This window comes from Hemitrygon akajei, unplaced genomic scaffold (genome assembly GCF_048418815.1).
Source record: "Hemitrygon akajei unplaced genomic scaffold, sHemAka1.3 Scf000060, whole genome shotgun sequence".
Taxonomy (NCBI): Eukaryota; Metazoa; Chordata; class Chondrichthyes; order Myliobatiformes; family Dasyatidae; genus Hemitrygon; species Hemitrygon akajei.
In genome coordinates this window covers 1739873-1811961 of record NW_027331946.1, presented here as the reverse complement: position 1 = coordinate 1811961, position 72089 = coordinate 1739873, and the positions used below count along the sequence as shown (strand labels likewise).

Genomic DNA, 72089 nt, shown 5'->3' with positions numbered 1-72089 from the left:
AACAAACAAAAGAAAATAATGAACGAATGTTCCCCTTTAATAAAGAAGTGTTCTCCATTCCCCCTGCCAGAACAAACTCTTTCCCTCAATTTCAGAAGCGAATGTGCACGGTCAAATATTACAAAATAAATCGACTTCAATATGAATGCCTGTTTTAAAGCAACAATAATATAAAAATAGGCTATTTATATGCTGAAGCCAGGTATCATGGAAAATAACATGGAAGAAGGCACATCATATTTTCTTTTAAAGTAAATCGATTGCAAAATCCCTTGATGAGTCAAATTCACGACACGGGGACAGAGTGAGTAAAAATAGTTTAACGTAAGTGTTTGTGCAGTTTGTTGTCACTGACGTGATCGCCACGCTAATTGCCTCAGTGGAATTGCTCTCTCCTCAATAAAAGTCTGCTAAACCGATCACCAGTCCATCTGAGCAGCTGAAACGTTCCGTACAACTGAACGCTGCTTCTGACGGAACATGGGATATGCGGCGATTTACTACATCGCGGGCATTTTCTATCCCACACTTGTAGCGGTTGGTGTCCCCGGTAAGATGCCGGAGCTGGTCACTTTATGTATGGTGCCGTCGTTACTCTGCTGCGGTATCCGCACTGTTACTGAGCACAGATGTTACCGTCGGCTGTTTCCGGAATGGAGGATTCAGGCATCTAATGGTTTTATTTCCATTTTCCATATCTCGATCGCAGCGTTTTCTTCTTTTGTCAATTAAGTTGGTGCCAATATCGTCACTGTTTCATAATTTCACCTCGCTCGGCTTTCTGAAGTCATGCTGGTCTCCGCTTTTCTAGGTCCGAGTCTCTATCAGTGCAGACACTTCGAACTTCTAACAACGTGGCAGCTTATTTAAATGACGGTCCGGTCTATTTCCGACACGCAGGTCCGTTCATCTTCAAGTCAGTAAATGAGATCTCGTGCTTTATATCTCCTTGACTCCACTTTCTCGCCGCTACAAACAATCCCGTCAGCTATTTCACCACTAATAATGGAAATGGTGTTGTTAACAGGGGCGATCGGGTGCCCACTGGTCCGTGAGTCGTGGAACTCGGATGCCTCGCTCTAAACTGTGGGAAGGTCGCCAATTCACCGACACTCACATCCGTCATTGTCCTCCAGCCGGAGTGCAGCGACCGAGACCGCACACACTGGATTCCCGCTTTCCACTTCCAAACAGACCATACCTGGGGGCATTCAGAGAGTTGCTGCTGACCATATTTTGTTTTCACATTTTTGTAGTTACCTGTTTGGAATGGAAACAAGGGATCAGATGGTGGTTATCGTTGTTGATTTATGGAACAGACCAACAATATCTTAATTTACTCTGATTATATTTCTTTTTTTTCCCAATTTGTTGCAGTTAATTTAACGGCGATTGTGATATTATCTCGGGGAAAAGGCGGACTCTCCAAATGCATCACCCGTTACCTGGTTGGAATGGCAACAGCGGATCTGATGGTGGTTATCGTATTCGCTTTAGTGGACCAGACCAACAATATCTACATTTATTCCAGATCCCTGCTCATCACTCCAGTATGCGCTCTAACAGTTGTGTTTCGGGTCGTAACGACGGACTGTTCTGTTTGGTTCACTGTCATCTTTACCTTCGATCGTTTCATCGCAATATGTTGTCGAAAGCTGCGGGAGCGATACTGCACCGAGAGAACAGCAACGGTGGTTATCGTGACCGTGGTTATAGTGAGCTGCGGGAGATGTGTCCCGATTTACTTTGCCATTGAACCTTACGTCATCATTGACAACACGCCGTGGCGGTGCATCGGCACATATGAATACGCTACTTCACCCGAGTGGAGAGGATACGCATTACTGCAGAGCATTTTAACACCATTGCTACCAATCGGCTTAATCCTGGTGTTTAACGGGTTAACCGTAAGACATATCGTTCTGGCAAGTAGAGTCCGCAGAAGGCTTCGGCACAGCAGCGACAATCAGAAAGATGCCGAGGTGGAAAAACGCAGAAAATCGATGATTTTGTTGTTTTCTATATCAGCTAATTTCATATTATTTTGGATGCCCTCTGTAGCCCATTCCCTGAATTGGCAAGTGCAAAACTATTTTTACGAGGACAGATATTTGAGTTCCCCGGAATACATCCTACAGCAATTTGGGTTCATGTTGCAAACACTCAGCATGTGCACCAATACTTGTATCTATACACTGACACAGAGGAAATTCAGAGAGGAGCTGAGGAATGGAATGAAGTATGTGTTTACATTAAATGGCCATCTGTGTAGATAACACCCGTCTCTAATGACAATACCGCGGTGTTTTCAAATAAAGCCGTTTTACAATGAACAGGTTTGGCAAATATGTAATTAATTCAAACAATCATATGCCTGGTCATCCGGAAATTGAGGAACCGATCGGGAAACGGATCTTTGACATGCGCCAGGTTATTGACACGGGCAGCTGAGACTTACACAATATTACGTATGTATTATATATTACACAACATATGACCAGGCATTTGGCATAAATCCTCAGTTGTGTCCAGGAAGGATTCATGTCACTATAAGAAGAAACGCGGACTAGCGAACAGTCCATACGGTATCTAATATTAGAAAAGGAAACGGATCAGGTGACAGATCTCTCCGCGGGTCAGCATTTCAGAACGATAGTGCAGAACTCCCCTCCATTTACCTTGCCCAGGGGTAGGATGAGAGAGTATGGAATTTGGGGTCTGCAATGTATGGTGCTATCTTGCAGGAACTTGGAAACGGACATTGGGAAATGATGCACTCAGAGAAATACACAACAGATATATGGGGATTGCTCAGGGAGCCCTGACATTCGGTACAGTAAGAGTCTGTCTCATTGATGCAGGGAAAGGATGATAGCATAAAGTAACCCTGGCTGACAAGTAAGTTGGAACAGCTCGCAAGTAGGAAGAAAGAAAGATACTTAAGTTTTAGGAAGAAAAGATCGGGTAGGGTTGTGACGAGTCACAATTGAGAGAAGAAATAATTTAACAATGGACTTAGAAGAGGTAGTAAGGAACTTGAGAGCCCTTGGCGAGTTGCACTGTGAAGAACAGGAGGAGACTGGAGAGAGTGTGGGCAGATCAGAGGAAAACTTGTGTCTGGGGTCAAGGAGGCGGTGACGCTCCTCACCGAATACATTCATGAATGTGAACACAGCGTAAAAAGGCAGATATGGTTGAACATGCCGAGGCTCAGAAAAAAGATGCGCTGGAAGTTTGGAAAACATGATGATAGATGATTCCCCGATACCGGAAGGAATATAGTCCAGATAATTTTGGAAGGCGAGCGAGATATTGGTGCACTTTTTGACAAGATATTTGTGTCTTCGCTGGCCCTGGAAGTAGACTTTGAAGATTTGGGGACGACAAATGTAATCCCTCTGTTGACGAAAGATAATAGGTACACTCTTTCGAATTAGAGACCACTGAATATTATGTCAGTAGTGGGTAAACTGTTGGAGAAAGGCTATTGTGCAGGGAATTTATGGGTATTTGGAGAAACGTAGTTCAGCTGCGGAGAGTCAACATGGCTTTTTGAGGGACATATTGCCCTTTATGAACCAGATTGAATTACTTGTAACAGTGAAAAACAAACAGATGGATCAGAGCAGTCGATGTGGATGTGTTAATTTTGATAAGCTTTCGATCCGTTCCCAATAGTAGAATCATTCAGGAAGTCAGGAAGCATGGGATCCAGAGAAACCTGGCTGCTTTGATTCCGAATTGGATGATGTAGTAGATAGAGTGAATTCTGGCTGGAAGACAGCGGGCACCCGTGTTCCGTAAGGAGGGCTGAAATTTCGGTACAATTTATAACTATATATATGTAGTTATAGAGGGAAATAATCGATTTAAACTGACCAGCCAGCGGCAGCTGGATAATTTATGGAATTAGGGCTGACGACGTAAGCAAATCACTAAAGTATTGACTGCACCGCCACGTTGTCTAAACTGACCTGTCAATTACATATTACAGGGCAAGTGCGACAATGACTTCAACACGTTTTCCAATGGAACCCTACAACTTAAAAATGCCAATTCCAAATTCCTAATTCAAGTACACACCATTTTATCCTAATACCAATTTACCTCTGAATCGTGGTTTTATCGTATAACCATATAAATATATAACAATTACAGCACGGAAACAGGTCATCTCTGTCCGTCTGGTGCATATATGTCAAACTCAAGGCCCGCGGGCCAAATGCGGCCCGCGGTGGAATTATCTTTGGTCCGCGAGATAATATCTAATTACTATTAAAGCTGGCCCCAGTAATCGAAGCGCCTATGGCGTATGATATGGCTAATGCTGAGTTTATTCAGGTACCAGGTTTTCAGGGTTTTTAGTGCTTATTCGGCAGTCTTGCTCGGCAGTCTTCTTCATAAGAAACTGAATTTGTAAAGTGAAACACTTTGTAGTTATGGCAGAGACTGAGACACATGAGAGCAGGCTGAAAAAAACGGAGGCAACGAAAGCTGCGTTCGCACGCGTCCGACTGATCCGGCCCGCATGAAGCTGCATTTTGCTCAATCCGGCCCGTGACCTAAAATGAGGTTGACACCACTGGTCTAGTCCATGCCGAAGGCTTACTCTCTCCTAATCCCACCGACCTGCACTCAGTCCATAACTCGGCATTCCTTTCCTGTCTATATAACTATCCAATTTTACTTTAAATGGCAATATCGAACCTGCCTCTACCACTTCTACTGGAAGCTCGTTCCATACAGCAGCCACTCTCTCAGTAAAAAAGTTCCTCCTCGTGTCACCCTTAAACTTTTGTCCCTTAACTCTCAACTCATGTCCTCTTGTTTGATTCTTCCCTGCTCTCAATGGAAAAAAAAAACTATCCACGTCAACTCTATCTGTCCCCCTTATAATTTTAAATACCTCTATCAAGTTCCCACTCAATCTTCTACGCTCCAAAGAAAAAAAGACCTAAGTTGTTCAACCTTTCTCTATAACTTAAGAGCTGAAACTAAGGTAACATTATAGTAAATCTCCTCAGTACTCTCTCTATTTTGTTGACATCTTTCCTATAATTCGGTGATCAGAACTGTACACAATACTTCAAATGTGGCCTTACCAATGCCTTGTCCAATTTTAACATTACATTCCAACTCCTATACTCAATGCTCTGATTTATAAAGACAAGCATACCAAATGCTTTCCACCCTATCCACTAGAGATTCCACCTTCAGGGAAATATGCACCATTTTCCCTAGATCACACTGTTCTACTGCATTCCTCAATGCCCTACCATTTACCATGTATGTCCTATTTGGATTATTCCTACCAAAATGTAGCGTCTCAAACTTATCAGCATTAAACTCCATCTAACATCTTTCAGCCCACTGTTCAAAGTGGCCTAAATCTCTCTGCAAGCTTTGAAAACCTAGTTCATTATCGACAACGCCACCTATCTTAGTATCATTTGCATACTTACTAATCCAATTTACCACCCCATCATCCAGATCATTAATGTATATGACAAACAACATTGGACCCAGTACAGATCCCTGAGGCACACCGCTAGTCACCGGCCTCCAACCTGACAAACAGTTATCCACCACTACTCTCTGGCATCTCTCATCCACCCACTGGTGAATCCATTTTACTACTCCAATATTAATACCTAACGATTGAACCTTCCTAACTAACTTCCGTGTGGAACCCTGTCAAATGCTTTGTGATTAACCTGTCTTGATGCACAGACGTATCAGTTCTGTGTCTTTCCTGTCCACTTGAACAGAACACCTATCAGTCAAATGCAATCCATTTTATCAGCTGAGGAAGTTTTTTTCTAGTAGTGTTGTACATTTGAACTCAAGCGAACATTAACCAGGCACTGAAGGAGCTAAGCTCTGTTATCCGCAGGTTCGAAACTGCACAACCTAATGTTTTACCTCTCAATGTGTGCGTGTGTGTGCGTGTGTGTGTGTGTGTGTGTGTGTGGGTGGGGGGGGGGGTGGGAGTGGTTGGGGTGGGAGGTTGGTGTGTGCAGCCAGGCCAGCTTGATGAAGTCTCTGAACAGTTACGAACAAAGTATCGCTCGTGAACCCAGAGGAGGCAACGCACGTGACCATTGTTGTCCCATATTCAAGAACGCTTGCAGTACCATCTAGACCCACACTTTTGAAAGTCTGCTCACTTGGCTGGACTTCTATTCCCGGCATATGGGCAGAGACTAAAGACCACAGCACCAGTGGTGAGGACCAAGAAGGCCACAATTGTTACCGACTACACGAATACCTGTGTAGATTAGTGTCTGCCTTGGAGAACTTGCCGGACACTGACCAAATCAAATGCCGTGGATGAACCAGGACATCGGCCGTCTGCTGAGGGCTAGACCTGTGGCCTTCAAGACCAGTAATCAGGAGCTTTCCAATAAATCCAGGTATGGCCCCTGGAAAACAATTTTAAGTGTGTGTAAACAATTCCGATTAAAGTTAGAGGCCGAATCGGATAAACAGAATCAGATTCCCCCTCTGGGGAAGTTGGGGGCATTTGAGAATGGGGTTCCCCACTGACCGTTCATCAGCTTAATTCGGTTGCAGCAGATAAGCTGACAGAATTAATGGTGAGAAGCTGAAGGAGGCAACTTGTCCCATGAACTTCCTGACATCTCAGTGTACGGATCCCAGTTGCCCAGTCCCCCTCCTCATCTCTCTTGGCCCCGCCACTGCTTCTCGCCAAATGTTTCCCTACTCTTCGGAAGCATCTCCCACCGTCCTGCCACTCCCCCACTTAGCCCCGTATAAAGCACCCAGGTCAACCCCACCGCCCGTCCTTGGATGAATGGGAGGCACCGGAGTCACTTACGGTCTCTATCTGAGGGTCACAAGTTCCCGTCAGTGTCTGCCTGTCTGTCATTCTCCTACTATCCCTTTCTATTTGTATATTTCCCCCTCTCCGTCAGTCTCTCTGTCTGTTTCTGTGCCTGTGTGCGTGCGTGCGTGCGTGCGTGTGTGTGTGTGTGTGCGTGTGTGTGTGTGTGTGTGTGTGTGTGTGTGTGTGTGTGTGTGTGTGTGTGTGTGTGTGTGTGTGTGTGTATTTCTGCCTGGTTGTTTCTCTCTGTCGCTCTCTGTCTCTGTCTCTCTTTTCCTTTCTCTTTGTGCCTTTCACTGTCTTTTCCAGAAGCGAATGAAATCTATCCCTTAGAATTCCCCCCCCTCCACAATTTAAATGCCATGGTGGAAAGTGCATTGTAATCCTGACTTGCCTGAACTTCCTTCCGAAACATGAGACAGACATTGTCTATTCTGACATGCATAATGCCACATGCAACTGAACCTGCGACCTGATAACTCACTGAGCTGCAGGTCACGGCGTTTGTTCTGTTGCGCTGATGGGAGGGTTAATGGCGGCAGTCTCGTTTATTACTGGCAGCAACGTAACATCGGTAAATTGTCCGAGCTGTCCTGTTTGTAAAACAAAAAGGGCGTGTGATTCAGAACAAGCCCTGTACCAAGGAACAGGTCACGGAGCGATCCATTGATAACATCGCGGGTCTACTTAATGATTTTCACTAGGAGCAGATTAATCTATAACCGGGGTGTGTTCATTTACCTGCAGAGCCATTAGCTCAGTCTCGCATTGGTCAGTGTGAGAAGAGGATCTGGGGCCGCTCTGAAAGGTAGGAACCAGGATGTACTGATCAAAAATCACCAAAAAGGCATGATCGGCACGAGCTGTTTGAATTAGTATTTCTGTGGTTCAATACAAGCGCTGGGGAGTAGGGTGTGGAGATACGCGCCTTTATTTCTGCTGTCTTTGTTCAATATAACCACAGCCAACTTTGTTCTGAGTTGTCGCTGGAGTTTATAATCCAACAATGAACCGGTCGCAAGGTTAATAACAAATCAAAGCGACAACACCAACCGGTCGAACCAGGTTGTGAGTTGTGATTCCTCTCTGGAGCAGATTAAACATTTGGAGAGAAATGTTATCATCGGCCCCGGGCACTGAAGCGGTAAATCTGGCTCAAACATTTGGAAATTCTGGAAATAGTTGCTTCAATGTGCTTTGTGTTGGACAATAGAAGCGCTGTGAGAACAGGGCGTGGCGTGACTTGCTGATTAATGTGAAGCCCAGGTTTATCGGTGCATTATCAGGTGAACATTGTGTTCACTTACTGTTTGGAACCATAAACCTCAGGTGTTCGGACTCGCTGGAAACGGAATCAAGCTCAGCACAAGGTAAGGACAGAGACTGTGCTGAATGGGCAATGCGATGGTGTTTTAATACGCACACTTCTACCAGTTCATTACCGGCTTTTGAAATTGCGCTGTGTTACGGGTGTGTGTGTGTGTGTGTGTGTGTGTGTGTGTGTGTGTGTGTGTGTGTGTGTGTGTGTGTGTGTGTGTGTGTGTGTGTGTGTGTGTGTGTGTGTGTGTGTGTGTGTGTGTGTGTGTGTGTGTGTGTGTGTGTGTGTGTGTGTTTATGTGTTTTGTTTTTCTGTATGTTTTTTTTAATCAAAGACTGGGTACAGCTGGCAGGGATATTTAAAATAACACTTCCTGAATCTCACTGGCTGTTTAAATGACCGAAGTCGACACAGTGGGCACTTTACTGTGTACCTCCTGTACCGACTAACGTGGCCACAGACTTTATGTTCTGCTGTTGTATCCCATCGACGTCAATAGTCAATGTTCGACAGGTTACCCGTTCAGTCGTGCTCTTCTGCACATTACTGTTGTATCCTGTGGTTATTTGAGTTACTGTCGCCTTCTTTTCAGATTGAATCAGTCTGCCCATCCTCCTCTGGTCTCTCTCATTATCGAGGCATTGTCTCCTACAGAACTGCCATCGCTGGATGTTTCATTTTTTCGCTCCATTCTCTTTAAACTGAGACTGTTGTGTGTGAAAATCTCTGGAGTTCAGCAGTTTCAGACTACACTATCTGACACCAGCAATCATTCCATGCTTAATGCCACTGAGTTCAAATTTCTTCCCAGTTCTGCGTCTGATCTCAAAAATATCTGAACCTCTTGACCATGTCTTCATTCCCTTATTAAACTAACAGAGCTGTTGCCACACGATTGGCCGATTTGCATTTACCTGGTGTACAATCACCACACAAATTAAGTTTTACTATTGCTTTGGAGAAGAAAGATTCTGGACTTGGCCGAGGAGTAATGAGTTGGAGCTGGGCAAATTACGAAATTATTAGACAGGGATTAGGGAAAGTTAATGGGAAATGGCTGTTTTGAATGTTGGCAAGTGCAAATGTGGAGGGTATTTAAGGACAAACTGCACGGAATACTGGGCAGGTACTTTCCAGGAAGAAGAAAGGACAAGGATGGCAAGGTCAGGGAACCTTGGATGTCGAAAGAGGTGACAAATTTAGCCAAGAGGTAAATGCAAAGCATAGGAAGTTCGAATGAAACTTTGCCCTTGATAATTATAAAGGTCTGAAGGGGGATTTCAGAAATCCTTGAAAATACCTCGGAAAATAGAATTACAGCGAATCTCAGGGCATTCTATCTACACATCTGCAATGAGGAGATTTCAAGCCTTTATCTACGCTAGGATGTTCTGACACTGTAGAGGATTCAGAGTAAGTTCACAACAATGATTACAGGATTGAACGACTTGTTTAATGGGTCTGGGCCTGAACTCACTGTCATTCAGAAGATTGGTCTTGACAGATTAGACGTGTGTGGTGAGTTTCCTTTGATGGGTCTGGGCCTGCACTCACTGTAATTCAGAATATTGCTCTTGACAGATTAGGTGAGTGTGGTGAGATTCCTTTGGTGGGTCTGAGCCTGCACTCACTGTAATTCAGAAGATTGGTCTTGACAGATTAGACGTGTGTGGTGAGATTCCTTTGGTGGGTCTGGACCTGCACTCACTGTAATTCAGAAGATTGGTCCTGACAGATTACACGTGTGTGGTGAGTTTCCTTTGATGGGTCTGGGCCTGCACTCACTGTAATTCAGAAGATTGGTCTTGACAGATTAGACGTATGTGGTGAGATTCCTTTGGTGGGTCTGGGCCTGCACTCACTGTAATTCAGAAGATTGGTCTTGACAGATTACACGTGTGTGGTGAGTTTCCTTTGATGGGTCTGAGCCTGCACTCACTGTAATTCAGAAGATTGGTCTTGACAGATTACACTTGTGTGGTGAGTTTCCTTTGATGGGTCTGGGCCTGCACTCACTGTAATTCAGAAGATTGGTCTTGACAGATTACACGTGTGTGGTGAGTTTCCTTTGATGTGTCTGGGCCTGCACTCACTGTAATTCAGAAGATTGGTCTTGACAGATTACACGTGTGTGGTGAGTTTCCTTTGATGTGTCTGGGCCTGCACTCACTGTCATTCAGAAGACTGGTCTTGACAGATTACACTTGTGTGGTGAGTTTCCTTTGATGGGTCTGGGCCTGCACTCACTGTAATTCAGAAGATTGGTCTTGACAGATTACACGTGTGTGGTGAGTTTCCTTTGATGTGTCTGGGCCTGCACTCACTGTCATTCAGAAGATTGGTCTTGACAGATTAGACGTGTGTGGTGAGTTTCCTTTGATGGGTCTGGGACTGCACTCACTGTCATTCAGAAGATTGGTCTTGACAGATTACACGTGTGTGGTGAGTTTCCTTTGTTGGGTCTGGGCCTGCACTCACTGTAATTCAGAAGATTGGTCTTGACAGATAACACGTGTGTGGTGAGTTTCCTTTGATGGGTCTGGGCCTGCACTCACTATCATTCAGAAGATTGGTCTTGACAGATTAGACGTGTGTGGTGAGTATCCTTTGATGGGTCTGGGCCTGCACTCACTGTCATTCAGAAGATTGGTCTTGACAGATTAAACGTGTGTGGTGAGTTTCCTTTTATGTGTCTGGGCCTGCACTCACTGTAATTCAGAAGATTGGTCTTGACAGATTAGCCGTGTGTGGTGAGTTTCCTTTGATGGGTCTGGGCCTGCTCTCACTGTAATTCAGAAGATTGGTCTTGACAGATTTGACGTGTGTGGTGAGTTTCCTTTTATGTGTCTGGGCCTGCACTCACTATCATTCAGAAGATTGGTCTTGACAGATTAGACGTGTGTGGTGAGTTTCCATTGATGGGACATGGGCCTGTACTCACTGTCATTCAGAAGATTGGTTTTGACAGATTAGACGTATGTGGTGAGTTTCCATTGGTGGGTCTGGGCCTGCACTCACTGTAATTCAGAAGATTGCTCTTGACAGAGTAGACGTGCGTGGTGAATTTCCTTTGATGGGTCTGAGCCTGCACTCACTGTCATTCAGAAGATTGGTCTTGACAGTTTAGACGTGTGTGGTGAGTTTCCGTTGGTTGGTCTGGGTCTGCACCTACTGTCATTCAGAAGATTGGTCTTGACAGATTAGACGTGCGTGGTGAGTTTCCTTTGGTGGATCTGAGCACACGATGAGAATAAATAAGATTTCCTTTAAAACGGAGATGAAAGATTCTTTTTTTCCCGGCCAAGACTTGGTTGATCAGTTCAATTTGATACCAAATGTGGGTGGGGGCTATTATTGGGTATATTCATTGCCGAGTTTGATATATTCTTGAGTGATAACTAGCTTTGCTGTTACAGGAGGAAGGCAGAATGAAATGGAGCATTGCGGGGGAGGTGGGTGTAATCTTCAACCTTGATGAATGGTGGTGCAGACAAGATGGAGCGAATGGACTAATTCTGCTCTTGTATCTTATGTCTTACAATGACTGAATTATGGCTCCTTCTTACCCACATCAGGTTTTCTGATGTGTGAGGGACAATTGCAGATTTGTTCACTGTGATTGTGATATATGTATTCAACATTTAAATTTCTGTGAGTTTATGTCTTTAGGATCATTGAACAGAAATGTTGTGTTTTCCTTTGTATTGTGAACGTACTTCGTTATCTTTCATGTTAAAGTTAGACCTGCAGTGAGACATTTATTGGAAGAAAAGCACACAACTGGAAGCAGAGCGATACTGAAGACGAGGGAACAGCAATAAGTGAACCAGCCCGAGGATTGAGAGCCTCAACTGGAGCGAACCCATCTGACTCGGAGATTCCAGTGATTCAGTCAGGAGAAAGTTTGGTGAGTCTCATTTACTCCAACACTGGTCCTTTATACATTATATATCTTCGCAAAGGAAGGTAGGAAGTATTTGGAGCGAAAGTGAATGTGCCCAGAGTACCTGTTAAGCCTCTGTCAGACCCAGTCGCAATCACTCCAGGTCTGGTAATTTGCTTTCAGCAGCTCAGCTCTTCAAAGCCACTCACATTCCGTCATTGTTTACTCTTTTCATGGTCTCGTATCTTCTGAAGTAACTTTTGGTCTGATCTTCGCGACGCTGTGATTGCAGAAATGTGGAACTACCATGTATCTCAAAAAATACTTTTTGAGATAGTGATTTAGATGCATATCATATTTTTTACTGAGTTAAGTATTGTATGTAATTAGTTTTGCTACAACAAGTGTATGGGACATTGGAAAAAAGTTGAGTTTCCCCATGGGGATGAATAAAGTATCTATCTATCTATCTATCTATCTATCTATCTATCTATCTATCTATCTATCTATCGATCTATCTATCTATCTATCTATCTATCTAACTGCAGTAACAGGTCATTGACTTCTCTTTCTATTGCAAGCTGCAATGGTGTACTTACCCTCGAGTATATTGTCGTGCAGCCCGTTGCGGAGAACAAACCCCTTTGAAGCATTTCTCGTAACACTTCATTTCCTTCAGTCCTAGAATGACGTCCATTGGGAGCATAAATAAGGAGGAATTTAATTAACCAGAGTGGCGAATGTGTACAATTCATTGCCGCAGGTGGCTGTGAATATCAAGTATTTGGGTGAATTTAAAGAAGAGGTAGGTAGATTCTCTATTAGTCAAGACATGAAGGGATACTGGCCTTGTCGAGGGAAGCGACCCTGTCGAGAGAAGTGGCCCTGTCGAGGGAAGCGGCCCTATCGAGGGAAGTGGCCCTGTCGAGGGAAGTGACCCTGTCGAGGGGAGCGGCCTTGTCGAGGGAAGTGGCCCTGTCGAGGGGAGCGGCCTTGTCGAGGGAAGCGGCCTTGTCGAGGGAAGTGGCCATGTCGAGGGGAGCGACCCTGTTGAGGGAAGTGGCCCTGTCGAGGGGAGCGGCCCTATCGAGGGGAGCGGCCTTGTCGAGGGAAGTAACCCTGTCGAGGGAAGTGGCCCTGTCGAGGGGAGCGGCTCTATCGAGGTGAGCGGCCCTGTCGAGGGGAGCGACCCTGTCGAGGGAAGTGCGAGTCTTTGGCTCGAGAGCCTTCGACGAGGAGGCTGAGGGAGGAGACTACACCACAGTTGTTAAGAGGCGGTGAAGAGATGACAGGTAAACTGATTCAGTGTGATGTTTGCCTGATGTTGGAGGTCAGGGACAATGATGGTGCAACCGGTTGCTACAACTGTGATAAGTTTGTCCAGGTTCAGCTCCTGAAAGACAGTGTTGGGGCACTGGAGAGGCAACTGGATGACCTCAGGATCATCCGGGAAAACGCGAGTTTTCTGGACAGGACCTACAGTGAGATTGTTACACCGAAGATACCGGAGGAGAGAAGGGGGGCGACGATGAGGAAGGGATGGATGCGTGAAGTACTGGGGACCCCGGGGGATGTGTCTCTTGAAAGCAGGTTCACCCTCTCGGAAGCTGTCGGGACAGAAGATACCGCCATTCTGAGAGGCGGACAGGTCTGCGAGTCCAAAATTGGCACTGAAGCAAAGCAGATGAGACAGACGACAGGCAGAGCCGTGGTAGTAGGGGACTCCATCGTGAGCGGCACAGAAAGGGGTTTCTGCGGCAACAGGCGGGATTTAAGGATGGTATGTTGCCTCCCTGGAGCCAGGGTCCAGGACGTCACGGACCGATTGCAGGGCATCCTCAAGGGTGAAAGTGAACAGCCAGATGTGGTAGAGCATGTCGGCACAAATGACATCTGAAAGAAGAGGAAGGACATTCTGCAGCATGACTTCAGAGAACTCGGACGAAGGCTGAAAAGCAGGACCTCCAGGGAGGTTATCTCCGGTTTGCTTCCAGTTCCTTGTGCTGCTGAGGGCAGGAACGGGGAGATATGGGATCTGAATGTGTGGCTGAGAGCTGGTGCGGTAAGCAGGGTTTTAGATTCTTAGACCACTGGGATCTGTTTTGGGGTAAGGATGAATTGTACAAAAGGGACGTGTTGCACTTTAACAGGCGGGGGACCAGCATTTTCGCAGGCAGGTTTGGCACTGCTGCACGGGTGTGTTTGAACTAATAAATGGGGGGCGTGGAGGAGACGAACTGGAAATATAAGGATGGAGTCAAAGGGAAAGATAGAATAAGAAAAGTTAAGAAAGACAACAGATTTAAAGGGGCAGAAAGCTCAAGAAGGGATCGTATGAAGAAAGCTCAGTATGGCCAAGTGCAATAGGGACTGATGTGAGAAGCGAGTGGGGTAATGGATTGAAAGTATTATATATGAATGCACGAAGTATAAGAAATAAAGTGGATGAGCTTGAAGCTAAGTTGGAAGTTGGTAAGTATGATGTTGTAGGAATAACAGAGATAGCTGCAAAATGACCAGCGCTGGGAAATGAATATTCAAGATTATATGTCCTATCGAAAGGGCAGACAGGTGCGTAGAGGGGGTGGGGTGGCTTTGCTGGTGAGGAATGAAATTCAGTCCCTTGCGAGGGATGACATAGAATCAAGAGATGAAGCGTCAGTATGGATAGAACTGAGGAATTGTAAGGACAAAAAGACTCTAATGGGAGTTATCTACAGGTCCCCTATTAGAAAGCTAGATATAGGGTGCCACTTGAATCAAGAGTTAAAATTAGCATGTTGCAAAGGTTGTAATGGGGGATTTCAATATGTAGGTAGACTGCAAAAATCAGGTTGGTACTGGACCCCAAAAAAGGGAGTGCCTCCGAGATGGATTCTTAGAGCAGCTTGTACTGCAGCCTACCAGGGAGAAGGCAATTCTGGATCTAGTATTGTGTAATGAACTGGATTTGATAAGGGAACTCGAGGTAAAAGAACCATTAGGAGGTAGTGACCATAATATGATAAGTTTTAATCTACAATTTGAGAGGGAGAACTGAAAATCGGAAGTGTCAGTATTACAATTGAACAAAGGGGACTATGGAACCATGAGGGAGGCTCCAGCCAAAGTTGACTGGAAGGATACCCTCGCAGGGATGACAGTGGAACAACAATGGCAGGTATTTCTGGGAATAATAAAGAAGGTGGAGGAACAGTTCATTTCAAAGAGGAAGAAAGATTCTAAGGAGAGTAGGGGCGACAGTGGATGACAAGGTAAGTCAAGGACAGTATAAAAATAAAGGAGAATAAGTATAACATAACAAAGATGAGCGGGAAGACAGAGGACTGGGAAACTTGGGCCCTTCAAGGCAGAAACAGGTGAATTTATTATGGGGAACAAGGAAATGGCAGATGATTTGAACAGGTGCTTTGGATCTGTCTTCACTAGGGAGGACACAGACTATCTCCCAGATGTAGTAGTGGCCAGAGGACCTAGGGTAACGGAGGAACTGAAGAAAATTCACATTAGGCAGAAAATGGTGTTGATAGACTGATGGGAGTGAAGGCTGATAAATTCCCAGGGCCTGATGGTCTGCATCCCAGGGTAGTTACGGAGGTGGCTCTAGAAATCGTGGACGCAATGGTAATCATTTTCCAATGTTCTATAGATTCATGATCAGTTCCTGAGGATTGGAGGATAGCTAATATTATCCCACTTTTTAAGAAAGGAGGGAGAGAGAAAACAGGGAATTATAGACCAGTTAGCATGACATCAGTGGTGGGGAAGATGCTGGAGTCAATTATAAAAGATGAAATAACGGTACATTTGTATAGAAGTAACAGGATCGGTCCGAATCAGCATGGATTTACGAAGGGGAAATCATGCTTGACTAATCTTCTGGAATTTTTTGAGAATGTAACTATGAAAATGGACAAGAGAGAGCCAGTGGATGTAGTGTAGCTGGACTTTCAGAAAGCCTTTAATAAGTTCCAACATAGGAGATTAGTGGGTAAAATTAGAGCACATGGTATTGGGGGTAGGGTACTGACAAAAATAGAAAATTGGTTGGCAGACAGGCAACAAAGAGTCGGGATTAACGGGTCCTTTTTAGAATGGCAGACAGTTATTAGTGGGGTACCGAAAGGCTCGGTGCTGGGACCGGCTATTTACAATATGCATTAATGATTTAGGTGAAGGGATTAAAAGTAGCATTAGCAAATTTGCGGATGACACAAAACTGGGTGGCAGTGTGAGATATGAGGAGGATGTTAGGATAATTGGGCAGGTTGGGTGGCGGATGCAGTTTAATGTGGATAAATGTGAGGTTATCCACTTTGGTGGCAAGAACAGGAAGACAGATAACTGTATGAATGCTGTCAAGTTAGGAAAAGGGAAGTACAACGGGATCTAGGTGTCCTTGTTCATCAGTCACTAAAAGTAAACATGCAGGTACAGCAGGCAGTGAAGAAAGCAAATGGCATGTTGGCCTTCTTAACAAAGGGAGCTGAGTATAGGAGTAAAGAGGTCCTTCTGCAGTTGTACAGGGCCCTCGTGAGACCACACCTGGAGTATTGTGTTCAGCTTTGGTCTCCAAATTTGAGGAAGGACTTTCTTCCTACTGAAGGAGTGCAGCATAGGTTAATTAGGTTGATTCCCGGGTTGGGAGGGACTGTCATATGTCGAAAGATTGCAACGACTGGGCTTGTACACACTGGAATTTAGAAGGACGAGAGGGGATCAGATTGAAACATATAAGATTATTAAGGGTTTGGACACGCTAGAGGCAAGAAACATGTTACCGATGTTGGGGGAGCCCAGAACCAGAGGCCACAGTTTAAGAATAAGGGGTAGGCCATTTAGAACAGAGTTGAGGAAAAACCTTTTCACCCAGAGAGTTGTGCATCTATGGAATGCTCTGCCTCAGAAGGCAGTGGAGGCCAATTCTCTGGATGCTTTCAAGAAAGAGTTAGATAGAGCTCTTGTCCGGCGGGAAACCGGGGCAGTTGACAGTATTATTGAATCGCCGCACTTTCAACCCAGCTCCGAATCATCAGCAAAGGCTCGGGAGGTGCGAGCTCCCGCATCCCGGAACTGTCCCCGGGCTACTGCTTGCAGTAACAGGAAGCCGATCCGTCCACACTCGGGGCTTTACCGATCCCCGACAGAGGATTCGTTTTCTTATTTCCTCACTGGCGGGATCGACACTATCTGTCCATCCTAGACGGCATTTCGGTTGGTGGTCAAAAGTATGGAACCACCCACATTGGAGATTACATCCGGGGCGGGGTTGGACGTGGGGGAAGGCGGTGTAAGGAGTTGATGGTTCCATTATATAGTCGGTTGGTGAGACCTGTTGTGGATCACCGCCTGCAGTGTTGTTTCCCTTCTGTCAGATAAGAGTGGGTAGGTGGGAAACCAAAAGAAGGTTCAGCAGACAGATATCTGCCCCCGTGAGTTTTTCTATGAGGAATCTGTTGTGATCTTGACTTGTGGTGTGACTTAAAACAGGGGAGACGTGCTTCTACACATTACAGTTTTTAAAAAAAATAACAATGTACTTGATTGTTTCCGCGGACATTTGGTAAAATGAGTGGGAGCATCGATGAGACATAAAGTATGCCACGGAGATTGACAGGGGCGTGGACAAAATAGTTCCTGTTGTGTGAGGATCTGAAACCAGGCACCGCCAGTTGAAGACAGTTGAGATGTTTTCTCTCTCTCTCTCTCTCTGTGGGTCTAGTTGTGTCATGGGAATGACCGCCCTCAATATTCAGGAGAAGGAGAGTCTATCAGTTAATATTGTAATCCTGCAGTGTAGTGGCCCTTGATACACAAATGAGTGAGATGTTGCAGGTGAGAGGCAGGATTGGTGAGCCGAGATCACAGTCAGATCTGCGTTGGTCACAGTCAATGCGGGATGCCAATGTAATTAAATCTCCCGTCAGCAACTTCTGGCTGATACTGCGGCCACTGATTGTATATCCGTGGTTTTCTACATCTGTAGCCCGTCCATTTCAACGTTCGACATGTTACACGTCCAATGACACACCTCTGCACAATGCGTTTGCAGCGTGGTTATTTGAGTTACTGTCGTCTTCCCGGCAGATTGAACCAATCTCGCTTTTCTCATTCGATCTCTCTCATTAACAAGGCGTTTTCACTCTCAGAACGGACGCTCACTGATCTTCTTCCGCGCCATTCTCCGCAAAACTGAGACTTTTGAACGGGACAATCCCAGGAGTTCAGCAGTTCCTGCGAGATTCAAACTGCACCCTCTGGCACCGACAAACATTCCACTCCAAGTTTATATATTTCTTTGCATGCGCTGATATCATTAATTAGAGCACAACGCTTTAAGAAACAACAGTTCAAATAGGATGATGCAGCGGAGAAGCTACTTAACAGTAGCAATTCTTCAATAGACAAATGACTAAAACATCGTGATAACTGCCAGGGTTAAGGTAGCGAAGGCGGGTGCTCGTTTCCACGGCTGTGGCATTTGTAAAACAGGCGGTCACACCGCTTGCCTATGGTATATCATTCAAGAAACAAAGTAGGAGCCACTTGACGGGAGATTGCACAGCCAATGAAAGCCCCGGGTTTGTGTACAGAGAATATGTCTATCAACTTGCCTTTGGGGAAAACAAAAGATAGAGATAAAATGCTGGAGGACTTAACAGGTCATGCAGCATTCATGGAAAGGAATAAACAGTTGATAAACAGCTGAGAATTTTAAGCTACACTGTAAAGAAAAGGAAAAGAAGACAGAATATGACGATTGGTGTGGTGGGTTCACGAGGCTCTACAGTTTGTGGAAGTCCAGAGCAGCACACACACAATGCTGTAGGAATTCAGCATTCAGCTGGTCAGGCAGTATCCCTGAAATTGAATTCAATATAATTGAACTGAATTTGAATTTGAATTGACTTTATTACTTACATCCTTCTTATGCAAAGCTCTTTACATTACGTCTCCGTCTAAATGTGCAATGTGCAACTTATAGTATAACACCCTGCTTTCCTAGGCTGCGTAGGTCTAGGGAAGTCAATCATTGACCCCGCCAAACTCGTGGGATTGAGGCACGCTTGTTTCCACCCCAAACCGCGGTTTGTGTGGTTGCTGTGAAATTTGCTACCCTGTTACAAATTAATGCCACGAAATAATAGAAAGTACACTGCATACGATTAAAGGAATTAAATTTATGAATCTTTACTAAAGGGTTTGTCATAATGGGGGTTGTGGGGAGCGGACCCAAATGCAAGACACAGACACTGAAGTACCAGGAACAGGACTAGGTGTCGGAAGGAAGCAAGGAAAGTGGGGAAGAAAGGACATTGGACATGACACCGGCCCCCCAGCATACACTGTCTGCTTGCAGTAACTGTCAACATGATGCTTTTTTCATTGCACGTTTGTTGTTTGGTTGTTTGAGACAAGGACTCCGGACCTGGGCTAAAACCTGTCTAGGATAGATAACCAGGACGTAAAACAGGGAACTATGAACCTGGGCTTGGACTCCAAGCCAGAGACTGGACCAGGGCACAGAACCTGGGTCTTGACTCAGGCACGGAGTCCAGAACCAGGCGAGGACATGACGAGGTTACAGGACGAGGACGACAGACTCCTGGACGGGACAAGGGAACCTCAGCACAGCAAGAGGGAATCCCAGCACCGGGCTGGGGAAGGTACTCCTGTGCTTGGCGAGGCACATGAACAGGACGAGAACCCAGAGCATACGGTGAAACACCGAGCCAGGATCCCTCTTTGAATACAGGACGTAGGGCCGGGACTCATTACACAGAACACCGAACGGGACAGTTACCAAAGCTGGGTAGCATCAAAACGGCCAGACCCACCTAGCGAAGCCATGGACATGGAGAGGCAGTTCCCAACGCTAGATACTGGGAAAACGGCCTGACCTACCTACCGAAGGCATGGACATGGAGAGACAGTTCCCAATGCTAGGAAGCGGCAAAACGGCCGGACCTACCTAGCGAAGGCGTGGACGTGGACAGACAGTTCCAAACAGGGCTAGGCTTCAGACAAAGGCAACACGAGGCAAGGCTCCAGACACAGGCAAGGCGAGGTAAGGCTCCAGGCAGAGGCAAGGCGAGGCAAGGCGAGGCTCCAGTCAGGAAGGTGAAGGGATGGGATATAAACAGGGGGTAAGGACAGGAACAATCCAGCAGCTCCTGGCTGAATCCTGAAGCTATTTATGAGGCCAGCCCAAACAAGAATCAGCTACCTCAACAGAAGCTGGGAAAGCCGGACCGCGAACCAGAATGCGGATTTCACGGACCGGACCATGACTGGGTTAGTAAAGAATAACAAACATAAAAGGCCCATTATAATTTAACAGTCAAATATGCACAAGTTGAAACTCATCTTGAACCTCTCTGCCACACACGCGTTGTGCCCTCGCTCAACGTGAACACCACACCACCTTCTGAAAGTCGCTCGCAATCCATCGCGAACAAATTGCTCTCCCACCGGATCGTATACACTGTCTGCTTGTGGTAACTGTCAACATGATGCTTTTTTCATTGCACGTGTGTTGTTTGGTCTTTCTTAAAGGTTACTTGAAGGTTATTGCTGCAGCAATTCAGGGGTTATTTATGGTCCAGTCTGTACCGAACTATTTAAACTGCCTACACCCATCGATTGGGGAACATACCCCTCCATACACCTACCATCCATGCTCTGTTTGACTCTGGGAATCGTCTCGGTTTTAGATTGTCCAATAGGAATAGAGACACAGAAGCATAGAAAACTTACAGCACAATACAGCCCCTTCAGCCCGCAATGTTGTGCCGAACATGTACTTACATTAGAAATTATCAAGGGTTCCTCATAACCCTTTATTATTATTACATTCATGTATCTATCCGAGCGTCTCTTAAAAGGCCCTATCGTATCTGCCTTCACCACCGTCACTGATGCGTGGAATGGGCACTCACCACTCATTGAAAAAAAAAATATTTCTGATATCTCATCTATGCCTACTTGCAAGCACCTTAAAACTGTGTCCTCTTGTGGTAACCATTTCAACCCTGGGAAAAAGCCTCTGAATATACACACGACCAACGCCTCTCATCATCTTATACACATCTGTCAGGTCACCTCTCATCCTTCGTCTCTCCAAGGAGAAACCTATTCTCGTAAGCATTGCTCCCCAATCCAGGCAACATCATTGTAAATCTCCTGTGCACCCTCCCTATGGTTTCCACATCCTTCCTGTAGTGAGGCGACCAGAACTCAGCACAGTATTCCAAGTGGGGTCTGAACATGGTCGTATATAGTTGTAACTTTACTTTTCGGCTCCTAAACTCAATCCCATGATTGATAAAGGCCAATGCACCATATGCTTTCTTAACCACAGAGTCAACCTGTATATAACTGTCAAGGATCCTATGGACTCGAACAACAAGATCACTCTGATCTTGCACACCGCCAAGAGTTTTACCATTAATATTACACTCTGCCATCATATTTGACCTAACAAAATGAACCACCTCACACTTATCTGTGTTGAAACACATCAGTCGCTATTCAGTCCAGTTTTGTATCCTATCGATTTCCCGCTGTAACATCTGACAGCCCTCCACATTAGCCACAAAACCCCCAACCTTTGTGTCATCAGCAAATTTACTAACAACTCCCCCTACTTCCTCATCCAGGTCATTTGTGAAACATCACGAAGAGAAGCGGTCCCAGAACAGATCCCTGAGGGACACCACTGGTCACTGACTTCCAGGCAGTATATGACCCATCTACAACCATCTTTACCTTCTTGGGCAAGTCAATTCTGGAGGCACAAAGGAATGTCCTTTTGGATCCCATTACTGCTTACTTTCTCAATAAGCCTTGCATGGAGTACCTTATCAAATGCCTTACTGAAATCAATATACACTCCATATACTGTTCTTTTTTCATCAATGTGTTTAGTCATATCCTCAGAATATTCAGTCAGGTTCGTAAGGCACGACTTGCCTTTGACAAAGCCATGCTGATTATTCTTATCAAATTATGCCTCTCCAAATGTTCACACATCACGCGTCCCAGAATTTTTTAAATAAGCTTACTAACCACTGAAGTAAGACTCACTGGTCTGTAATTTCCTGGGATATCTATACTCCTTTTCTTGAAAAAAAATAAACAGCATCTGAAACCCTCTAATCCGCCGGAAACTCCCCCATCCCCATTGATGATGCAACGCTCATCGCCAGAGGCTCAGCAAACTCTTCCCTCGCCTCACACATTCGCCTGGGGTACATCTTGTCCGTTCCCGGTAACTTATTCAATTTGATGCTTTCCAAAAGCTCCAGCACATCCTCTTTCTTAATATTCATTTTCTCAACCTTTTCAGCCCGCTGTAATTCATCGCTACAAGCACCAAGATCCTCTTCCGTAGTGAATACTTAAGGAAAGTATTTATTAGGTGCCACTGCTGTCTCATCCGGTTCCATGCACAAAACCACTCTGTATGTTAGATCTGACTTTACTCCATACACTTCTTTCACTGCTGTATTGCTCCGGGTCCCATCCGGAAGAACAGATGTTCTCATGTACGGTAGAAATATGACAAACTTGCGGTGGTTATTTGTGTGGAGTTCGGCATTGATACGTTCCAATCAGATAGCGAAGTTATAGTAGGGTAGAGGAAAAGAAAAGCTTTGGAAAGGTTCCAAAAGCAAGGTAATGATATATAACCATATAGCCATGTAACAATTACAGCACGGAAACAGGCAATCTCGGTCCTTCTACTCCGTGCCGAACGCTTACTCTCACCGAACACACCTATCTGCACTATATTGAGGCGACCAGAACTGGACACAGCACTCCAAGTGTGGCCTAACCAGAGTTTTACAGAGCTGCATCACTTCATTGCGGTTCTTAAACACTATTCGTCAACTTATGAAAGCTAATTATTAAGCTTATTAAGCTTTCTTAACTACCCTAACTACCTGTGAGGCAACGTTCAGGGATCTGTAGACAAGTACCCCCAGATCGAGCTAGGTCCTCAGTGAATTCTTTTCATCTGTGTTTACAAATGAGAGGGAACTTGAAGAGGGTGAGGGCAATATGAGTGAGGTTGATGTTCTGGAGCATGTTGATATTAAGGGAGAGGAGGTGTTGCAGTTGTTAAAAAAAATTAGGACGGATAAGTCTCCGGGGCCTGACGGAATATTCCCCAGGCTGCTCCACGAGGCTAGGGAAGAGATTGCAGAGCCTCTGGCTAGGATCTTTATGTCCTCGTTGTCCAAGGGAAAGGTACCGGAGGATTGGAGGGAGGCGAATGTTGTCCCCTTGTTCAAAAAAGTTAGTAGGGATAGTCCGGGTAATCGTAGACCAGTGAGCCTTAAGTCTGTGGTGGGAAAGCTGTTGGAAAATATTCTTAAAGATAGGATCTATGGGCATTCAGAGAATCATGGTCTGATCAGGGACAGTCAGCATGGCTTTGTGAAGGGTAGATCGTGCCTAACGATAGAGTTCTTTGAGGAGGTGACCAGGCATATAAATGAGGGTAGTATTGCAGCCAGTACTACGTGATAGTCATGGTAAGAATTGGATGAAATGGCAGTTGAATGCGTGGCTGAGGAGTTGGTGCAGGGGGCAGGGTTTTAGATTTTTGGAACATTGGGATTTCTTCTGGGGTAGGTGGGACCTGTACAGATTGGATGGGTTGCACCTGAACTAGAGGGGGAGCAATATCCTTGCTGGTAGGTTTACTAGTATGGTTCCGGAGGGTTTAAACTAATTTGCAAGGGGGATGGGATCCGGAGCAATAGAGCAGTGAAAGAAGTTCATGGAGTAAAGCCAGATCTGACATATAGAGAGGCTTTGAGGAAAGAGCAGCAGAATAAAGGGTGTAAAGGTAGGAAGGTAGAACTGCTAAAGTGTGTGTACTTCAATACAAGAAGCATCAGGAACAAAGGTGATGAACTGAGAGCTTGGATACATACATGGAATTACTATGTAGTGGCCATTACGGAGACTTGGCTGGCGCCAGGGCAGGAATGGATTCTCAATATTCCTGGATTACAGTGCTTTAAAAGGGATAAAGGTGGGGGGGGGGACGGAGGAAGGATGGCATTACTGGTCAGGGATACTATTACAGCTGCAGAAAGGATGGGTAATGCAGCAAGATCCTCTTTTCAGTCAGTATGGGTGGAAGTCAGGAACAGGAATGGAGTAGTTAATCTACTGCTGGTATTCTATAGGCCCCCTGGTAGCAGCAGAGATACCGAGGAGCAGATTGGGAGGCAGAATTTGGAAAGGTGCAAAAATAACACGGTTGTTATCATGGGTGACTTTAACTTCCCTAATATTGATTGGCACCTGAGTAGTTCCAAGGGTTTGGATGGGGCAGAGTTTGCTAAGTGTGTCCAGGATGGATTCCTGTCAAAGTATGTTGACAAGCCGGCGAGGGGGAATGCCATACTAGATCTAGTATTAGGTAAAGAACCGGGTCAGGTCACCGATCTGTCAGTGGGTGAGGATCTGGGGGATAGTGATCACCGCTCCCTGGCCTTTAACATTACCATGGAAACGGATAGAATCGCAGAGGACAGGACAATTTTTAATTGGGGAAGGGCAAATTATGAGACTATCTGGTGCGCCTCATTGCTGGTGTGCTTTGGGATGATGTTTTTGCAGGGAAATGTACTATGGACATGTGGTCGATGTTTAAGGATCTCTTGCAGGATGTTAGGGATAAATTTGTCCCAGTGAGGAAGATAAAAAATGGTAGGGTGTAGGAACCATGGGTGACAAGTGAAGTGGAAAATCTAGTCAGGTGGAAGAAGGCAGCAGACACAAAGTTTAGGAAGCAAGGATCAGATGGGTCTATTGCGGAATACAGGGTAGCAAGAAAGGATCTTAAGAAGGGGCTGAGAAGAGCAAGAAGGCCTTGGCGGGTAGGGTAAGGGAAAACCCCAAGGCATTGTTCAATTATGTGAAGACCAAAAGGATGACAGGAGTGAAGGTAGGACAGATTAGAGATAAAAGTGAGAAGATGTGCCTGGAGGCTGTGGAGTGAGCGAGGTCCTCAATGAATAGTTCTCTTTGGTATTCACCACTGAGAGGGAACTTGATGACGGTGAGGACAATTTGAGTGAGGTTGCTGTTCTGCAGCATGTTGATATTAAGGGAAAAGAGGTGTTGGAGTTGTTAAAATACATTATGACAGATAAGTCCCCGGGGCCTGATGGAATATTCCCCAGGATGCACCACGAGGCAAGGGAAGAGATTGCTGAACCTCTGGCTAGGATCTTTATGACCTTGTTGTCCACGGAAATGGTGCCAGAGGATTGGGGAGGGCGAATGTTGTCCCCTTCTTCAAAAAAGGTAGTTGGGATAGTCCAGGTGATTATAGACTAGTGAGCCTTACGTTTGTGGTGGGAGAGCTGTTGGAAAAGATTCTTAGAGATAGGATCTATGGGCATTTAGAGAATCATAGTCTGATCAGGGACAGTCAGCATGGCTTTGTAAAGGGCAGATCGTGCCTAACAAGCATGATAGAGTTATTTGAGGAGGTGTTCAGGCATATAGATGAGGGTAGTGTGCAGTGGATGTGATCTAAATGGATTTTAGTAAGGCATTTGATAAGGTGCCACACCGTAGGCTTATTCAGAGAGTCAAAAGGCATGGGATCCAGGGAGGTTTGGCCAGGTGGATTCAGAATTGGCTTGCCTGCAGAAAACCGAGGGTCGTGGTGAAGGGAGTGCATTCGGATTGGAGGGTTGCGACTAGTGGGTCCCACAAGGATCGGGTCTGGGACCTCTTCTTTTCGTGATTTTTATGAACGATCTGGATGTGGGGGTAGAATGGTGGGTTGGCAAGTTTGCACAACACACAAAGGTTGGTGGTGTTGTGGATAGTGTAGAGGACTGTCGAAGATTGCAGAGAGACATTGATAGGATGCAGGTGTGTTGAGAAGTGGCAGATGGAGTTCAACCTGGAGAAGTGTAAGGTGGTTCACTTTGGAATGAAAACTACAAGGTAGAGTACAAAGTAAATGGCAGGATACTTGGTAGTGAGGAGGAGCGGAGGGATCTGGGGGTACATGTCCATAGATCCCTGAAAGTTGCCTCACAGGTAGATAGGGTAGTTAAGAAAGCTTATGGGGTGTAAGCTTTCATAAGTCGAGGGATATAGTTTAAGAGTCACGATGTAATGATGCAGCTCTATAAAACTCTAGTAAGGACACTCTTGGAGTACTGTGTCCAGTTCTGGTCGCCTCACTATAGGAAGGATATGGAAGCATTGGAAAGGGTACAGAGGAGATTTACCAGAATGATGCCTGGTTTAGAGAGTATGGCTGATGATCAGTGATTAACGGAGCTAGGGCTTTACACTTTGAAGAGAAGGAGGATGAGAGGAGACATGATAGAGGTGTACAAGATATTAAGAGGAATAGACAGAGTGGACAGCCAGCTCCTCTTCCCCAGGGCACCACTGCTCAGTACAAGAGAACATTGCTTTAAGATAGAGTTCTGTGAGGATGTGACCAGGCATGTAGATGAGGATAGTGCAGTGAATGTGATCTCCATGGTCTTTAGAAAGGCAATAACAAGGTTCCACACGGTAGTCTTATTCAGAAAGTCAGAAGGCATGCTATCCATGGACGTTTGACCAAGTGGATTCAGGATTGGCTTGCCTGCAGAAGGCAGAGGGTTGTGGTGGAGGGAGTACATTCTGATTGGAGGGTTGTGACTAGTGGTGTCCCACAAGGATCTGTTCTGGGACCCCTACTTTTCGTGATTTTTATTAACGACCTGGATGTGGGGGTAGAAGGGTGGGTTGGCAAGTTTGTAGACGACACAAAGGTTGATGATGTTGTAGATAGTGTTGGGGATTGTCGAAGATCGCATATAGACATTGATAGGATGCAGAATTGGGCTGAGAAGTGGCAGATGGATTTTAACCCGGAGAAGTGCGAGGTGGTACAATTTATTAGGACAAACACAAAGGCAGGATAGTTGGTAGTGTGGAGGAACAGAGGGTTCTGGGGATACATATCCACAGATCCCTGACAATTGCCTCACATGTAGAAAAGGTAGTTGAGAAAGCTTATTGGGTGTTAGATTTCATAAGTCGAGGGATAGAGTTTAAGAGTCGCGATTTAATGATGCAGCTCTATAAAACTCTGGTTAGGCCACACTTGGAGTACTGTGTCCAGTTCTGGTCGCCTCAGTATAGGAAGGATGTGGAAGCATTGGAAAAGGTACAGAGGAGATTTACCAGGATGCTGCCGAGTTTAGAGAGTATGGAATATGATCAGAGATTAAGGGAGCTAGGGCTTTACTCTTTGGAGAGAAGGAGGATGAGAGGAGACATGATAGAGTTGTACAAGATATTAAGATGAATAGATGGAGTGGACAACCAGCGCCTCTTCCCCAGGGCTCCACCGCTCAGTACAAGAGGACATGGTTTTAAGGTAATGGGAGGGAAGTTCAAGGGGGATATTAGAGGAAGGTTTTTCACTCAAAGAGTGGTTGGTGCGTGGAATGCACTGCCTGAGTCAGTGGTGGAGGCAGATACACGAGTGAAGTTTATGAGAATACTAGACAGGTATATGGAGGAATTTAAGGTGGTGGGTTATATGGGAGGCAGGGTTTGAGGGTCGGCACAACATTCTGGGCGGATGGGCCTGTATTATGCTGTACTATTCTATGTTCTATGTTCTAATATTTGGGAAATTAAAATCTCACACTTCAACAACCCTGTTATTATTACTCCTTTCCAGTATCCGTCTCCCTATTTGCTCTTCGATGTCCCTGTTACCATTGGGTGGTCTATAAAAAAATACCCAGCAGAGTTATTGACCCCTTCCTGTTTATACATTACACCCACCTCCCCCCTCCGAGACTCAGTAGACAATCCCTCCATGACTTCCTCTTTCTCTGCATCCATAACACTACATCTGATCAGCAGTTACATGCTCTCTCCTCTTCTGCCTCCCTCCTTGTCCTTTGAAACATCTAAAGCCTGGCACTCTAAGTAACTATTCCTTCCCCTGAGCCATTCAAGTCTCTGCAATCGCCGCAACATCATAGTAGCAAGTGCTACTCCATGCTCTAAGTTCATCGTCTTTGTTCATAATACACCTTGCATTAAAGTAGATACATTTCCAACAATCGGTCTGAGCGCATTCCTTCTCTATCGCCTGCCTATCCTCCCTCTACAAGCTTTCTTTATTTGTCAGCCACACGCCGCTTCCTCCGTCTCTTTAGCTCTCTTCCCAATCCCCAGCAATTCCAGTTTAAACTCTCTGCAATGGCCTTAGCAAATCTCCATGCCAGGATCTTGGACCCCTTAGGATTCAAGTGCAACCAGCACTTTTTGTAGAGGTCAGACCTGCCCCTAAAAGAGGTCCCAATGATCCAGATATCTGAGTCCACTAAACCTGCTCCAATCCCTCAGCCACGCATTTTTCCTCCGCCTCATTCTATTCCTAAACTCACTGTCACGAGATTACTAACTTTGATGTTCTGCTTCTCAACTTCCTTCCTAACTACCTGTAGTCTAATTTCAGGACTTGCTCCCTTTTCTTACCTCTGTGGCTGTTCTCCTTCCTACTTAAGGATATCGTGGAGGCGATCAAAAAGATCCCGGACCCTAGCAACTCGAGACAAACTATCGTTTGTGTTTATTTCCTGCGTCCCCCAGGTAGGCCGCCCCTCCAACAGTACTAAAACAAGAGTACTTATTGTTAAGGAGGACAGCCACAGGGGTACTCCCTAGTATTTGACTTTTGCCCCTACCTCTCCTGACTGTTAATCACGTATCTCACAAGGTCCCGGTGTCACTACTTGCCTATTGCTCTTATCTATCCCCTCCTCACTCTCCCTGACCAGATGAAGGTCATCGAACTGTATCTCCAGTTCTGTAACGTGGTCCCTAAGGAGCTGCAGCTCGACGCACCTCGTGCAGATGTGGCTGTCTGGAAATTTGGAAGTCTGAAGGACATCCCTCAGTTGACACCCCAGCACAGAACATACATATTTCCTGTATCTATTCTTCACAAATAACTGATCTTGCCTCGACCTGTTATCGCCGGTTCAGTTGAGAAAAAGCCCTGCTACTCTGTCTGCATCTACTTCTTCGCCCACTCCTATGACGCCCGCTCTATAAAGCTGTCTCCTTTTTAAACACTTCCCGTTGTACCTGTCCAGAATTCTCTTAAAGCTTGATATCGATTTAGCATGCACCACATTTATGTTCCCATTAAACCATGACTTCAGGTTGTAATCCCAACCTACCTCAGTGGAAGAAGTTTGCTTGAAGTTCTAATGTCCTTCCCTTGGACAAGATCGGTGGCGTGGAGAGGGGATACTTGCAGCTTGGGCAGTTGCCGGTCTTCCATTAAAAAAGACCTTGCCCAGGTTTGTGCCCTTGAAACTTTCCAAGGCGCAAATCCATGGTCTATCGAGACTAACGGAGGACTATACTACACACAGCACATAATTTTGTAAACTGCATTACAGCAAGGCAATTGATAAGATACCCCATGCAAAGCTTATTGATTACGTAAGGAGGCAGGGGATCCAAGGGGACTTTGCTTTGTGAAACCAGAACTGGCTTGCCCAAAGAAGACAAAATGTGGTTGTAGACGGTTCATATTCCGCATGGATGTCGATGACCAGTGATGAGTCTCAATGATCTGTTCTAGGAACATGACTCTTCGTGATTTTCATAAATGACCTGGATGAGGAAATGGAGGAATGGGTTAGTAAGTTTGCTGATGACACAATGTTTGGACGTGTTGTGGATAATATGTACGGCTGTCAGAAGACACAACGGGACATTGATAGGATGCAAACCTGGGCTAAGAAGTGGCAGATGGAGTTCCGTGTGAAGTGGTTCATTCTGGCAGGTCAAATATGATGGCAGAATATAGTGTTAATGGTAAGACTCTTGGCAATGTGGAGGATCAGAGGGATCTTGGGGTTCTAGTCCATAGGACGCTCAAAGCAGCTGTGTAGATTGACTCTGTGTTTAAGAAAGCGTATGGTGTATTGGCCTTCATCAACCGTGGAATTGAATTTAAGAGCTGAGAGGTAATGTTGCAGCTATATAGGACCCTCGTCAGACCCCACCTGGAGTACTGTGCTCATTTCTGGTCGCCTTACTACACGAAGGCCGTGGAAGCCATAGAAGTGGTTCAGAGGAGATTTCCAAGAATGTTGCCTGGATTGGAGGGCATGCTTTATGAGAATATGTTGAGTGAACTCGGCCTTTTCTCCTTGGAGCGACGGAGGTTGAGAGGTGACCTGATAGATGTGTACAAGATGATGAGAGGCATTGATCGTGTGGATAGTCAGAGACTTTTTCCCCAAGGCTGAAATTGTTGCCACAAGAGGACAGAGGTTTTAGATGCTAGTGATTAGGTAGAGAGGAGATGTCAGTGATAAATATTATACTCAAAGAGTGGTGAGTGCGTGGAATGGGCTGCTGGCAAAGGTGGTGGAGGCGGATATGTTAGGGTCATTTGGATAGGTACATGGAGCTTAGAAAAATAGAGGGTAGGGACATGTTCGGCACAACTTTGTGTGCAGAAGCGCCTGTATTGTGCTATAGGTTTTCTATGTTTCTATCATATCTCCGATCAAACGTCTACGTTCCAATCAATGAAGTCCTAATATAATCGGTCTCTCCATATAATTCAGTTTTTCCAGTCCTTATACTAACTTTGTACATTTTCTTCGGCCTCTTTCCATATTACTTTTATCTTTCCTCGGGTAGCTGGCCGAAATTGCACACAATTCTCCAAATTAGCCCTCACCAACATCAACAATAAATACCATCTCCTCTTTCTGTCCTATCTACCTCTGACGCCACTTCTAATGAATGTTCATATCCTGAGAGAGGTCTGGAAGAACCCAACGGGTTGCTGTTTATATTTGATGTTTTCAATGAATTCAAGCACTGAATCGGTTTTGCTGACAGTCGGAGAGATACAGAACCCAAGCACCAGTGGCCAGATCCCGAGTGGTGGTGTGAGGTGTCGGACATTGCGTACAGTTTGATGCAACATAAGCTGCTCCCAGGGTATTCGGTGCTGGTGACCACCCGTCCCACTGCGTTACATTTATTGGAAAAGGCAGAGATCTGTGTCTCGGCTGAGACCCTGGCATTGTTCGTAAGAAACAGAAGGAATATTTCATCAGGCATTTTGAACATGAGGCGGTTGCAGCAGCTGCTTCCAAACACGTGGATGAGGATTAAATGAGCTACAACCCCTCCTACTGTTGAAGACTCGCTCTGGAAATCGGTCGCTTCTTCACACAAAGAGAGAGGGACCCACAAGGAATTCCGACACCATCACCAAACTATATTCCTACTATAATGTCAACATCCTGAAAAAAACACTGTCGAGGCATTGAGAGACCACTTGATGTGTTTCTCAGGGTTGGTCAGATGGCCTTCAGAGGAGTCTCCGAGAAGAAGATTGTGTTTACAGCTGGAGATTTGATCAAATACAATCTGCAGCCTTCCCAGTTCCTCTCCGGGTTTCTCATAGCGCTTTTCAAGGGAGATACTACTGTCGGGAGTGTCGTGTACTTATTTCGTGCGTCTCCATCAAAGAGTTTTTAGCTGGGTTCGCACAATTTGACTCCACCTACTGGGGACTTCCTGAAAGTCCTCACTAAAACCCAGAGTAGACCAATGGATGATTTGATAATTTTCTCATTTTTGTTGCAGGTCTCTCCTCCAAAATGACATCTCAGGCCCTGGAGGAGTTTCTGGGTCCATTTACGTATCAAAGAATCTGCCAGGTGATTGACTGGATGAAGAAGGATGTAAAACGCCAGACTGAAAAAACAGAGTGTGAAGCTGGTAAAAGGAGCCTCCTGAAAACTTTGCACTACCTGTTTGAGTCTGAGAATCGTGGGCTGGCTAAGGTCGCAGTGGGATCTGTGGAGACACTTTCCTTTAGTGGAATGTCTTTGACCCCGATTGAATGCGTAGTCTTATCACAAGTCATCGGGCTTTCTGATACAATAAAATGTCTCGACCTGGATCGCTGCGACATTCAGCATGAAAGTCTCCAATGGTTTGGACACGGGCTGCACAAGTGCCAGGAGTTGAGGTAGTGATTAAATTGTCTCTAACTGCTAACTGTAAAATTGTACTATGTTTTTCTTTTGTAAATTAGCCCACAGGGAACTACCTCATGCTCTATTCTGCACCCCAACTAACATGTAGCCTCAGGGCTTCGGTAACAAGAGATGAGTACTGTTGACCCCTTGCTCTATCTACTTATATTTTTTTTTTATCTACGTCCACCGCACATCCATTTCCAGCACGGACTGTGAGGCATGTTGCTCCATCCCACCCAATATTGATATCCCTTGAACAGTCCGCAGCAGAGCAGTTGGGTGGGAGGAAGAGAATAATTGCCTGTCAATTGTTAGAATCCCTAAAGTGTTACTTCTGACCTCTAAACACTTTCCCTGATTTTAGCCTGGTAGGTAATAAACTGGGAGATTCGAGTGTGGAACTGCTGTCTGCGGCTCTGAGGAACCCGGAGAGTAAAATACAGAAACTGTGGTAAGTGCCAGCATGTGGGAGATTGTGTTTCCAGTCACTGTGTGTCTGACACTGAACATCAATGTAATCAGTAACTCTGTTACTAATAAACACTGGGGATTTGTACCATCTCCGATCTCTTTGTGTTCACACACCCATTATTTCTCGGGTGGAGCAACATGCACAACACGCTGGAAGAACTCAGCAGGTCGGGCAGCATCTGTGGAAACGAGTAGTCAACTTTTCTGGCAGAGACCCTTCTTTTTCACTGATGCTGCCCGACCTGCTGAGTTCCACCAACGTTTTGTGCGTGTTGCTTTGACCCCAGCATCTGCAGAGTATTTTGTGTTTCCGATTAGCTGGCTGCAGATTGCCGGTCTCACAGATTCTGGTGCCGGGGATCTCGCCTCGGCTTCCTCCTGCTGGGTTTGAATGAAAATATACTGGGAGATTCCGCAATTTGTAGGGGGAGGGGGAACAGCCAGATGTCTCGGTACATATTGGTACGAATGAAATAGGAAGGAAAGAAAAGAGGTCCTGAAAAGAGAATTTAGAGAGCTGGGTAGAATGCTTAGAAGCAGGACCTCCAGTGTAGCAACTTATGCATTGCTACCTATGCCATGCGCCATTGAGGATGGAAACAGGATTATTTGGCAGATTAATGCACGGCTCTGGTGCTGTGGGCAGGCCTTCAGGTTCTTCGACCTTTCGGATCTCTTCTGTTGCAGCTATGACCTTTTCAAAAGTGACGGGCTGCACCTGAACCAAAGAGGGACTAGAGTGCTCGCAGATAGGTTTATAACCGCGGTTAGAACTGGTTTAAACTAAATTGGAGTGAAGAGACACAGATGGTTAAAAAATACAAAACATGCAGCCAGACTGTCAGGAAAGGCAGGCATACGAATAGGACAGAATGGTAGCCTGTAGGGTGAGTGCCGGTGCATTAATTATTCAGAATGATAAAAAGGCAGTAAAGACAGTATTCAGGATACTATATCCCAAATGCATGGAGTACAAGAAACAAATTGGATCCTATGTTGCATTACTACAGATTGTCAGGTGCATTACTGAATCGTGGCTGAAGGATGGTAGTAGTTGGAGCTGAATATCAGAGATAACACATTATATCAGAGGGAGCGGAAAGTTCTGCGTGGCTCTGCTTGTAAAAAGTAACATCAAAACATTAAAAACTTGTGACATAGGATCGGAAGATGTTGAATCTTTGTGGGTCTAGTTATGAGACTGTAAGGATAAAAGCACTCTGACGGCAGTTATATACGGTCCTCCCTACAGTGGCTGGAAAGTAGATCAGAGATTACAACAGGCGGTAGAAAATGCGTGTCAAAAGTGCAATGGTATAATCGGCATGTGAGATTGTAACATGTAGCTTGATTGGGAAAATCAGCTTGGTAATGGATCTCAAGAGAGTGAGTTTATTGAATGACTTTTTAGAAAATCAGCTAGGAGATCAGCTACACTGCATAGGGTGTAATGTAATGATCGGGAGGCGATTAGGGAGTTTAAGGTAGAAGGACCTTTAGGAACTAGTGATGACAATATGAGGGCACGATTTCAGGATTGAAGGACACTATTTTCGAACTGAGAAGCGGAGAAATTACTATAGTCAGAAGGTAGTAAATCTGTGGAATTTATTGCCATGAGCGGCAGTGAAGGCCATGCCATTGGGTGCATTTAATGCTGAGAGGGATAGGTCCTGGATTATCTAGGACATCAAATGGGATGGGGTAAAAGCAGGGGGTGGAGTTTACTGGAGGAAGTGGTTCAGCCCATGATTGAATGGAGGAGTAGACTCGATAGGCCCAATGGTCTATTTCTGCTCCTAAATCTTATGGTCTTATTGTCTTATACACATGTGTATCCCAAAAGTAAAGAAATACTCAAATGGCAAAATTGTACAACGGTGGCTGACAAGGGTAGGATAAGGTAATGTAAACATGAAAGAGAGAACATACAACAAAGTAAATGGTGAGAAGATAGAGGACTGGGAAAGATTGGGAAACCCTACAGAAAACAACTAAAAGAACAATTAGAAGGGAAAAGATGAAATATGAAATCAATCTACAAACAATATCAAAGTGGATAGTAAAGGCGTTTTTCAAGTATGTAAAAACTAAAAGAGAGATCAGAGATAGGGCCGGTAGAACATAAGGCAGGAGAAGGAATAACGGGGGACAAGGAGATAGCAGATGAACTAAGTGAGTATATTGCATCACTCCTCACTGGGGAAGATTATGTAATGTGTGAAGGAAGAGAAGTGGGTGCAATTACTATTACAAGGTGCTCAAAAAGCTGAAAGACCTAAAAGTAAATACGTCACCCGGCCCAGGTAAACTGCACCCTAGGGTTCTGAAAGAAGAAGCGCTCGAGATTCAGGCGGCACCAGAAAAGATCTTTAAAAACCATTTGAGGAGATTACAAGTAGGATAGATAAAGGGGGTGCATTGCGTGTTGTATATTTGGACTTCCAAAAGGCCTTTAACAAGGTGCCATACTTGAGGCAGTTTTACAAGTTAAGAGCCCATGTTATTACAGGAAATTTACTAACATGGTTAGAGCTTTGACTGATTGGTAGAAGGTAGTGAGTGGGAATAAAATAATCCTTGTCTGGTTGGCTGCCAGTGACTGGTGGTGTTCCGCAAGTGTCGGTTTTGGGACCACTTCTTTTTATGCTGTATATAAAAGACAGATGATGAAATAGATTATTTTGTTTCCAAGTTTTCAGTTATAAAAAGATCAGTGGAAGGGCGGGTAGTATTGATGAAACAGAAAGAATGCAGAACTACTTAGATAGATGAAGAGAATGAGCAATAAAGTGGCAGATGAAATAAAATATTGCAAAATGCATGGACGTGCTCTTTGATAGTAGAAATAAATGTACGGACTATTTTCTAAACGAGGACAAAAACCCCAAAATCTGAGACGCAAAGAGTCTTGCGAGCGCATATGCAGAACGTCCTAATGGTTGATTTGCAGGTTGAGATGTTGATGAGGAAGGCAAATGCAATGTTAGCATTCTTCTCAAGAGGTCTAGAGTTCAACAGCGGGGATTTGATACTTAGGCTTTATAAGGCACCAGTGAGGTCTCACCTTGAGTATTGTGTACAGTTCAGGGCCCCTCATCTTAGAAAAGATGTGCTAGCATTGCAAGAGGTCCAGAGGAAGTTCACAATGATGATTACAGGAATGAAATGCGAGGAACGTTTGACGGCTGTGGGTCTGTACTCGCTGATATTCAGAAGGATGAGGGAGTGTCTCATTGAAACTTTTGAAATGCCCCAAAAGAATAGATGTGTAAAGAATGTTTCCCATGATGGGTGAGTCTAGGACAAGAGGGAACAACCTCAAGATAGAGTGGAGGCCTTTCAAAAAAGAGATGCTGAGGAATTTCTTTAGCCAAAGGGTGCAGAATTTTTTCCCACATGCAGCTGTGAAGACCAGTCGTTGGGTAGAGATGGATGGGTTCTTGATTGTAAGTGGCATCAAAGGTTACTGGGAGAAGGCAGGGAACTGGCCTAGAGGAAGAGAGGAATGAAAGGATCAGCTATACTTTACTGGCGAAGCAGACTCGTTGGGCCAGATGGTTTTATTCTGCTCCGAAGTCTTATGGTCTTAGGTCTTCGGTCTTATGATCTTAAGATGCTGAATCCCTGCGGGTTGAATTAAGATACTCAAGGGTAAAATGACGATGATGGTAATTATATACAGGACGCCCAACAACAGCTGGACTGTGGATCACAGATCACGGCAGGAAATAGAAAAGGCGTGTAAAAAGGACATTGTTATGGTTTTCCTGGGAGATTTCAAAATGCAGGTCGATTGGCAAAATCAATTTGGTAATGGATCTTAAGAGAATAAGTTTGTTGACTATTTATGAGATGTCTTTTAGAGCAGTTTATCGTTGAGCCTTCTAGGGGATCAGATATACTTGATTGGGCGTTCTGTAATGAACCGGAGGAAATTAGGAAGCTTGTATGTCATAAAAAAAAATGGTAAAATAGTACAACTATGCCTGACAAGGGAAGTCAAAGCTAACGTAAAAACAAAAGAGAGGGCATACAACAAGCCAAAAAGATACCGGTAAGAGAAAGCGCTGCGAAGTCTTTAAAAAACTACGGACAGCAAGTAAAAGAATCATTAAGTGGAAAACGATGAGATTTGTAAGGAAGCAAGCAAACAATATCAAATTGGATAGTAAACGCTTTTTCAAGTATGTAACACTAAAACAGAGATGACAATTTATATATGACCGATAGAAAATGAGGCCCAAGAAATAATACCGGCGGACAAGGAGATGGCTGATGAACTTAATGAGTATTTTACATCAGTATTCACCGTGGAAGACACGAACAGTGTGCTGATGTTGGAGGGTGTGAGGGAAGAGAAGTAAGTGCAGTTACTATTACAATGGAGAAGGTCCTGAGAAAGCTGGACGCCCTAAGGATACATGTCACTTGGATCGGATGAACTGCACCCTACGGTTCTGAAAGAGGTTTTTGAGACATTAGTGATGATTTTTCAGAGGGCACTGTACTCTGGCATGGTGCCACAGGACGTTCCAAAAATACAAATATCTCTTCACTCTTTTAGAAAAGAAGAAAGCTGCAGAAAGAAAGCATAAACCATTTATAGAACACACTGCCGTCAGTGGTTGGGAAGATATTTTATTTAACGATATCAATTATTTAGAGAGACAGGAAAAGAAGGGAGAAATTCAGCGTTGTTTCCTTCAGCGAATCTCCTGCCTGGCGAACCTGTTAGAATTCACTGAGAAGACTGCAAGTAGGATAGATGAAAGAAATGCATTGAATGCGGCAGATTTGTCAATGTACCGCACATGAGACTGCTTAAAAATGTAACTGCCTTTGGTATTGCAAGATAATTACTGGCATAGTTAGAGCATTGGCTGATTGGTTGAAGGCAGCGAGTGGGAATGAAAGGATCCTTTTCTGGTTGGCTACAAGTGACTAGTAGTTTTCCATAGAGGTCTGGGTTGGGACCTCATCGTTTATGTTGGAAATCAATGACTTAGATGATGGAGTCAATGGCTTTATTGGCGTTTTGCAGATGATACGATGATTGGTGTTGAGGAAACAGATAGGCTTCAGAAAGAATAGACAGCTTAGGCGAATGGGCAAGAAAGTGGCAAGTGAAACACAATGTTGTAAAATGCATGGTCATGCACATTGTTAGTAGAAATTAATATGAAGACCACTTTATAATCGGGGAGAATATCATAAATTCTGAGATGCAAAGATGCCAGAACACCTTAAATGTTAACGTGTAGGTAGGGTCAATGATGAGAAAGGCAAATGCAATGTCAGCATTTATTTCAAGACATCTAGAATACAAGAGCAAGGATATGGTGCTGGGGCTTGATAGCGCATTGGTGAGGCTTCACCTTGATTATTGTGAAGACATTTGGGCTCCTCAGCTAAGAAAATATGTGCTGACATTGGAGAGGGTTCAGAGGACGTCCTGGGTGTTCGGGGTCTTTAATGATGGATGCCGCTTTTCTGAGGCATCTCCTTGAAGATGTCTTGGATATTACGGAGGCTATTGCCCATGATGGAGTTAACTAGATTCACAAATACCTGCAAATGTATTTTGAACTTGTGAAGTAGCCACAGCCAACATAACACATCCCCATAACATAATGTACCAGTTGGTGATGCGGACAGTTAGAATGATATCCACAGTACATCAGTAGGAATTTGCGAGTATTTCTCGAAATACTCCAAATCTCCTCACACTCACAATGAAAAATAGCCATTTATAACTTGCTTTCCTTATAACTGCATCGACGTGCTGCCAACAGGTAGGTCTTCAAAGATATTAACACCCAGTAACTTGAAGAAGCTCACTCTCTCCACTTCTGTTCTTTCTGTGAGAATTGGTTCGTGCTCCCCTGACTTACCCTTCCTGTAGTCATAAGCATCTGTCTGGTCTTACTGATGTTGAGTGCAAGACTATTGCAACATCCTTGAACTACTTATTATATCTAACTCCTGCACGCCTTTTTGCGACAATCTGAGTTTAAGCCAACTATGGTTGTATCATCAACAAATTTATGAATGGTAGTTAAGCTTTTCTTAGCCAGAGGTTCATGGTTGTAAAGAGAGAACAGTGGACTAACCACACATCCCTGAGCTGCGCCAGTGTTGATTGTCAGTGAGATGGAAATATTATTTCCAATCGGCACAGATGGTCTGGTCAGGAAGTCGAAGATCCTCTTCAGGGTGCGGTCCAGAAACTTTGGTCCTGTTGCTTTTCTAACTGGACTGTAGGAATGATAGAGTCGAATATTGAGATGTAGTGAATGAACAGCATCTTGACCTAAGGGGTCGCATTATCGATGTTCCAAGGCCGCATTGAGAGCCATTACGGTCGACTCTGCCATAGATCTATTGTGGAGATATGCAATTTGAGTGGGTGCAAGTCCTTGCTGAGCCAAGAGTTCATTCCAGCCATAACGAATCTTTCACAGCATTTTATCACAGTAGATGTGAGTGCTACTGGGCGATAGTCATTATAGCAGCTCACCTTGCTCTTCCTGATCACTGGTAAACGTGTTGACCTTTTGAAGCAGCTGGCAACTTCTGGCTGTACCATTGAGAGAGTGAAAGTGTGTATAAACACTCCAGCCAGTTGGTGGGCACAAGTTTTCACATCGTCACCAGGTACTCCATCGGGCCTTTCACCCTCCTGGAAGACAACCTTTTGTCGACCTCCGAGACAGAGATCAAAAGGGTCCGGATGCTGTAATTTTACTCTCCCTTTCAAAGCAAGCGTGGCAGGCAGGCATTACTGCCATTCGTGGTTATGTTTCGCTTTGTAGGAAGTAATGGCATGCAATCTCTGCCAGAGTTGACATGCATTTAATGTCACTGTCCACCGTGCTTCGAATTCTTCCGTAGATCTTGAAGTAGCCCTCCGTATATCACACTTGGTTTTCTTGTTCAGCCCAAGGTCGCCTGATTTAAATGCCACAGCATCCATTGCTTTTGATTCGTGTATACTCACACTGATACAAGCAGGTTTTAATGAAGTCTGTGACAGCAGTGATGTATTCGTTCAGACTCAATGTTGAATCACTGAATACAGTTCAGTCCACTGGAAGAATAAGCTCTGGCGACCTGTGCTGTCTCCTGTCTCTCTGTGTCCTTCATCCTTACTCTCTCTCACCTACAGGCTGGAGAAAGTTGATCTCACAGCTTCTGGTGTCGAGGATCTCGTATCCGCTCTCAATATAAACCAATCACTGACGGGACTGAACCTGAGTGACAATAACCTGGGAGATTCAGGAGTGAAACTATTGATTGCGGCTCTGAGGAAACCCAAGAGTAATATAAAGAAACTGTGGTAAGTACCAGATTGTGGGAGATTGCGTTTACTGTCACTGGATGTCTGTCACTGAGCATTATTTGTGTTACTGATAAACACTGGGGATTTGTATCGTCTCCTGTCTCTCTGTGTCCTTCACCCTCACTCTCTCTCTCATCTCCAGGCTGAGGTATGTCGGTCTCACAGCTTCTGGTGTCGAGGATCTTATGTCCGCTCTCAGTACAAACCGGTCATTGACGCAACTGTACCTGAGTGATAATAAACTGGGAGATTCAGGAGTGAAACTGGTGTCTGCGGCTCTGAGGAACCCAGAGTGGAAAATAAAGAAACTGTGGTAAGTACCAGACTGTGGGAGATTGTGTTTACAGTCACTGGCTGTCTGACACTAAACATTAATGTGATCAGTAATTGTGTTACTGATAAACACTGGGGATTTGTACAGTCTCCTTTCTCTCTGTGTCCTTCACCCTCACTCTCTCTCATCTCCAGGCTGAGAGGTGTCGGTCTCACAGATTCTGGTGCCGAGGATCTCATCTCCGCTCTCAGTTCAATTGGATCACTCACGGTGCTGGACCTGAGTTACAACTCGCTCACAGACCAATTTGTCTCCGCTCTCCAGCACTTCATACTGACTCATCCGAGACTGATGATGATATGGTAAGTGTTTGTGCTAATGTTCAATGTGGTAAAATATCAGCGGATTGGCGGGTTTTCTGGTGATATATGTCTGTGAGTGTAACCCCGGTCCCCTGTTACTGACACTGTTGTGTAATTTGGTTATTTCATCTTTATTCTTCCATCTGTTTCAGGCTGCGGTACAATCGGTTCAGTGAAATCAAGGAGAAGGAACTGAGATCGCTGAATGAATCCAAATGGGGACTGCAAGTGGACATCTGAATTCCTGAACATTCCTGCCTGTGGGATGGGGATATTTTGTCTGATTCCCGCACTCCGCTTTAATGATCACTCTCCCCTTTAATGACCGCGCTCCAGTTTTAATTCTCAACGGTTATAAGAGATGTTAAATCCAATTCTCATCCCAATATGTCAATCCACGGTGTCATCCACTGCCGTGATGAGGCCTCATCTAGGTTTGAGGAACAACACCTTGTATTCTATCTGGGTAGGATCCAACCTGATGGATTGACATTACTCACCTCTCCCCCTGTTTTACCTATAACCATGTCTTTCTCCCTCCCTTTTCCCCACCTTCCAACTCTGATCCCATTTTTTTCTCCTGTCCTGATGAAGTGCCTCGGCCTGAAACGTCGACTGTACTCTTTTCCAAAGATGCTACCTGTGCCTGACCTTTGTGTTCCTCCACCATTCTGTGTGCATTTCCAGAATCAGCAGATTTACTTTTGCTTGTAACGGGCCCTGGCTCCTGCTTCGGTCTATGACGTCAGAGGAGGTCCCACAAACGTAATCCTGCTTCCTGTTCAGCGACACTGCTTCCTCTGAATGTCCGGATCCGAGTGCTCCCGAAATTAGGTCCTGGGGAATTATACAGATAGGAATAGGCCGGGTGTGTGGCACAGCCTCGAACACCAGTGTCTCGGGATGGGATTATCCGGGGAGGGAATCTTCTGCTCACTTTGGGCCGAGGACGGTATACTGAAAAATCTGGACGACATAATTATTTAAATTGACAAATACCTCGGTAGTAAGCTTGGGTCATATCGTACACCGTCATGACATGGAGAATGGTGGTGAGAAAAGGAACTGGTTATTCAAACTGTCACTCGGTGTCGCCGGTCAGTTAGTTGTGTGTGATTGTGATAGTATCATAAGAACATGGGAATAGGAGCAGGAGTAGACCAATTGGCCCGTCAAGACTGCTTCGCCATTCGATAAGATCATAACTGATCTTGCTGTGGCCTCACCTCCACCTATCTGCATTTTCCCCGTACCCTATCCATTCCCCAACTATAGAAAAATGTATCCAACCTTGCCTGAAATATATTTGCTGAGGTACGCTCCAATGCTTCATTGGGCAGATAATTTCACAGATTCATGACTCTCTGGGAAAAGCAGTACCTCCTCATTTCCAACCTAAAACTACTCCCTGGAATCTTGAGGCTATATCCCCTAGTTCTAGTCTCACCTATCAGTGGGAACAGTTTCGCCTTTATCTTATCTATCCCTTTCATATAAGATCTCCTTTCATTTTTCTGAATACCAGCGAGTACAGTCCCAGGCAGCTCAAACTCTCCTCATAGTCTAAACCCTTCATCTCTGGATCAACCTGGTGAACTTGCCCTGCACTGTCTCCAAAGCCAGTATATCCTTCTTCAATTAAGGACACCAGAACTGCGTGTAGTACTCCAGGTGCGGCCTCACCTGCACCGGTACCCTGTACAGCTGCAGCATAAACTACCCCGGCCCCCCACCACCAACTATCCAGCTTAAAGCCCTATTGACATCTATAGTTATGGGAATGGCTACGATCAAGGCCCCATCACGGTTCAAGTGAAGCCCGTCCTATTAGTACAGCTCCCTCCTTTCCTAAAACTGTTGACATGCTCCCATGAATTCAGATTCACTTCTCCCAGACCAATCCTTGAACCGGGCATTTAACTCTCTCATCTTCTTGATGCTATGCTAATTTGCATCTGGCTCAGAGATTACCACCATTTTGGTGCTTTTGTTTTGAAATTTCGTCCCAAGTCGCTCAAATTCTATCAGCATATCTCTTACCTCGTTTTTCCTATGTCGTTGGTACTCACATGGACTACGAGAACGGGAGCTTTCCCCACCCACTGCAATTCCTCTGCAGGTTTGATAAGATGTCCCGAACCCGGGCACCAGGCCGGCAACATAACCTTCTGGACTCTTTATCCTTGCGACGGAGAACTCTGTCAATTCTATTGACTATGCCACCGCATTTCTCTTCTCTCCCCCCTCCCCCCCTCCCCTTGAATAGCTCCCTGAACTACGGTGCCACAGTTAGGTTGCTCATCCTTCCTACAGTCCCCGCTATCCACACAGGGAGCAAGAATCCGTTAACCGCTCCTGTCAACCTGCTGAGATCATCCAGCTTGTTTGTTCGTGTTGATTTGACCACAGCATCTGCAGTGTACTTTGTGTTTAAGAATCTGAGACCTGCTGGTCAAGCTCAAGGGCTGAGATCACACTATCGACCTCACTGGTACTCACACACTCTTGTCCATAAACACTAACCGAATTTAAAGCAGTTAAACTTCTGGGTGTGACTATCTCCTAAAACAGAGAACCCAGCTAACTCTCCCACTGCATGAAGTGCCACAGTGTTTGAAGCTCAGATTCCAGCTTATCATTTTTGAGCCTGAGCAGATAACACTCGCTGCAGATTTGGTCAACAGGAACGACAAAGGGGTCCCGCAGCTCTCACATCATGCAGCTACAGCAAAGCACCTGATCCTGAATCAACCCTACATTACCTAATTAGCAGTAATTTAGTGACATTATATGCAACCATTGCAACAGTTTACCCGTGCCTCATCGCTGAAGTCTCTTTAGCTTTAAAAAAAAATCTTTTCCCCGACCTGTGGGAATCTCTACACCCTCTCTCTCCCCTCTCTCCCCACCCCTCCTCTCTCCCTCCGCTCTCCCCCCTTTCTCCCCTTTCCCTCCCTCTCTCTCTCTCCCTCTCTCTCTCCCTCTCCCTGTCTTCCCTCTCTCTCTTTCTCCACCTCACTCCGACCCCCGAATCGATTGGTCGGCCGCTAATGCACCCGCAAGGTCTGGAAGGATGCCACCGAGTTCCAGCGCCGAACTATCAGTCTGGTCAGAAGGTCTGACTCTCTTCAAGAGTCATCCTCTCAAAAATTAATCCAAGAAACTCGCCCCTCGTTAAATCGGACCATTCGAAATCGAGAGCCTCATCAACTCCTCGGTGGTCAAACTCAAACTGCCCAGATCTATGCACATTCATCCCACGTTCCATGTCTCTCAACTGAAACCCGTGACTGTCAGCCCTATGTACCCTGCTGCTGAACCTCCTCCACTTGCCTGTGTCATCGACGACTGCCCAGTTTACACCGCCCGGCAAATTCTCGATGTGCACCGCCGAGGTAGGGGGTCTCCAGTACCTTGTCGATTGGGAGGGATGCAGTCCTGAGGGACGCAGATGGATTTCCCGCTCCTTCATCTTGGACCCTTCCCTCACCCGAGATTTCCATCGCGACAATCCAGACAAGCATGGTGGTTCGCCTGGAGGCGCCCGTTGAGGGAGGGTGCTGCATGGTCCCGACCGTTAATTTCCCATTTTCTCCGCATTCCCTTCGGTGACGGCACACCTGGCTCATCAAGACCTGCAGCATATAAACCCTGTACTCTTATTGTCGTTTTTTTTTATTGCTGCAGGGAAGAAGGCATTTTGGGGGATGCGAGATTTGTTCCTTTTCTTTTTTCCGTGCCGGGGTTGATGTTTGTCCTTACATCGACACCATGGTCTCTCTGTATTTAATAGTTATCTGGAGCAGACAAATATCAGAGTTGTATTTTACATGCAGATTTTGGCAATAAAATTAACCTTCTTAACATTTTAGTGTCCTCTCTCGTGCCGCTGCAGTTCTACGTACTGCACGTAATACTCATACATGTGATTTTAGCTTATCGCTCTCAAACTGCGGGGTGAATTCGATCATATTATAAGCGCAGCGCAGCCTCTTAAGCATTCCTGTATTTTAAACTCCCTGGTCAAATCAAAACACAACACACAATCCACAATTTCCTTTTCCAAAATGGGCTCGGCCACAACGTGCTCTAGAAAGCATTGCCTCTCAAATTCCCTCTCAGGGGATCCAGCGCCAACTAGATTTTCCCAAACTGTCTGCATATTCAAATCCTACAACGACCATCGCAATTTTGCCATTTTTACATGCCTGTGTATCTCCTGTTGTCATTTGTACTCACTGCTCGAGGCCTGTATATAACTCCCATCCTCTGATCCTATGATATCTCTCTAAGGACGATACATTTTATATATATCACTATATATTACAATATAATAAATTAAATAGATATTTAAAAAGGAATTGTTAGTGTTCATGTGTTGAGAAATGTCTAAGCAGAGGGGAAGAAGCTTTTAATAAAAAAATGATTTTCTATTTTCAGAAAACTACTTCTACCACCCCCGTCACCCCACTCCCCACCCCAAAGAGGGGATTTTTAATATGGTGTAGGTCCTGAATTATGCATGCAGCCTTGTTCTGGCACCGTACTTTGAGCATCAGGTCCGCAGTGGTGGTGAGGCGTGTGCCCGTGATTGAAATGGCTGAGACTACGGCACTGAGCAGCCTCCTTCTATCCTCTCCAATGGATCCCCGCCCCACTCCAGGCAGGGAAGCAACCACTCAGAACGCGCCCCATTAGCGTCCATAGAAATTAATTGAATCCATTGCCTACACTAAATCTCGTCAATGACCATTAATCGCGTCTGTTCCGTAACTACGTCAACGTCTTGGGACCAGGATGGATCCTCTGGGATGTTGACGCACCGGACCCTGAAGATGTTCAACCTTGTGAACCCTCAGTAAGTTTGGGGATTTGTTCTCCTGACGTATTTTTCCTGCAGTACACAATCAATTCCTTTGTTTTACTGACATTGATTGCAACATTGTTGCTGTGACTCCACCTAACCAGCATATCTATCTGATGCGTGTACGCCTACTGGCTCCAATAGACACGAGGTTTCCGGCAGAATGAACGAAGACCATGTGTTCCTTCAGGTTCCGAGTGCAGTATGGTTAGCAGGGAAAGTCACTGCCACCTCGATGCTTCACCGGTCCCAGCCATTGCTCAGCAGTCCAATCAAATCATTGACTGTTCCTCCGGATTACCCGGTGTGAGTGACTGTGAGTAATGTGTCCATGGTCGTTGCTGAAAAGGCTCACTATCTACAGAATGGAGCAACGAGCGGCATCACGGGAAATGACACGATTCATAAAGATTTTGCACATTTTCTTGCAAACACAACCTAGACTGAGATTGCCACTCCCACGTGAATTGTGGCTGACGGTGTCCTCTATTTATGTTGTCAGATCTTCCTGGTATCCGTCTCAGAGTTTGTGTGTAACCCCCTGGGTCGCCTCAGGCTCGCTCAGCTCGGTCTCGTCTAGGGGGTGCAGCCTTCGGCCCCACAAAACTGGGTAATCAGCTGCTGTGGATACTGTGTGATGACCCCGCCTCGCCCAAAAACAGACAGTACACCATATGCGATTAAATGAGTACAATTTATAAAGGTTACTATAACTAAATGATTAATAACGATACAGTATATATTAAGGAAAAACAATAAAGAAAAGGGGCCAAACTTATCAAAGTCCAAACCACTTCGTGCACAACCGTTGGAGCTCAATTACTGAAGTCTTCTGGCCACCATTCGATCCCCTCCGAACTCCTCGACTCGCAGCGCAGGACCACCCGAAGTGGTCAACCAAGCACATCTAGCTTTATCTCCTCTCCTCGGAGTACATCCTGGCCTTGGACCCCCGCTTGGGGTTCGTTCCTCGCCCAGCTTACAGCATCGCGTCCTCTCTCTCTCAACCCCTCGCGCCGATCTCCCCAAAAGCCCACCAACAATAGCATACAGACTCAGAAGAAAGAACAACATTAATCCCAATTGGTTTACAAAGGAATACAATTCTCGTTATCAGTAAATTTTAAACCAAGCAAGCTTCCAGCACTCTCTCGCAACAAAGAAGCATTCCTGCTTTTAACAAAACAAAGAAGCCATTTTGATTACATACACAGTAACAAAGGAAAAAGAAGAAACCCCCTTTACATGTGTATAATTCATGATAACATCCGTAGCCTCCAAACGGAACACAATCTTGTCGGGGTTTGGCGGCTTGTGTGCCTCCGTAACCCGGAGAGCGAAGCTGGCTGGAGTTAGGAGTTAATGCTTTGGCACTTGGTCGGAACACTCACGCCAAATAGGGTAGAGGACAGACTAAGAGTGGTCTATCGGTCCTCTAACTTTGAAGGTTTAGCTCAGGGCTAACAACCCTGACCGATCAAAGAAAACTTTACGCAAACGACATTTTCTGTCCGCACCAGTTCCAATTCCATAACATTTCGAGCCACTTGTGTCCTGGTAAGAAAGAAGGAAGAGTTAGGCAATGTAACTTCACTTGCCAGTTTCTTGTTCTTCCACATGAATGCCTACAGCGCTCATCAACATACAGACCCATCGTTTTCCATAGACTTGCTGTGCTCTTTACATTTTTACATGTATTTCCATAATAGAGTGTAACAGCAACACAATCTCCCAACTCCTATAGTAATGCCCTGAGCACGGGTCAGCGTGTCATACACCTTTCTTATCTCTCTGCATATGGCACAGTTTTCAGCAAACTATGCACTCTACAACTCTGTCTCCCCGTTGAGTTGCATTCCTCGGTGCTCTCCCATTCATAGAATAAATACTCCGCTTGTTTGACATTCAAAACTGTGTCACTTCAAACTTTTCTGCATTGAAATCTATTTGCAATTCCTTCTTCAGTGTTTTTCTTTAATAAAACGAATTATCTCGTGGGTCGATGCAAAAGTCGTTAAGCAAATCGTTGATTATGTCCAATAACGGGGCTCGTCCAGGATTTGAACCCGGGACCTCTCGCATATGCTTTCTCACCCAAAGCAAGAATCATACCACTAGACCAACGAGCCCGCATTTGTAGATTCCGTCGCGACTGGATTCCGAAGCAATTTAAAGTTAATTGTTGGAAACCCATTGTCCTTTCCGTGGTTCAGACGAGGACGTGATGTCGAAATATGTTGGGCCCGTATTCCTTTGGGATTAAGAGAATAATCGTTACTTGATACAGTTAAAACAACATAACAGACTATGATAACGGAGGGAGGTTTCCCAGCCAACAAGGACAATGGGAATCAATGGGGTTTGGTTTTGCTTCAATAAATAAAATGTGGGTAGTAAGGGTTCGTCGCCAAGCTTGCTGCAGTGGGAATGGCGTGCAAGTCGAGATAACGTGCAGCGACTGCTGGTGACCGGGGTGGCAGACGAGTGAGCATGTCATGAGGAGGGTCATGTTGAAATATTTCTAAACGAACGGAAGAACGGGGTGCTGATCAATGTGCGAGGGCCCCGACACTGGGGTCAAAAACAGATCGAAGCGGGATAGCGAAGAGCGCAGCATTGCCCGGACCGAAGAAGAGAGTAGTCACAAACGCTGACAAACAGATCGGGAATCAATAAGAACATTCATTCTGAAGTAGCTTTATAGCTGCTACTTCCCCTTCATCTAAATCTCAACTTCCAACGTCCAATTTTCGTATTCTTTTTTCTTCGATTCCCCGGATATCACGTCACAGGGCTTCTCTGAACCCTCTCCAATGTCAGTATATCCTTTCCAAAAGAAGGAGCCCAAAACTGCATACAATACTTTAAGTGTGGTCTCACGAGGGGCTTATAGAGCCTCAACATCACACCCCTGCTCTTATATACTAGACCTCTAAAAATAAATGCCAACATAGCATGCTTCTTCTTCACCACGGACTCAACATGGAGGTTAACCTTTAGGGTATCTTGCACAAGGACTCCCAAGTCCCTTTGTATCTCTGCATTTTTAATTTTTCCCCATCTAAATAATTGTCTGCTCGTTTACATCTGCCGTCAAATTGCATGACTACTCACTTTCAAACATTGTATTTCATTTGCCACTTCATTGCCCATTCCCCTAAACTATCCATGTCTCTCTGCAGGCTCTCTGCTTCATCAGTTCTACGGGCTTCTCCACCTCTCTTTGCATCATCGGCAAATTTATCCAAAAATCCATTAATCCCATAGTCCAAATCATTGTCATACATCGTAAAAGGCAGCGGTCCCAACACCAAACTCTGTGAAACACCGCTGGTGCCCGCCAGACAACCAGAATAGGATCCTTTTACTCTCTCTGTTTTCTGACGATCAGCTAGGATCTCCCCTGTAATCCCGTGGGCTCTTATCTTGCTAAGCAGCCTCATGAGCGGCAACTTGTCAAAGGCCTTCTGAAAATCCATGTACACCAGGTCAACTGCATACCCTTTGTTTACCCAGCTTGTAATTTCCTCAAATATTTGCAGTAGGTTAGTCAACCAGGATTTTCCTTTCAGTAAAAACCATGCTGTCTTTGGCCCATCCTGTCATTTTCCTCCAGGTACTCCGTAGCCTCAGCCTTATCAATCGATTCCAACAACTTTCCAACCATTGATGTCTGGCTAGCAGGTCTATAGTTCCCTTTCTGCTTCCTCCCACTCTTCCTAAATAGCGGAGTAACATTTGCAATTTTCCAGTCATCTGGTACAATGCCAGAATCGATCGATTCATGAAAGATCATTGTTAATCTCTCCAGCTACTTCCCTCAGAACCGGAAGGTGCATTCCATCAGGTCCAGGAGATTTATGGGACCTCAGACCATTCAGCTTCCCGTGCACCTTCTCAGTCGTAATTTCCACTGCACATAATTCACTTCCCTAACACTTTTGAATGTCCGGTATATTGCAGATGTTTTCCACTTTGAAGACTGATGCAAAATACGCATTCAGTTCCTCTGCTATTTCTGCGTCTCTGATTACAATACCTCCAGCGTCATTTTCAACTTGTCCTATATTCACCCTCAACACCCTTTTACCATTTACATACATAAAAAAAGCTTTTATTATCTTCTTTGATTACTACTCACCGGTTTCCTTTCATAATTCATCTTTTCCTTCCTAATCACCCACTTATCCAGCTCCCGCAGCCTCGCGGTGACTAACTCCCGGTAGCTCCTCTCTATCTCCTGCTCACTCCCACTAATGAGCTGTTGGTCATCGATCGGCAGCTCCAGATCACTAACACGGTCTCTCAGGAGCTGCATCTCGGTGACCTGGCGGAGAATTGGCCATATATGAGGCTGGAGGATTCACAGGATTCCCACATCCGACACACAGAGCAAAATACAAACCCTACTGGCAAGCTTCCTGTTTCTCAAGAAATCACGCCTGGGTATACCTGTACCCTCTGCACGCTCCGCCCCTGGCACGCCTTCTGTGACGTCTGTCCCATACTCCTCCTGCGGTGCTCCACCCTAGGCATTCCCAAAATCCTTTGCTCCCGCCAGTTTCAAAGGCTCACTATTATGGACACGTGTACTTCTCCACCATCTGATTCTAAAATGGACATTAAACCCATGAAACTACCTCGGTTTTTAAATATATATATATATATTATTTCTGTTTTTGCACTTTTTAAATCTATTCAATGTGCATGTACTGTAATTAATTATTTATTTCTTGATTTTAAAAAAAAATCTTTTTCGTCTATATTATGTATTGCATTGAACTGCTACATCTACGTTAAAAAATTTCATGACACATGCCAGTGTTAATAAACCGGACTCTGATTCTGATATTGAAAGGAATTTAGGTTCTGCGGTGTTTGTATTTGAAGTCCCCACTTCTCTCACCACTTACGAAATTGCCTAATCATCAGTGATCTTTATCTGAGTTATTCACTGCTGACTATTTTCAGATGAAAACTGGAAATAACATCTTGTCCCGGGTATCTCTGTGACTATATTAGGGATTCCAGAAGCGCCTTGCAATCTCAGTATGAACGGAAGTTTGCAAATCCGATGTTCGTGTTGTGGAGGTGAGAATGCCAATCCGGAATATAGGGTGCAGTGGCTCAGGGATTGTTTTGCTTCAACCTGGCCGCAGGGGACGCCGAGGACAGATCTCGCGGGATTTGCATGTGACAGATGGCCACATCTGCGCCAGGAGCACCGAGATGCAGCTGTTGACAGACCGTGTTAGAGGTCTGGAACTGCGGCTCGAGGATCTACAGTTTATCAGGGAGAGTGAACAGCAGATCGAGAGGAGATACAGGGGGCGAGTCACCCCGGAGCTGCAGGAGTTATGTCAGCGGGTGACTTTCAGGGAAGTTCAGACTGAAGAGAGCACCCCTGTGACCCGGCACCGCCATTTCAAGGCCCCGCAGATCGGTAAAGGAAGAGGTGTTTTGCCAATTGTTTCACCTTTATCTGTCTTTTCCAGCTACAGTTCCTCTGGCCTCACTCCCGTGCCTTGTATATGCTGAATTTCAAGCGTGGCCGTTATCAGGTTTTATCGAATGTCGGTTAATAACAGCCGAAACGTGTTAGTTATTGGTTGAAGCAAGTTAATTATATAACAACAGTAAAGTGTACATTTACAGAGTAGGTAAATTGCATGTAAACAAATAGATGCAAGTTCATAACGTGGGAGATTGTGTGGGGAAGATTTAATCTGGTCGGATTTATATTCCATACCTCTAGAGATGAATGACAACGTTGCATTCGCCTTCTTCACCACCGACTCAGCCTGAACGCTAACCTTTAGGACTGCTCAAGGACTCCCAAGTTCATTTGCATCTCTGCATTTTAAATCATCTCGGAGTTGTCACACGCTGACGGGTTGTATTGGAAGCGGCGGATCTGCTGATCGTTGTCCCGGACCAGATATTGAGCAGGATTCCGAATACTTACATGTCAATCGAAATGTTCCTCTGGTCTGAGTGTACACCGGTGTTTACAATCCACACTGTTCCCCTTTGTTCGGTCTGGTATACAGTCACCTTCACTTTTGATCGATCTGTGGCCATTTGTTACATTAAAAAAAACAATTACACAACGAAAATCGCGGCGATGATTCTGGGGACAGTGACTATGATCAGCTGGTTAAGGACCATTTACTGGTATTTTCTGTTTTCACAGTATTATACAATGATAATTGCTCCATTTAGTTACAGAGGGAAATAATCGATTTAATCTGACCACCTAGCGGCTGCTGGATAATTTATGGAATTAGGACTGACGACGTAAGCAAATCGCTAAAGTATTGACAGCACGGCCACGTTGTCCAAACTGACCTGCAATTTACATATTACAGGGCAGATGCAACAATGACTTCAAAACATGTTTTCCAATGGAACCCTACAACTTAAAACCAGCATTTCAAAGTGTTCAGAGCAGCTTTTGCTTCTCATTAAAAGAATCAGCCTTCCAAAACGCCAATTCCAAATTCCCATTTCAAGTACACAACATTTTATCCTAATGCCAATTTACCTCTGAATCGTGGTTTTATTGTATAGCCATATAACCATATAAAAATTACATTACGAAAACAGGCATTCTTCGGCCTTCTAGTCCGTGCCGAACGCTTACTCTCACCTAGTCCCACCGACATGCACTCAGCCCATAACCCTCCATTCCTTTCCTGTCCATATTCCTATCCAATTTGACTTTAAATGACAATACCGAACCTGCCTCTACCACTTCTACTGGAAGCTCGTTCCATACAGCTACCATTCTCTCAGTAAAAAAAGTCCCCCCCCCCCCGTGTCACCTTTAAACTTTTGTCCCATAATTCTCAACTCATATCCTCTTGGTTGAATATCCCCTACTCTCAATGGAAAAAAAGCCTATCCACATCAACTCTATCTATCCCCCTCATTATTTTAAATACCTCTATCATGTTCCCTCTCAACCTTCTACGCTCCAAAAAAAAAAAAAGACCTACCTTGTTCAACCTTTCTCTGCAACTTAGGTGCTGAAACATAGACAACATTCTAGTAAATCTTCTCTGTACACTCTTTATTTTATTGACATTTTCCCTATAATTCGGTGACCAGAACTGTACACAATGCTCCAAATGACTTACCAATGACTTGTGCAATTTTAACATTAAATCCCAACTCCTATACTCAATGCAATGATTTATAAAGGCCAGCATACCAAAAGCTTTCTTCACCACCCTATCCACATGAGATTCCACCTTCAGGGAACTATGCACCATTATTCCTAGATCACACTGTTCTACTGCATTCTTCAGTGCCCTACCATTTACCGAGTATGTCCAATTTTGATTAGTCCTACCAAAATGTCGCACCTCAAACTTATCAGCATTAAACTCCATCTACCATCTTACAGCCCACTCTTCTATCTGGCCTAAATCTCTCTGCAAGCTTCGAAAACCTTTTTCATTCTCCACAACGCCACCTATCTTAGTATCATCTGCATATTTACTAATCCAACTTACCACCCCATCATCTAGTTCATTAATGTATGTGACAAACAACATTGGACCCAGTACCGATCCCTGAGTCACACACTAGTCACCGGCCTCCAACCTGACTGTTGAATCCATTTTACTACTCTAATATTAATACCTAACGATTGAACCTTCCTAACTAACCTTCCGTGTGGAACCTTGTCAAATGCTTTGTGATTAATTCATCTTGATGCACAGAGGTATCAGTTCTGTCTCTTTGCTGTCCACTTGAACTAGAACACCTATCAGTCAAATGCAATCCATTTCATCAGCTGAGGGAGTTTTTTTCCCTGTCACAGGGAACGACACTCTGCATAAAGGGTTTGCACATTTCACTGCAAACTCAGGATGGGCTGAGACTATCACTTTCACGTGAATGGTTTCAGCTAGTCATGTTGTCAGATATTCCTGGTATTCGTCTGAGGGTTGGCTTATAATTAGTGATCACATCCGTAGCCTCCGAATGGAACGCAACCTAGTCGCGGTGTGAAGGCTTGCGTGGCTCAGTAACCTGGAGAGCGAAGCTGGCTGGAGTTAGGAGTTAATGCTTTGGCTCTTGGTAGGGTCACTCATGCCAAACAAGTCAAATGGTGGAGGGCAGACTGAGAGTGTTCACCGGTCCTACAATTTCGAGGGTTCAGCTCAGAGATAACAAACCGAACTGGTCAAAGAAAACTTCAGTGAAACGAAAATGAAGAGTCCGTCTACATATGTATCCGTCGGTTTTTCTGAACCGCTACCCGGGACTTGGCAGGCCGAGCGGAAGCTACTGACACGATGAATGAATCCCTGAACGTCGCCGACTGACAGGGGTGGAGGATCTTCATCGCTGCCCCGAAAAGCCAGCGGCGAGACTGGCAGTAAGTTATGAAATCAGTCAGCTCCGCCCTGGGGACAGGCCTCCGTTGTATCCAGAACATCTTCATGTAGCGGTGCCTCAGGAAGGCGGCGACCGTCATTAAGGACCTCATCACCCAGGGCATTCCTCTTCTCAGTGTTACCGTCGGGAAGGAGGTGCAGAAGCCTAAAGCCACACACTCAGCGATTCAGGAACCAATTCTTCCCCTCTGTCATCCAATGTCTAAATGGATATTGAACCTATGAACACTGCATCACTCTTTTATCTGTTTTGCTCTATTTTTAATTTAACAATTTAATATACATATGTTATTGTAATTGAATGTTTGATTGATTTTTACTTCTATATTTATCATGTATTGATTGTACTGCTGCCGCTAATTTAACAGATTTCTCGACATACGTCCCAAATATGAAACCCGAATCTGATTCTGATTCTGAAGTAAGTCACATCCGTAAGATGTTGGTGTAGATCAGAACTGGGAATCTCAATCCGGATCAGCAGAAAATGAATTCATTGGTAAAATTCCAGTTCTCGAAATCCCAAGCGTTTGGCACAACAATGTGACTGGAGTGAGCAGTTTCGCTTGTCACCTAATTTCTGCCCGCACCGAATCGAAACCCTATGAAATGTATAGGCCGATATTGTATGCAAGTTAGAGGCCCTTGCGTCCTGGTCGGAAAAAGGGAAGTGGTTAAACTATATAAATTCACTTGCCGGTTTCTTATTCTTCCACATTAATGTCCACAGCGCTCATCAACATGCAGACCCATCGTTTTCCAAAGACTGCTGCGCTGTTTCTATTTTACACGTATTTCCACAACAGAGTGCAACAGCAACACAGTCTCCCAACTCCTACACTGACCTCCTAAGGCCAGCGTGCCGAACACCTTTCCCACAGTCTCTCTGCACATGAGACGGGTTTCAGCAAACTATGTCCTTCTCCGACTCTCTCTCCCTGCTGATTTCACTCCCCGGTGCTCTATCATTCATAGAATAAATACGCAGCTGGTTTGACATTCCAAAATGTGACACCTCAAACTTACCTGCCCTGAAAACTATTTCCAATTCCTTCTTCAGTGTTTCTGTTTGATATAGCTAATGTTATTCGTGCGTCAATGCAAAAATCGCGAAGCAAATCACTGATAATGTCTAGTAACGGGGCTAGTCCGGGATTTGAACCCGAGACCTCTCGCACATGCTTTTTCACCCGAAGCGAGAATCATACCACTGGACCAACGAGCCTGCATTCGCAGATTGCGTCGCAATTGAACTGCGAAGCTATTCAAAGTTAATTGGTGTAAAACCCATTGTCCTCTCCGTTGTTGAGAGGAGAGCCCGATGACAAAGTATGTTGGGCCCGTATTCCTTTGAGATTGCAAGAGTATTCGTTACTTGATTCAGTCAAAATAAGAATATAACGGACCCTGATGTAGAGCAGATCAGAATGCGTTTGCCAATGGAAAGGACCCAAACAAGGGACGCTTGTTTAAAACTCAGCTCACAGCATACTTTTCTTGCATTGGGTGATGCCTCTGAGCAATTCCCTGCCCCGCCGGCTGCTGGACGGTGAATAATTGGCATGATTTCAGGCGGGTGTACAGAAGCATTTGTTTCATGAACAGCGGAGACGTTTGATAAAAGGCGCACAATAAGAACTTTCTTCAGGACGAATTGTCGCACGTCGATGCTGTCTGGACTGCTGAGTTCCTCCAGCCTGTTGGAATGCAGAACATTGAATAACCGGCGAGGTGATGTTGTGGTTAAAGCGATGTACTGGTCACCTAATCTGTTTTGCGAAAGTGCATCCGAATCCCGTCCTTGACCTTGCCGGTTTGTTTTATGGGACCATCTGCTGCGCTTTCACATAAACCGCTGCAAAGTTATCATTCAAGTTCAGCTTCAAATTTACTGATATTAAACCGTAAACAGGCAAACGTCCAGACGAACGTGTTTCTGGGTCTAAGCAGCAAAACCCAAAACCTACATCACATACAACACATAACATTATATTAACACAATAATTTTACCAGATAGTAAATATATATTCGGGAGATATACTGTACAAGTTGACATTAAGTGCATATCCAGTACAACATATAGTTAAACATATGTGAATAATGCTACAGACGTTGCCACAAATAATGTTTAGTGGATGACAACTAGCTGTTTAGAAGTCTCACAGGGCGAAGAAGATGATACCCAGCCGAACAAACCTTGCTCCTAGCCCGTGGTACGTTCTGCCTGACGGTATGATGTCGGAGACATCGTGGAACAGTAGGACGAATGCGAGTTGCCTTTGTTATTGACGGAGAGCCCCTGACGATTTCCTCAGCCGTTCTCACAATCCGTTACAAAATCCGGGACAAAACTGATCAGCCTTTTCCCTCCCTTTCAAAACAAGTGTCCGACTGGGTGCGGTCCGTTTCTCTGGATCTTCTTCTCTTGACTTTGATCGAAGAAGAAGAGTAAGCTGCCGTCCTATCCCGCACTCATGGTGAGATTTATTGACCCGTCGTGGGCAATTTCCGGATTTCTGCCATTCATAGGATAGCAATGGACATTTTGATGCAGTTTTTTCTTACATGCGTGAGCAGGCTTCCTCCTGTTTAACAAGCATCGAGAGCAAGCATGCCGTCAGACATTGAAAGCTACCGAATGCAGACAGGACCAGACAGGGTGGATGTGGAGAGGAGTTCCCTATGGTGGGGATTTCTAGAAGTAGCGGGCAAGCCTCAGAATTGAGGGGGCGATCTTCTAGAACAGCAGTAAGGAGGATATATTTCATTAGCCAGAGAGTAGTGATTGTCACACACCTCGTTGGAGGCCAGGTCTGTGGGTATTTTTAAAGCACAAGTTGAGAGATTCCTGATTGGTCAGGGTATTAAATAATATGGCGAGAAGACAGGTGTATGGGGTTGAGAGGGATCCAGAATTAGCCAGAATCGAATGGTAGAGCACATTCGATGGGCTGAATGGCCTAATTCTCCTCCTATGTCCTATAGCAGGCGTGGGCACTTTATTGGCTCCTCTATTACAGGAGCACACAAACAGCATATTCTTTTTGATGTGTTTTATTGCCACTCAAACGGAACAGGCGACGAACAGTAGAGCATCGGTCTGTGATGACAAAGTCCACGGAGCCAAGCAATGGACAAGATCAACAATAACAATCATGAAACCGAGAGGCGATCCTCAGGGTGTTTCACAACAACATTCGCTGACAGCTCGCATCGTCATTTCTTCATCTTGGAGATTTTGTAATTTCCTGTCAAGTTATCCATGCCTCATCACAATTGGGATTGTAATCGAATGACATCATGTTTATTTTTATCCCAGCGGTTGTAAGACAGTCAGCTTTGTGTAGTATTGAATATTCAGTGTGCTGGAGCGAGTATAAATGAATGACCGTGGAGATTCATCAGCTCAGAGTTTCTTCAGTGAGATCGCGGGCAGCTGGAAGACAGGCTGAATCTCACACAGCATGCTTGAAACGTTTTACCGAGTGAGAAATACATATTACTTGATCATCGCCGTTATCGGAGTTCCTGGTAAGAATATCTGCGAACTATCATTTGCAGTCCTATGTGCGCGGTCTGTAGTCTCGTTCAGTTACCGACAGCGTTGTGACGCCGCTGTATCGGTGCAATCATTGTGTCAAAACTCTGTGCTTTTTTCAGAAGCTCCTTTGCAGATTAATCCGCGGTGTCAGCTGAAAATGAACCGACTGTTGACACAGATGTGGAGAGGAAGTTCGGTGAGATGGACTCATTTTGTGGATTCAGAGCAGGCAGTTTTGATTTATCAAACGCAAAGTACACTGCAGATGCTGTGGTCAAATCAATACGGACAAAAAAGCTGGATGAACTCAGCAGGTCGGGCAGCATCCGTTGTCTGCTTCTTTCAACGGATGCTGCCCCACCTGTTGAGTTCATCCAGCCTTTCCGTACATCTAGTTTTGATTTATCAATGCAAAGCCGCTGTCGAAGTAAACTCCCGTCATTCACTGCGCCCGGCACCTTTACCGGTTACTTGGTTTTATCCGTCTCAACGGTGATACATGTTTGAAATTCAAATTTAAAGGTATTGCGCGGTGTTTTCAGAAACTGCTGCGAGCTCGAAGGGAAAGCGGGCAGCGAAACCCCAGTGACATTCAGCGGAGAACCGTAGACATCACTTCCGAGTGAGAATCCGTAAAAAACATCGGGAGTTTTCAAAATTCATATCGGGTGTGTGTGCGTTTTAGTGTACCGGGAATTGTTTCCACGCTCTGTTATCCGTCAAGTGAAGCAAGAAGAAAGAGTCAACCCGGCAGTGTCCGTGACAGGTCAGACCGGGTAAAGGCGATACTCCGCTCTCGAAAAAAAAGCACGGAAGCATTTAGCAAAATGCTGCAGGGATTCGGAGCAACCCCTAAAAGTGACAAATGTTTTAAAGTATCTACGTTGACTTCCCTTTGAAAATTAGATGGTTTAATCACTAACGTTCAAAATATCTCAAAGTTCAGCGGGCCAGGCAAAATCTTTAAAAGCGAACACTGAAACTTTCTGTTAAGATCCATTGACACGGTGTGAAGGAGCCACGAAGAGAAGTTGTTGCAGAATGCAAACAAAGCGAGAATAAGACATGAAAATGCGGGAAATAAAATTGCTTTCAACAACGAACTTTGGAAGTGGACAGAGACGGAGGGAGCACGCCTTCGAACTATATGGAGTTTGCCAGAACATAAGTGACGGGAACTCGGTAAGCAGCATCGCCTAGACAGTTGCCGAGGTATCCAGGCCTCACAAACTAGTCGAGAACCTTCTGGTGTGAAATTTATATTGATTTTTCCATAGCGCCCTTGGCCATCAGTTGGCAATACCTCCTTCTGTAACAGCGTTTCTCTTCCAGTCCCGCGTTCTATTCCCGTTCACCCAGCATTCACGCGCTTCAGGCATCGGTCACTCCCGCTTTACACTTGTCAACCTCCAGAAATGAGTTATCTGCAAAGTTTGATTGTTCTCAATTTCCAGTTTATCCCGGCCCTGAGACCCAGGGAGCGGCGAGACTGTAATTCATTCTATCTTTCTGCTGTCCCCCCAGTGAACTTAATGGCGATTACGATCCTGTCCCGGGGAAAGTGCGGTCTCTCCACCTGCACCACTCGCTACCTGGTGGCCATGGCAACGGCGGATCTACTAACCATTATCTTTCGGGTCCTTTTGTGGCGGATCAGTTATTATTACTTCCCCGGGACTTTCCTGGATATCACCCCCGTATGCAGTGTGATCTCTGTCCTGGGATTTTCAGCCACAGACTGTTCTGTCTGGTTCACCGTCACTTTTACATTTGATCGGTTTGTCGCCATCTGTTGCCAGAAGTTGAAAACAAAATATTGCACCGGGAAAACTGCGGCTGTTGTTCTGGCAACAACCGGCGTTCTGCTCTGTTTTAATAATGTGCCCAGATTCTTTACATACCATCCTGCGAAAGTCATTGACAATACACCTTGGGACTGTATTCCAAAGCCCGACACCTATACGGATCCCGGGTGGTTGGGATATGACTGGCTTACTACCGTCCTAACGCCATTACTCCCGTTCGTGTTAATACTACTGCTCAACGCTCTGACAGTCAGACACATTTTAGTGACCAGTCGCGTCCGTCAGGGGCTGAGGGGTCAGAACAAGGCGGAGAACCGCAGTGACCCGGAGATGGAGAGCAGGAGGAGGTCTGTGATCTTACTTCTCACCATCTCCGGAAGCTTCATCATCCTGTGGTCGGTGAATATTGCCGAATTCCTTTATTACCTGATTGCCGGACTGGATCCAAAGAATTACAACGAATCGGAGTACATATTTCTACACTTCGGATACATGCTGATGTTATTAAGTTGCTGCACAAACACGTTTATTTATGTGGTAACTCAGTCCAAGTTCAGAGAGCAGTTCATCAGCGCAGCGAAATATCCGCTCGCATCAATTATTCAACTAATTAATAAACAAAAAATCTAAATTCTTCTGATACTACAGATCTATGCCGGCTGGTGGCATACTGGCATTAGCGCTGGTCTTCGGGGCGAGAAGTTCCGGGTCGAATCCGGCCGGCTACCTTGCACGCTCTCCAGAAATGCCTGGGCTGACTGTCGAGCTAGCAAGTCTACCTCGTTAAAAAACAAACAAAACAAATTAATTGGAGAGGGATAGGCTCTTCCAGGTTCGAGGTTTTCTGGCGGTCACCCGGTGAACGCGACAGCGGTGAAAATAAAAGGGAGAGACACACAACACGGGAGCAGACCCTTCGGAATCTATACTTTATACTTTGCTTTATTGTCACCAGACAATTAATACTGGAGTGTTCAGTCATCACAGCGATATTTGTTTCTGCGCTTCGCGCTCCCTGAGGTACGGATCTAGAATCCGCGACCTCCACCTCCGAACAAAAATTAAACTCATCCTACCTTTTATTTTTTATCATTTCACTGTATTCCCTCTTTAGTGTCCACCGCTTCCCTTTGGGTAATAACCGAGCGGGTCAGGATCTGAGCATATCCAGGACCAAATCGGCAGGAATGCAACTCATTTGATAGATTTGTCTTCTGCTTGGAAATGACAGGAAAAAGAAAACAAACAGCCGAGATTTGCAGTAAACTTTACACTTACCCTTCGTATTAGATAAACTTGTTATGCAAAAAAAATAAAACAGCTCCAGAAAATTCGTGCATTGTGTTCACAATGGTACAAATTTCTATGGATAATCCTAATGTTCTCTCTGCATTAAGGAAGGAATGAGTTACACTTCCTGATTTCTAAAACTAAACATTCGAGCAAACTGCACATTAAATCTCCATTGCATTCACTCCAGCACAATCTCATGTTTATACTACTACAAACAACAACAATAACTGATGATGTTGATGATAATCTCTGTTCCGGGTCTCTACCCATCTCCCTCGTCACTCAGACTTCTCTTCCCACTCCAAATCATTTTTCCCAACCGAGATCCCTCGACTCATCCAAGCAATCCTCCTCCTGGTCTGGTTCTACCTCTCCCCCTCGGTTTCTTTCTGCCTCATCTTCCTCGCGTCCCATCTCTCACTCCTTCTACACCCAGTATCTCTCCTCGGCACTCCATTCTCTCTCTCTCAGAGCCGTTCCGCTCCAGTCTTTCTTCCTCATGGCGCTCCCTCTCTCTCCCCTCCCTCTTCTATCTGCCCCACATACTCTCTCCGGCCACACTCTCTCCCCCGTCTCTTTCTCTGCCGCTGTTTCTCGCTCTCCGTCTCATCCTCCAGTCACTATCTCGCCTCCGAAGTGGTCTCTCCCATTTTCTCTTACCTCTACCCTCTTTACCCCGCCCTTCCCTCTCCTCAGTCTCCTACCCTGTCATTCCATTTCCACTCGGCTCTGTCTCCATCGTCTCTCTCGCCAAGCCTCTCCCTGCCCTATTCTCTCTTATTCCATTTCTTTCTCTATCTTTCACTCTCTCCCACTCCTGTATTTGACTCACCCTTTCTCATTCCCTACTCTCTCTCTCACAAACTCTCTCTCTCACCGTTTCTCTCCCCAGTCTCTCTTTCCCCTGTCCATGCCCCTCCCCAGTCTCTCCTTCCCCTGTCCATGTCCCTCCCCAGTCTCTCTTCTTCCAGTCTATCTCCCAGGCTCCCTCTCCAATCTCTCTCCAATCAGCCTATCTTGTGCAGTCTATTTCACCCAGACTGGTCCGCTCAATCTCTATGCCAGAAGTCTCTATCCCTGGTCTCTTTCTCCCTCTCTCCCAATGTTTCACCCCTAATCGCCCTCGCCAGTCTCTCTGTTATCGAATCACTCTCTCACCAGTCTCTATCTACCGATTCTGTCTCTCCCCAGTCTCTCGCCCTCAGTCACTCGCCACACTCTCTCTCTCCAGTCCATCTCCACCCAGTCTATCTCTTCCCCAAGTTCTCTCCGTCTCTCTCCCCATTCTCTCCGCACACTGTCTCCCTGTTTCTCTCTCATACCGGTCCACTTTCTCCTCCAGCTCTCACCCGCAGTTTCTCCCGCCCCCCGCCGTTTTCCTCCCATACGCCATCGGTTCCGTCTCCCTCTCAACTGTCTTCTCTCCTACGTCCCTCTCCCCCGCCCTTCTCTGCTCCCCAGACTCTCTACCCCTCGTCTCTGCACATTCTCCAGTCTCCCTTTATCCCCCATTATCACTCCCGTCTCCCACAGTCTCTGTCTCGCCAATCACTGTCGCTTTCCAATCCCGCTATCTCTCCCCAACCAGGGACTCTGTCTCCCAGTCTCCCATCCTACCCACTCCCACCCAGTGTCTCTCTCCTCCGGACTATCTCCCTGCTATTCTCTTTCTCACTCATCCCCTCTCAAGTCCCCCATTTTCTCTCTGTCCAGTCTGTCTTCCCCACGTCTACCTCGCCCTCCCCGTCTCTTTCTTCGTCCCGGTCTCTTGCTTGACTCCAGTCTCTCTGCTCGCAGGGGCTCTTATTCCACACTTTCGTCCGCATTTTCTCTCTCTCTCTCTCTCTCTCTCTCTCTCTCTCTCTCTCTCTCTCTCTCTCTCTCTCTCTCTCTCTCTCTCTCTCTCTCTCTCTCTCTCTCTCTCTCTCTCTCTCTCTCTCTCTTTCTCTCTCTCTCTCTCCCCTACCTGTCCCTCACGTCTCTAGTTCGTTCGCCGTCTCTTCCCTCGCTGATCTTCCGTCGGTCTCTCGTGTTTATCTCAGTTTCTCTACCCATCTCTCTCTTCCCCGTGTGTCTCCACTCCACTGTCCACTGTGCTCTCATTCTCCCGTCATTGCCTCCCCCACGTCCGGTTTTGCTCGGACTCCCTCCAAGGCTTGGAAAATGTTGAACACTCCGGATACATGCTGATGGTATTAACTTGCTACATAAACACGTTTATTTATGGGGTAACTCAGTCTAATTTCAGAGAGCAGCTCCCCAGCGCAGCGAGATATCCGGTCACGTCAACTAATTAATAAATAAAATGTCTACATTCTGCTCAGTGGTGGGAGGAGGTATTTCTTCGCCTTGACAGTGCAAAACCGGCGGTCATTGGAGAACGTGGCAGCGGGGAGAATAAAACTAGTTTGCAGCCCGACCGAGACACATCATGAGATCAGACCCCTCGGCGCCCGCACCCTGCGACCTTCACCTCCGACCAGTGATTAAATTCATCCTGCATCTTATTTTTTATTTTTGACCTTAACCCCGCTGTCATCATCGCCGACCCACGTTGAATAATAAATACCGCCCTACGGTGTAAATACTCAGCGCTCTAGTGACGGACAAAACCGGTGCTTCTCGCAGACGGAGAGGAAACGGAGCAGCTGCTGGAAATATGGCCGTCACAATGAGAGCGGACGGAATTCACAGTGAGCACCCCGACGGTCAGATCGGGACTGGTTCGAGCTCGCAGTGAGTGGGCAGCACCGCAATGAGATTTAGCTGTTTGCACCCAACATCGGGTCCGTCAACACGCGATGAGCAGACAACATCCACCTGGACACAGACCCGAATTGTAACTGTCGAGTTTGGCAGTTTTCCAAATATCCATCTGAGTAAAATACATGTTGAATCTCCTCTGCATTTACTCCAGTACAAACACATGTCTGTTCATAATTTTTCATTTTTTTTTCTCACAGCTAAGACTGGTAAAACTCATTTTTCAATTGCTGGGAACTTTCCTACTATTCTAGTGAAAGCTTTCTGGAGACTTACATAAATATTGCTGCGTAGGTGTAATTATTGTTGTGCAGTAACTCTGGGTTGAAACGATTTAGAGTAATGGATCGTCTCTTTCATGAGTTTACATTTTAAAGCATGATTTTGGTGATTATGCCTGCCACTTGATTGTGCCTATGTGAGTAATCAGCTTGAGTTAAACTGTTTCAGGATTCTGTAATTTATTGAATAATTTTTCGTTTATCTTAATTTCTGCCTTCATCGTCTTGACTTTGTTCGTCTTTTATTGTGTGTTTTCGATATTTTCGTGTTAACCACCCGGTCCTATATTACCACAGAAGGAATGGAACTCCCCCAACACCGTGTCTGAATGTGAGCAGCTCCCCGAGCATCTTCCTCCCTCGCCTCTCCACAGCGCAATCTATTGCTCCGTCCCTCCCTTCTTCCTCACCCTCACCATTCTCTCACCCCTCTCTAATCGTTCAGCACACCCCCTCTCCCTCAGCCTCTTTCCTCCACCCTCACCATTCTCTCACCCCTCTCTAATCGTTCAACACACCCCCTCTCCCTCAGCCTCTTTCCTCCATCCTCACCTTCCCCTTTCCCCTGTCTTACTCCTCTCGCCCCACTTGCCTTCACTCTCAGTTTCTTCTATATACAGTGGCGTGCAAAAGTTTGGACACCCCTAGTCAAAATTTATTTTACTGTGAATATCTAAGCGAGCAGAAGCTGACCTGATTTCCAAAAGGCATAATGTTAAAGATTACACATTTCTTTAATATCTTAAGAAAGATTACATTTTATTTTCATCTTTTATAGTTTCAAAATAATAAAAAAGGGAAAAGGGCCGGAAACAAAAGTTTGGGCACCCTGCATGGCAGTACTTAGTAATACCCTTTTGTCAAGTATCACAGCTTGTAGACGTTTTCTGCAGACAGCGTCTCGGTTGATGGAATTTTGCCCATTCCTCCTTGCAAAAGGCTTCTAGTTCTGTGAGATTCTTGGGTCGCGTTGCTCTTTTGAAGTCTAGCCACAGATGTTCGATGATGTTTAGGTCGGGGGATTGTGATGACCATGGCAAAACCTTCAGCTTGCGCCTCTTGAGGTAGTCCATTGTGGATTTTGAGGTGGGCATAGGATCATTATCCTGTTGTAGAAGCCATCCTCTTTTCATCTTCAGCTTTTTTACAGACGGCGTAATGTTTGCTTCCAGAATTTGCTGGTATTTAATTGAATTCATTCTTCCTTCCAGCAGTGAAATGTTTCCCATGACACTGCCTGCAACACAAGCCTAAAGCATGATCGATCCACCCCCATGCTCATGAAATTCTGCACCTTTTTGTCTCCAAACAAACCTTTGCTCATTGAGGCCAAAGAAAATCTACTTTAACTTCATCAGTCCACAGGACTTGTTTCCAAAATGCTTCAAGATTGTTTAGATGTTCCTTTGCAAACTTCTGATGCTGAATTTTGTGGTGAGGATGCAGGAAAAGTTTTCTTCTAACTACACTTCCACGAAGGACATATTTGTGCAGGTGTCGCTGCACAGTAGAACAACGCACCACCACTCCAGAATCTGTTAAATGCAGGAGGGGGCGGGACACTCTCCCACTTCCAGTCCGCCGCATTCGTAGCTGGTGGGGCTTCGCTCCCCGGAGAGTGTGGTGCTACTGCTCGCTTAGGATTTCGGGGCCATACCAACTTCCTCAACAGTCTGAGGTGAAAGAGGCGCTGTTGGTCTGTAAAGGCCACGTGAGGTACTCGGTGATGTGCATGGCAGGAATTTAAAGCTGTTTACCATCTCAACCCCAGATCCATTGATGTCAACAGGGGTTCGCCCATCTCCATTCCCCCTGTAATCAATAACCAGTTCCTTTGTTTTTGCGACATTGAGGGAAAGATTGTTTACTTGACACCATTTCGTCAGGGAGATAATTTCTTCTCTGTAGGCCACTTCGTTATTTTTTGATATTAGGCCAATCAATGTAGTGACGTCGGCAAATTAAATTAACAGATTGGAGCTGTGGGTGGCGATACAGTCATGGGTGTATAGGGAGTAAAGGAGGGGCCTCAGTACATGGACCTCAGGGGCTCCTGTGTTGAAAGTCAGAGGGGTGGAAGTGTGGGAGCGCATTCTTACAACCTTTCTGAAAGGCAAGGCCGAGATCTCTGAGCATCCTGTAGAGCCTTGGGGGAATGATGGTGTTGAATACTGAACTGTAGTTCAAGAATAGCATTCTCACATAAGCATCCTTCTTCTCCAGATGTGTAGGGACGGTGTGTAGACAGTGGCTATTGAGCCGTCTGTCGATCGGTTGTGTCGATAGGCAGATTACAAGGGATCCAGCACACTCCTTTTGTAAAAGGGTTACATACACTAATCACATAGGCCCACGTCAGTCACCAAGTAATCTCAATGCGCCGTTGTGTCCCGACAATCTCGTGTTATTCCCCATACCCATCCCATTGCCCCAAACTCTGCCCACAACCGCGTGTCAGGGCCCAAATTAATCACTCTACCCGCTTGCGTCCCACAGCCCTGTGTCTGTTCCCGAAGTAATTAACGGTGTCAGTTGAATTAGAATGATATTAAGTTGGAACATCGAAGCATAAATCAGGAACGGATATGTCCTGGGAAATACACAATGGAAATGTGAAGGTATTTGACGCTGCACTTACACGGGGTTCTGGATAGGTTTGCCCCATTCAGACAGGGAAAGGACGGTAGGGTGAAGGAACCATGGCTGACAAGAGATGTGAAACATCTGGACAAGAGGAAGAGAGAAGCTTCAGGAAGCTGAGCTCAGGATTAGAAAGCAAGGATCAGACATGACCGTAGATTTATAAAGTAGCCGGGGACAAACTGAAGGATAAAATTAGGATCACTAGAAACGTCTGCAGAAGGTCTGCAGTGGCTTTAAAGAAAACCCCAAGCCATTCTAGATGTATGTGAAAAAAACGATGACTGGAATGAGTGTAGGACCGGTCGGGGATAGAAGATGAAACAAGCCCCTGAGTTCGGGAGAAGAAGGGCAAGTCCTGAGTAAAGAATTTAGTTCAGTATTTACCAGTGACAAGGAAACTTGTGAGGAGAGCGTTAAACAGGCCGATGTGCGACAACATTCCGAGGTTAAGAGAGAGGATGTACTGGAACTTAAAAAAAAAACATAGGATAGATAAGTCCTCTTGTGTGGTCGGGAGAAACCCTGGGAGACTGCGGAAAGCGGTGAGTCCTAGTTCAGTGACGGGCAAATTATTGGAGAACATTCTTAGAAACAGGATTTACGAGAATTTCCAGAAGCAATAACTGATTTGGGAGAATCAGTGTGGCTTTGTGAGGGGCAAATCATGTCTTACGAGCCTGGTTCAATTTCTAAGGATGTGACGGTTAAATTTACGGTTATTCATGGTAGGACCTTTCAGAGCGTCAGAAGGCTTGGTATCCTGAGAAACTTGGCTGGTGGATTCAGGACTGACGCCCACGAAGGCAGAGGATAGTTGTGGATGGTGCGTTTTCCCCCTGGATGTCGGTGCCAGTGGTGTCCTGCAGAGATCTGTTCTGAGACCCTCGGATTTATCTGCTTTAAAAGTGATATGAATAAGGAAGTGGAATGGTGGGTTATTGTATTTGCAATGATGTGGAAGTTGGTGGAATTATGGATAGTGTAGAAGGTAGTCAGAGTTTACAAGAGGACAGTGACAGGACGCGGAGCAGCGCTGAAAAGTTACAGATGGAGTTCAACCCGGAACGTTACGGAGTGATTCACTTTGGAAGGATGAATTTGAAGGCAGAGGTGATACTTTCTCGAGTCAACAGAGGGCCGCTCGTTAGTACGAGTTCCACAATGAAAACAGAGTGGTGAGACTCTCTCCAATAAGCCGAGAGCCGCTCATCGGTACGAGTACCACAATCGGCACGGAGCGGAGTACTGCAGGAGCAGAAGGAAGTGTGATTGACAGGTGAGCTTGAACACATCCGCTGTTCTGCACATACTCATAGTGACGCTCGAAAGGCAATATACCTGACAGTAAAACAGGAGAAAAAAATACAACTTCGTGGCAAATAATACAACAGCCTGAGAATTTTGATTGTGCATAGATTTTACTGACTATATTTGTGCAAAATGAGAATGGATGGAGAAATACTGGTAGAATTGTGGCAGATTTAAGAATATCTTTAAATTTAAATAGACTGCATGACACGTCAAGAGTGGAGTGGTCAAGTCATTCACCGGCAGAGGTCAGGTTCCTGCCAAACGGCCCATGTGTGCGCTGGAAATCATTGTTCTTCAATCTTTCCACAGCCCTCGCTAATTTTCTAAAGACACGTTCCCTTTTTGATCACAGGTCTCTGGAATATCGCTTTGGATCTTTTAAATTGTCTGGAGGAATAAGTGCAGTGTTACTGGAGCACATGTCAGCTGTCATTGTTTTTTCCATCACTCACACCTCTCGGAAAGTCTGGAACAAACGAAAGAAAAGAATGAATGAATTTTCCCCTTTAATAAAGAAGTGTTCTCCATTTCACCCGCCAGAGCAAACTCCTTCCCTCAATTTCAGAAGCGAAAGCGCTGCGTCAAATGTCACAAAATAAATCGAGTTCAATATGCATGCCTACTTTAAAAGCAACACAGATATTTAAAAAAAATATATCCTATTTAAATAGCTGAAGCCAGGTATCATGGAAAATAACATGGAAAAATCACATCATATTTTGTTTTAAAGTACATAGGTTGCAATACTCCTTGAGGAGTCAAATTAATGACACGGGAGCAGTGAGTGAAAATAGTTTAACGTAAGTGTTTGTGCAGTTGGTTGTCACTAATGTCCCTGACTTGATAGCCACGCTAATTGCCTCAGTGGAATTGCTCTCACCTCAATAAAAGTCTGCTAAACCGATCACCAGTCCACCTGAGCAGCTGAAACGTTCCGTATAACTGAACGCTGCTTCTGACGGAATATGGGATATTCGACGATTTATTACATCGCGGCCATTTTCTATCCCACACTTGTAGCGGTTGGTGTCCCCGGTAAGATGCCGCAGCTGGTCACTTTATGTATGGTGCCGTCGTTACTCTGCTGCGGTATCCGCACCGTTACTGAGCACATATGCTATTGTCGGCTGAAATGTGTTTCCGGAATGGAGGATTCAGGCATCTAATGGTTTTATTTCCATTTTCCATACTTTGATCGCAGGGTTTTCTTCTTTTGTCAATTACATTGGTGCCGATATTGTCGTTGTTTCATAATTTCACCTCGCTAGGCTTTCTGCAGTGATGCTGATCTCTGCTTTTCTAGGTTCGAGTCTCTATGCATGCAGACACTTCCACCTTATAACAACGTGGCAGCTTATTTAAATGACGGTCCAGTCTATTTTCGAGACGTAGGTCTGTTCCTCTGTAAGTTAGTAAATGATAAATTGTGTTTTGTATCTTTTGATTCCAGTTTGTCTCCACTACAAGCAATCCCTTCAACTGTTTCGCCCCTAATAATGGAAATGGGTTGTTTACGATCTTCCATTCACCGGCCCTTGAGTCGTGGATCACAGATTCTTTGCTCTAAACTGTGGGAAGGTCGCCAATCCACTGACACTCACATCTGTCATTGTCCTCCAGCCGGAGTGCAGCGACCGAGACCGCACACACTGGACCCTTGCTTTCCACTTCCAAACAGACCATACCCTGCACAGCATCGGTAGAAAGGGGGCATTCAGAGAGTTGCTGCTGACCATATTTTTATTTTGTTTCCAAATTTCTTCTAGTTAATTTAACGGCGATTGTGATCCTTTCTCGGGGCAAGTGCGGACTCTCCAAATGCATCACCCGTTACCTGGTTGGAATGGCAACAGCGGATCTGATGGTGGTTATTGTTGCTGCTTTAGTGGAACAGACCAACAATATCTACATTTATTCTAGATTCCTGCTTATCACTCCTGTATGCGCTCTGACACTTGTATTTAAGGTTGTGACGCAGGACTGTTCTGTTTGGTTTACGGTCAGTTTTACCTTCGATCGCTTCGTCGCAATATGTTGCCGAAAGTTGCGGGAGCAATACTGCACCGAGAGAACAGCAAGGGTTGTTATGGTGACCGTGGTTATAGTGAGCTGCGGGAAATGTGTCCCGATTTAATTTGCCCTTGAACCTTACGTCATCATTGACAACACGCCGTGGCGGTGCATCCGCACACATGAATACGCTACTTCACCCGTGTGGAGAGGGTACACGTTACTGGACAGTATTTTAACACCATTGATACCAATCGGCTTAATCCTGGTGTTTAACGGGTTAACCGTAAGGCATATCGTCGTCGCAAATAGAGTCCGCAGAAAGCTTCGGCACAGCGGCGACAATCAGAAAGATGCCGAGGTGGAAAAACGCAGAAAATCGATGATTTTGCTGTTTTCTATATCAGCTAATTTCATATTATTTTGGATGCCCTCTGTAGCCCATTCCCTGAAATGGCAAACACAAAACTATTTTTACCAGGACAGATATTTGAGTTCCCCGGTATACATCCTCCAACAACTTGGGTTCATGTTACAATTTCTCAGCATTTGTACCAATACTTGTATCTATACACTGACACAGAGGAAATTCAGAGAAGAGCTGAGGAATGGAATGAAGTATGTGTTTACATTAAATGGCCTTTTGAGTAGATAACGCCCGTGTCTAATTGTAATTCAGCGGAGCTTTCAAATAAAGTCCTTTTACAATGAACTGATTTGGCAAATTTGTCATAAATTCATCCTAAATTCATCCTGGTCATCCGGAAATTGCAAAATTGGTGGAAGATTGTTTGCCTCATACAGTTCAGGTAGGTAGCAATACAAACGCTCAATGCTGTTGGCATGATTGTTACATTGGTTGAAGTTTGTTCCAAACTATCACAGATACTCGACTGTCACTAGAACAGAGATGGCTTCAGGGCTTTCTGGGTTTTACATGTTTCAAAATGGACAGGGTCGGGTAACAGAGTGTAAAGGGAGTGCAATGGGAAACCAGGGATAGTATCACAGCTGCAGAAAGTGAGGACAACGTGGAGCGTTCGTTTGTTAACAGACTGGGAGACGAACACTGCTTCTGTACTCCCTTTTGCAATGGGCGCCATCTCCCCATTTGGAGTATTCTGTACAGCCTCCCACAAGATCAACAAAAAAAACCCGCAACGGGATCAGTGAGGAACCGACCGGGAAGCGGAAACTGGACATGAGCCGTTATTGGCACGGGCAACTGCAACTTCCCTAATAGTCTTTGGCACCGACCCAAGGTAAAATGTTTAGGAATGGCATAAACTCTCAGTTGTGTTCAGGAAGGATTCATGTCACTGTAAGAAGAAAGGCTGACTGGCGAACTTTCCGTACCAGTTCAAATATTAGAAAAGGAAACGGGTCAGGTGACAGATCTTTCCGCGGGTCTGCATTTCAGAACAACAGGGAAAACTCCCCAGCATTTACCTTGCACAGAGTTAGGAACAGGGATCATGGGATCTATTTAATTGGGGGTCTGTGATGTGTGGAGCTACCTGGCAGGAGCTTAGGAACGTACATTGGGAAATGATGCACTCGGGGTATTGCGCAACAGGTATGTGGGGATTGTTTAGGGGGCACTTACACAGGGTTCAGTATAGGCTTGTCTCAGTGACGCAGGGATAGGATGATAGCGTAAAGTAACCCTGGGAGACAAGAAAGTTGGAACAACACATCAAGAGGAAGAAAGAACGATACATACAGAAAAGGAAGAAAGGATCAGGTAAGGCTACAGCGAGTCACAATGTATACAGGAAGGAATTTAACAATGGACTTAAAAGACTTATAGGGGGATTTGAGAAATCCTTGACCAGTTACACTGTGAAGAACAGGAGGAGACTGGAGAGAGTGTGGGCAGATCAGTGGTAAAAGAGGAAAACTTGTGTCTGGAGTCCAAAGAGGCGGTGAAGCTCCTGACTGAATACATTGATCAATGTGAACACAGCGGCAAAAGGCAGATATGCTAGAACATGCCGACGCTAAAAAAGAGGATGCGCTGGAAATTTGGAAAACATTATGATAGATGATTCCCCGATGCCGCAAGGGATATAGTCCATGTAATTTTGGAAGGCGATCTCGGATATTGCTGCGATTTTGGACAGGATATTTGTGTCTTCGCTGGCCACGGAAGTAGAACTAGATGATTGGAGTGTGGAAAATGTTGTTCATTTGTTGACGAAAGATAATAGGGATAGTTTTTGGAATTATAGACCAGCGAGTCTTACATCGGTTGTGGGTAAACTACTGTAGAGGATTATTGAAGAAGGAACTTGTGAGTATTTGGAGAAACGTAGTCTGGCTACGGAGAGAAAACATGGCATGTTGTCCTTAATGAGTCAGATTGAATTATTTGAAAGTGAAAATAAAACAAACAGATGAATCCGAACAGTCGATGTGGGGGCATTAATTCTGGTCAGGAGTTTGATCAGTTCCCCATAATGGACTCATTCAGAAAGTCAGGAGGCATGGGATCGAGGGAAACCTGGCTGTGTTGATTCAGTATTGGCTTCCTAACAGAAGGCAGATGATGTAGTGGACAGAGTGAATTCTGGCTGGAAGACAGAGCGC

The 72089-nt window shown here is 45.3% G+C and overlaps 1 protein-coding gene and 1 non-coding gene across 2 annotated transcripts; one reads left to right on the top strand and one right to left on the bottom strand.

Moving 5' to 3' along the window:
- The first annotated feature begins 31738 nt into the window (after positions 1-31738).
- LOC140721702 (ribonuclease inhibitor-like) lies at positions 31739-44412 on the top strand. The gene is made up of 6 exons (XM_073036488.1): positions 31739-32122; positions 32497-32583; positions 39772-39942; positions 40088-40258; positions 40414-40581; positions 40734-44412. The coding sequence occupies exons 1-6, from the start codon at positions 31749-31751 to the stop codon at positions 40819-40821; spliced, it is 1059 nt and encodes a 352-aa protein (XP_072892589.1). The 5' UTR covers positions 31739-31748; the 3' UTR covers positions 40822-44412.
- A 3078-nt stretch (positions 44413-47490) lies between these two features.
- On the bottom strand, positions 47491-47574 carry trnap-ugg (transfer RNA proline (anticodon UGG)). The gene is given in 2 exon segments: positions 47491-47526; positions 47539-47574. It is a non-coding gene; the product is annotated as a tRNA-Pro (tRNA).
- Between the last annotated feature and the right edge of the window lie 24515 nt (positions 47575-72089).

Coding starts and splice junctions, on each gene's coding strand:
- LOC140721702 (XM_073036488.1), top strand. CDS start 31,749: ATGACATCTCAGGCCCTGGAGGAGTTTCTGGGTCCATTTACGTATCAA. Junction 32,584..39,771: donor AGTAAAATACAGAAACTGTG/GTAAGTGCCAGC, acceptor TCTCACCTACAG/GCTGGAGAAAGTTGATCTCA. Junction 40,582..40,733: donor CCGAGACTGATGATGATATG/GTAAGTGTTTGT, acceptor CATCTGTTTCAG/GCTGCGGTACAATCGGTTCA.